This window comes from Microcebus murinus, chromosome 18 (assembly GCF_040939455.1).
Source record: "Microcebus murinus isolate Inina chromosome 18, M.murinus_Inina_mat1.0, whole genome shotgun sequence".
Taxonomy (NCBI): domain Eukaryota; kingdom Metazoa; phylum Chordata; class Mammalia; order Primates; family Cheirogaleidae; genus Microcebus; species Microcebus murinus.
Window position 1 is genome coordinate 42,626,312 of NC_134121.1, and position 70,639 is coordinate 42,696,950.

The 70,639-nt window shown below is 39.2% G+C and overlaps 5 protein-coding genes across 5 annotated transcripts in view; all 5 read right to left on the reverse strand.

Annotated features, from left to right (window-relative positions):
- Nucleotides 1–16,275: 16,275 nt before the first annotated feature.
- On the reverse strand, nt 16,276–20,410 carry LOC105872073 (keratin, type I cytoskeletal 24-like). The gene is made up of 8 exons (XM_012765823.2): nt 19,778–20,410; nt 18,629–18,711; nt 18,089–18,245; nt 17,659–17,820; nt 17,441–17,566; nt 16,882–17,099; nt 16,562–16,659; nt 16,276–16,379 (listed from the first exon to the last, which is right to left on the reverse strand). Exons 1-8 carry the CDS (start codon nt 20,408–20,410, stop codon nt 16,276–16,278), a joined length of 1,581 nt encoding a protein of 526 aa, XP_012621277.1.
- An 8,432-nt stretch (nt 20,411–28,842) lies between these two features.
- On the reverse strand, nt 28,843–32,662 carry LOC105872072 (keratin, type I cytoskeletal 24-like). Its single transcript, XM_012765821.3, has 8 exons — nt 32,072–32,662; nt 31,704–31,786; nt 31,172–31,328; nt 30,896–31,057; nt 30,669–30,794; nt 29,593–29,810; nt 29,300–29,382; nt 28,843–29,128 (listed from the first exon to the last, which is right to left on the reverse strand). Exons 1-8 carry the CDS (start codon nt 32,606–32,608, stop codon nt 29,034–29,036), a joined length of 1,461 nt encoding a protein of 486 aa, XP_012621275.2. The 5' UTR covers nt 32,609–32,662; the 3' UTR covers nt 28,843–29,033.
- A 14,744-nt stretch (nt 32,663–47,406) lies between these two features.
- On the reverse strand, nt 47,407–53,957 carry LOC105872070 (keratin, type I cytoskeletal 25). The gene is made up of 8 exons (XM_012765819.2): nt 53,486–53,957; nt 53,110–53,192; nt 52,583–52,739; nt 49,359–49,520; nt 49,146–49,271; nt 48,561–48,778; nt 48,136–48,203; nt 47,407–47,781 (listed from the first exon to the last, which is right to left on the reverse strand). The coding sequence occupies exons 1-8, from the start codon at nt 53,912–53,914 to the stop codon at nt 47,672–47,674; spliced, it is 1,353 nt and encodes a 450-aa protein (XP_012621273.2). The 5' UTR covers nt 53,915–53,957; the 3' UTR covers nt 47,407–47,671.
- Nucleotides 53,958–57,823: 3,866 nt separating this feature from the next.
- Nucleotides 57,824–63,833, reverse strand: LOC105872071 (keratin, type I cytoskeletal 26). The gene is made up of 8 exons (XM_012765820.2): nt 63,259–63,833; nt 62,435–62,517; nt 61,516–61,672; nt 61,223–61,384; nt 61,013–61,138; nt 60,462–60,679; nt 58,820–58,887; nt 57,824–58,232 (listed from the first exon to the last, which is right to left on the reverse strand). Exons 1-8 carry the CDS (start codon nt 63,700–63,702, stop codon nt 58,063–58,065), a joined length of 1,428 nt encoding a protein of 475 aa, XP_012621274.2. The 5' UTR covers nt 63,703–63,833; the 3' UTR covers nt 57,824–58,062.
- Nucleotides 63,834–69,381: 5,548 nt separating this feature from the next.
- Nucleotides 69,382–70,639, reverse strand: part of LOC105872068 (keratin, type I cytoskeletal 27) — a 5,147-nt gene continuing 3,889 nt past the window's right edge. Inside the window, exons 6-8 of the mRNA XM_012765818.2 lie at nt 69,958–70,175; nt 69,692–69,741; nt 69,382–69,582 (exon numbers count right to left, since the gene is read on the reverse strand). Coding sequence (XP_012621272.2) covers nt 69,443–69,582; nt 69,692–69,741; nt 69,958–70,175 — 408 coding nt within the window. The 3' untranslated portion in view covers nt 69,382–69,442. The remainder of the gene's footprint in view (nt 69,583–69,691; nt 69,742–69,957; nt 70,176–70,639) is intronic.

A 70,639-nucleotide genomic window follows, 5' to 3' on the forward strand; every position in this document is an offset into this window, starting at 1 on the left:
ACCAAATGTTGTTTCTCAGATTCTTCTCCTGGGATTATCTCAGTCCAGAAAATTTTCAATTTATCCTTAAATTGCTGCAGTACGCTACCAACTTCATCTCTAGTCTTCACCTCCAGCACTCCAATTCATCTTGCACACAGATGTCTATTAATTTTCTTAGGCAGTCCTTGCATATTCTCTTCTGCAACCCTGGATAGATTACTCTAAAACCTAAGTTTTCAAGAGTTCCCTGTGATTTTTAAGATTAGTCTGTGCTCTTCAGAGAAGCTCTTAGGACTCTCCAATATGGGCACAGTAGCTCACACCTACTCTCCGAGCGCTTTTGGAGCCTGAGGCAGGGGGATCACTTAAGGCCAGGAGTTTGGTACCAGACTGGGAAATATGGTGAGAACTTGTCTCAACAAAAAATTTTTTAAATTAGCCAGGCATGGTGGCACATGCCTGTACCAGCTACTTGGGAGGCTGAGGTAGGAGAATTGCTTAAGCCTGGGAGTTCGAGGCTACGGAGAGCTATGAGGATGCTACTGCATTCTAGCCCTGGCAACAGAGCAAGACCTGGTCTCAAAAAACAAAACAAAACAACCCTCCCCCAAAAGCGTTTCCAAGATTTGCCCCTTTTACACAGATCTGATCTTATTCTTGTCACTTGTGACCTCAAGAGCAACAGCAAACAGATTCACAATCCATTTAATGCAATTAAGTTCAAGTGAAAACTGAAAGGAAAAATAAAGAAAACTCTATGGCAAAGGCCATAACTTTTCCCACGGCAAACTACAAGAAAGACATCATTTCACATCATGACTCCAGTACACAATACACACACACACACTCACACACACACACACACACACACCAGTTGTTCCAAAGCTCTTAATGAAGGGTGGAAGGGAAAATGAGGAATGTGACAAGAGAGAAGGAAAAGAATAGTAGAAAAGAGAAACCTGTACGGAGGGTGAAAATCAGTGTTAAAACTAGGGGAATAAGGCTGGGCGCGGTGGCTCACGCCTGTAATCCTAGCACTCTGGAAGGCCGAGGTGGGCGGATTGCTCAAGGTCAGGAGTTCGAAACCAGCCTGAGCGAGACCCCGTCTCTACCAAAAATAGAAAGAAATTAATTGACCAACTAAAAATATATATACAAGAAATTAGCTGGTCATGGTGGCGCATGCCTGTAGTCCCAGCTACTCAGGAAGCTGAGGCAGGAGGATCGCTTGAGCCCAGGAGATTGAGGTTGCTGTGAGCTAGGCTGACGCCACAGCACTCACTCTAGCCTGGGCAACAAAGCGAGACTCTGTCTCAATAAATAAATAAATAAATAAATAAAAAATTAAAAAAACTAGGGGAATAAAACCCAAAGTCCTCAAATAAGAAAAGACTAACTAAAAGGGGATAGTCAATTATGTGGGACAAATTAACCCACAATAGAGCAGTGAAGTGAAAAGAAAATGTGCTGAAGAAATATTCTCAGTGATTGCTTTCATAACTATCCCTTGGGGTCTAGGGAAATTTCTGTTGCTTGGATGGAAATCCTCAACCCACATATCATACCTAACACTCCACATGGATGCTCACATTGATGAAACAAGTGCCTGCTGTGAGCCAGGCATGATGTTAGGACCCTGGGGATGTGGGAATGGAACAGGAGCTTGAGGACCTGTCAGCTGGTGGGACAAACAGATGAGTGATGGTGAATGACAATGCCCAGGGATGAGTGCTCAGCCTAGACATGGCCTGGCTCTAGCACTACCCTCCCCTCGCCTGCCTAGGTGGCCTGGCTTGACCTTTACTTCCTCACTTCTCCTCCCAGCCCAGGATAAGTTAGATGTCCCTTCTCCACAATGTCCTGGCACACTGTGCTTATAACATCTGTCCTTGCACTTACTGTTGTGTTTTGTAATGAGTTAAGTGTCTTGTCTCCTCTGTCAGACTTCAGGGATTTGGGGGGCAGAGATGATGTCTCCCTCATCTTTGATCCCTCACTATTGGGCATGATGCTGGCACTCCACAACTGTATGATGAATAACAAATAAATAGCAATAAATAAGTAACATGCGCAAAGCAGGGAGCAACACATCTCTATGGGGCAGCTCAGGAAGTTTTCACAGATGAGGTAACTTTTGAGTTGGGTCTTGAAGAATGAGTATGAGTTTGCCAGGTGAAGAAGACGGGGAAAACATTAAGGGAAAGAAAACATTACCATCGCATTCAGAGCATGGGCTCTGGAGCTAGAATGTCTGTGGAAACTTGGAAAGCAGCTGCCTTGGACAAGTTATTTAATTTTTCTGTGTCTCATTTTCCTCATCTGTAAAATGGGGATAAAAATAGTCTACCTCACAGGGTCGTAGTGAGGATTGAATTAGCTGATACATGTGAAATGCTGAGAGCAGCGCTCAGCACATAGTTGACGGAGAGGAGAAAGGACTTGCAAGTTTAGGGAGCAGTGGCAGTTCAGTATGGCTGGAGATTAGGGTACAGTGCTGGGCAGGGCCTGGGATAGTTGGTAGGAAAGGAATAGAGTTGAGAGGGTGGAGCCAGATGGCAAGGGGGGGTGGGTTGTAGGCCACGGTAAAGTTCGTCTAGGCAGTGGGGAGCACTGAGCATGTGTTTATAAACCAGTGGAATGATGTGATCTGAATTCAGAAAGTGGTTCTGGCATCAGTGTGGAGGATAGACTGATGAAGGTAGAGACAGTTTGCGAGAAAAACACAGTAGCTTTGCAACTCTTTTCCCTGCAACTCACAAAAACCAATACACTTTACATCATGACCTCCTCACACAACACGTGCACTTTTATAAGAAAAACAAAACTTTTGTAAAATAATGTTCATAATTTATTAAATATATTTAAAATGATGCCATATATTACTGAAAGTAATATTTACCGTCCCTAGGTAACACGTACTTTGATATTTTCCATTCCATTTCATTTTAAAATGCTGATTGCACAATCTAGCATATAAGAAAGCTGCACATGCACCGATAAATTTGTTCAAGTTAAAAAAATAAAAATGCTGATTGTGATCCAATATTTTAAACTAATGAGTCACAAGCTGCAACTTGAAAAATATTGCCTTAAACTAGCTTACAAGCTTACACCTTCTTCTTTAGTCAACTTTTTGTCTTTAATTAACCATATTTCTTCCTTTCTTTAGTTTATCTCCTTTCCTTCTTCATTTTCTTTGACTTTTCAAAGTAAACATAGATGAAAATGTCTCCCCAACATTTTGAGTTGAACAATGTTGAAATGAAACCATTTAAATAGGATGTAGCAATAGCTTCTAAGACATTTATTATTTATATGGGTGTAAATTTGAAAGAAAAAAATTACAATGCTATTTTGACAAAAACCATAGTAAAACTATTCTACAACCAGTCTTGATTTTGTGTGACTTTAACTGCTTAATGCAAATGATGAATTCATATACAAACCACACCTTTAGATCTTGGAATATACTGTTTCTCTGAAGGAAATGAAATAGAGTAATAGAAAATTTTACTTTTGATTTTATTTCCTATTTTTGATTCAGTTTCAAACTTACGACTGGAAAGAAAAATAGGATAGTTATACTCTTTTGATTGTTTTGGGCATTCATAAAAACTGTAATATCTGGGATGGTTTTTAAAACTCTACAGGGAAATAATTGAATTTTAGCTTTTTATATATACTTTTATTCATTCTGTTTTAGAATTACACCACCCCAAATAACTACTAAGCATGTAAAAGTTTGGAAAGAATGTGCTTGTTTTCATAGAAGGGAAGGTAGAACAACAGGGCTGCCTGGAATTTCAGTTCAGTTGGGCAAACATTTGTAGAGTGGTAAAACATGAGACTAGGGTTGGATTCATCAAACAAGGCTTTGGTCTCTACCTTCATTGAATGGGGTATTGAAAATTGTAGTTACTGGCGGGGTCCTGTGGAAGTTTGTGGAGCCCTTGCAGTATGACATTGTTGCATTTAGTTAACGATGTTAATAAGAGCCATGGATACCTGTACTTACACCTAGTCTCACCCGCTGCCCTTCTTCCCCAACTGGCATACCAGCCCTGCTCTTCAGGCATGCAGTGGCAGGGCTCAAGGTCATCCTCCTGGCGGGTCTTGTGGTCCAGGAGCTGCGTGTAGCTGTGCTTGCTCTTGCTCTCCCTCTTGCTGCCTGCTTGAAGGAGTTGGGGCTCCAGGGTGCTGATTTTTTTTTTTTTTTTTTTTTGAGACAGAGTCTCACTCTGTTGCCCAGGCTAGAGTGCCGTGATATAAGCCTAGCTCACAGCAACCTCAAACTCCTGGGCTCAAGTGATCCTTCTGACTCAGCCTCCTGAGTAGCTGGGACTACAGGCATGCGCCACCATGCCTGGGTAATTTTTTATATATATTTTAGTTGTTCAGCTAATTTCTTTCTATTTTTAGTAGAGATGGGGGTCTCGCTTTTGCTGGTCTCCAACTTCTGACCTCCAGTGGTCCTGCCACCTCGGCCTCCCAGAGTGCTAGGATTACAGGTGTGAGCCACTGCGCACAGCCCCCAGGGCGCTGATTTAAACATGCGGCGGTGAAAATTGAGTCTGGCGGTTGGCTTTTGATTCTGTCAGGGTGGTCTCATGGGATGTTTCCCAAGGGTAAGTTTGCCCAAAGGAAGAGTTGAAACAAAGCCTTATTTAGGTAGATTAGTGTCAGAAAATGTTCCTGTTGTACAAGACATTTTCTCTCTTCTATTCTAACCCTATGTCTTTCAAGTATAATAAAACCAGAGACAACCTTCCACACCAATGCTATATCTTAAGGGGGCGAGGTTCCATGAGTTCACAGGCAGGAGAGTACCTCAAGCTCCATGCATCTTTTGTACCTCGCTGCATCCTAGGTGAGCATTTGCTTTCGTGGTGTAGGAAAATTCTGCTTTTTAAAGGTAGAACAGTGATTCCCAACAGGAGATTTTGTGTCCTCCTCCCCACACTTGGCAATATTTGCATACATGTTTAGTTGTCGTGTTTAGTTGTCAAACATATATTTGCATATATGTTTAGTTGTCACAAGAAAGATGTGTGTGTGTGTGTGTGTGTGTGTAGGTACTACTGGCATCTACTAGGCAGAGGCCATAGATGCTGCTGCTAAAATCCCTACAATCCACAGGACAGCCACGCCCTACCCAAAGAAGTATCCAGCACAAAGTGTCTATAGATCCAGGTTGAGACATTCCGCTTTAAACCCTGACACGTGGATGTTATATATTATGAAAGTTTCAGGAAACTACTTGAATTAAACTGAATCTGATTTCATTTTAATTCCCTATAGAATTAATTCTACCACCTTAAAAATTTTTTTAAAGTTGATTTAAAAAATTTAGTTGCATAGAGTCATGGATTTTAGAGCTAGAAGGTGGGTACCTTAGTAATCACCAGTTCCCTTGTTTTACAGATTAAGAAAAAAAATGAGGTCTAGAGATGGATACTTTTAGAAGAGTGACCTCTCTAAGGTTGCATAGTTTAGAGACAACCTGAGACTGACACTGAGGTCTACCATGTCAATGCAGCATCTAGCAACTTGCTAATGGCATGATTAGTTTAATACAAATTTCTCTATGGCTAAAGTGTGCTTCCCAGACGATAAAGATGCTGCCAATATCCTGGTTCCTATTCACTGCTCCTGAAACACTGGGCACTTAATAAATGCTTATTATGAATGATCTTATTTCTGTGTATAAGTGAAAATTGATTTTAAAAGTGAAACATTATTATTTAAGTTTAAATGGATTAAATCTTCTTAATTAAAAAGGAGCATATATGCTCCTTGATATTAATGAAATCACAGCTGACCTATATGCAGGTATTTTTTGTGGATTAATCCTCTTAAGCTTTCAGATAGGAGCCTTACCACCTATCTGGAGATAGAAACAGTGATCTCATTCTAAGCACGAGCCAAGCCAACATTTCCCTAACAGATCTCACTCCGATCTTTGCAAGTATCTTGGCTAATTCAGTGGCTGTAGTATTTGCAAAATAGGGCCTGTTATGTGCAGTTAATAATTTTGCTTCCAGATGTTTTTTCATACATTAAGTGAAAAATTGCCTGTCCAAGTTACTAATTGAAAAAGTCTTGGATTTTTCTTAAGAGCCTTAAACACATAAACTTTATTAGGGAAGGTAATATTTTAGAAACATATTGCTGAGAATTCATGTGAAATCATACAATTTCCTGTGTTTATGGCATTTTCATCCAAGGAGAGATTTTGACGTACCACGGCTACTGCAGACTGTAAGTTCTATCTCCAGGGCCTAAGAAATCGCCTTCGGTTCATTCATCTCAATCGTAGTGGAAGCAGATGCATCAGCAGCAACAGCAGCAATCTGCTGTTGTAGCACTCTGCTCTGAAATTCTATAATAAAAACAGCATCATTTATCAGTGGAGCAAAGTCATCCTACCTTGGCTTTGTTTTCAGCTTACTTTGTTTTCGAACCTAATTTCAGCATCTCGGTGATTCCGCTTGGTGGTGGCTTCATAGTGAGTTCTCCTGTCCTTGAGGAGCTGGGTTAGATCAGCTCCAGGTGTGGTGTCAAGTTCCACATGCATGTTCGAGCCTGCAACAGCTGGCTAGAATTGGAAACAACCCTCAAGGAATTCAACCATAATGGTGGGAGAAGTCACTTCATTTATTAGTCTTCTTAAACCTCATCATTAGATTCAAATTGAAGACAGGATTTATGTAAGAAAGAGAAAAGTTATGCTTTCGTGTATGGGCACGTACATCATCTTCATGGCTCTTCTTGAGATAAGCTAACTCCTCTGCTGGAGTTTCAGTCTGCATTTCCAGATCAGCCTTGGACAAAGTCAGGTCATGCAGGACTTGGCACAGACTGCCAATGTCACCCTTGACACTCTGGTATGGGGGGGTCAGTTCAGTCTCAAACCTGGAAAAATTTTTGAATGCTTTCCGTGGTCATTAGGTTTGTATTATTATGCTCTATTCTAAACATTTTATTAAAGAAATATTCCAGAAATGCTAACTTTCTGTTCAAATTTGTTGCCAATATAATTTGTTACTAACTTTTCGAATTTTGGGGGTGTTGATGGCACTGCATGTAAAATGCTGAAAGCTTTGAGGAAGACCCTTCTCAGCAACTTTATATCTTAGTACTCAGTGGCCCTACTTTGTTGGCCTCTTGTGTGTTGAGGGCCTTCCACACACTCACAAAGTAGATAGTAGAATTAAAGAATCCTCAGAAACACATGATGGCTCTTTTCGGGAACCTCCGAAGTACACTTAATTAAAAATTCTTACTTATGAAACATAAATTAGATGGTGATTCTTTGTTTGGACATAGAATCACTGTAACATTCTTGTAAATGAGCTTCCATGAAGTTTTCAGCTAAAATATTTTTCTGTTTTTAGGATTGCATATATTTCCAAAAAGAAAAATACTCTTTTTATAACTGTGATTCCAGTATAATAATAAGCATGGTTTCACATAATGATAATCTCCATAATTTATGTTTTCTGTTGTGCCCCTAAGGCATAGCATATCTAAGGGGAACCACATCACGCTTTTGTCTGAAGTCTACAGCTGCCAGTTTTACGTTGTTAGTCTGTGGAATGAAGTTGGTATTGGCTAATGGTTGCATTTGAAATCTTAAAAAGCAGGACACAAAAAGTTGTGTTTGTTATATTCTCATTCTGATCCTCTGCAAACTGGTGTTTAGCCATGTCAATTTCAGGTCTTTCAAAGAAGTTTTATATGTATATGGTTCTTTAATGGCAAATACATTACAGAGCATTTATCTCTGTTTTTGAGAATAAATTAACTGTAAGCAATTTACTTATTAGTTTTACTTAAGTAGTTTGGAAATATTTCTAGAATTCTTTCCATAAAATGGACTATATAAAAGTAAGCAAATTAGAAACAAAAGCATAGCTAAGAGGTACATTTTGTTGCTTGTTTAATTCTTTCCAATCTGGTTAAATTGAGAAAAGGACAGGTATAAGTGTAAAATGTTGCCAATCTTTTAATATTTTGGTTATTTTTATAGTGTGGTTCTTTTGTCTAGTAGCAGCAACATTTCTTACCTTGTTTTTTTTTTTTTTTTTTTTTGAGACAGAGTCTCACTTTGTTGCCCAGGCTAGAGTGAGTGCCGTGGCATCAGCCTAGCTCACAGCAACCTCAATCTCCGGGGCTCAGCGATCCTACTGCCTCAGCCTCCCGAGTAGCTGGGACTACAGGCATGCACCACCATGCCCGGCTAATTTTTTTTGTATATATATTTTTAGCTGGTCAATTAATTTATTTCTATTTTTGGTAGAGACAGGGTCTCGCTCAGGCTGGTTTTGAACTCCTGACCTTGAGCAATCCGCCCGCCTCGGCCTCCCAGAGTGCTAGGATTACAGGCTTGAGCCACCGCGCCCGGCCTCTTACCTTGTTTTTAAGTTCCTGAGTTATCTGGTAATATTTCTTGTAGTCCTGTTTTTCTCTTTGGCCATTGGCCCCAGGCTCAAATGTCTTATACTGTTTTTTGATTTTATAATCAAGTGTACTGTTCACCTGCTCCAGAACTCGAACGTTGTCCACGTAAATTGTGAGGTGGTCATTTAGATTTTGCATCGAATCTTTTTCATTACCAGAGAACAACCCACTCTCACCTCCTCCCAAGTTGGTGCCACCAAAGTGGTAGAAAAACTTCCATCTGAGGATCCACTTAAGTCATGATTTCCCCCTATAATTCTTCCTTTCCAATGACCTGTGTCTAATTGTGATAGACTTGATTTTTGGGCAGAGTGAGACCTGATGAAAGAAAAGCCCGATGCCTTTAGGAAAACATTAAGGAAGTTATCCATTAGTAACTCCTTTAATAATTGATATAGTGGATGTTTCATCTCTGATATAATCACTCTAAGGATTTTTAATAACATTTGTAATACTAAATTATTGTTTTGATAATTATTTGTTAAACTCCATAGAGTGCTTTATTTATTTAAAGGCACTGAAAATGTCTTCATTTATTATTTCATGTTGGAGGAATGAAGAAGATACTATTTACATGCTATCAGCCCAATTAAACTCGTATTTTTATCTTATTGAATTTCTGCCCTCAGACATTTTCAACCATTTTCATGGCTGTGCCTATAACAATTTATTTTCACTTGGAATTACATGATAAACGTTGCCTATTTTCAGATGAGATGAAACCAATTTTAGGGATTTCTGGTGAAGTCATAGAAAGCAGCAGATCCTTAGCTTCTGTATCCTGTACATTAAATACTGGAAGTATTTAAGAATGAAATTTAGGAAGAGAAAATGATCAGATTCATTTTAGTATTCTTTCTTGAAATCTTGTTGATTGTCAAAAATGAAATTTTTAGAATTTTCTCAAAGCCTACTTTGATATTTTAAAATGATTTATGATATCTAACTTTTTCCCTCTTATTTTATGTAAGTGCAGAACCCCCAAGAAAGTTAAAGAGGAATGGAGGAACTGATGTAATATACTGTTGTAGGTTGATTTTGTGTTAAATAGCAAACTTGTAAGTTTCTCCAAATCTTTGTAAACTTCTGTAGTGGCTGCATCTCCTTTTGAAACAGGGGAATAAACCCACATGATTTCCATTTTTCTTAATAATATTTATTGTCAGAGGCAGTGAGATAAACCCACAGGTTGATGGAAGATCTACCTATCTTTAATGAAAGCTGTCATACACAGATGATATTTTTTGGTAAATAAACTTAGCGTCAGTTGATATTCTCTCTGCATGGACTTTGCTTAATTTTACTTTAAGGGGAAGTCTAAGTTTGTTCCTATGTCTTCAAACATTTCTTAAAACTTTTGTTAAAATGGAAATGACACTTATTTTTAAAATAAAATATTCAAATGACATATTTAGGAAACATATATGTCAAGCTGATATTTGTTGTCATTGGCAAGTGTGGGGCTACTGGTGTGATACTACTTGTATTTTAGTTTTTATTGCTATTGGTTTTTTTAAATGACAATATATTTAATGTGTTGATTGAGATAATTGAAATTGTATTAAAAGATCTTTCAGGCTGAAATGATGACCCCAACTAAGTAAGATTTTGTAAAATAAGTAGAATAAAAAAATGAAGTTCTATGAATTACCAAAACATAACAAAGCCAAACGTCAGATGAAGGATAAAGGTTCTTGGTGAAAGTTCCAGCTCAACAGAGTTATGAGTGTGGTGTGGCCGCTACTGTTAGATTATATTCAAAAATTTACAAAGCCCAGGGGCCATCTTCCCCCAGCTCTTGATTCTTGTGTTTAACTTTGGGTGTCATATTTTAGAGGGAATATGTCCAGTATCCAAAACATGTGGCCCAGATAATGAAGAGTAATGGAAACAATATCAGATGAGGCATGGCTAAAGAAATTAGGATTTTTATCTAGAAAAGAGAAGACACAATGGCCATTTAAAAATAGCTCCGAAGGCCTGAACCAGGATCAAAGAGCTGGAAGTTACAGCTCTTTGAGACAGATTTGGCTCAATATAGGAAAACACATCAAACAATACATCTGTTCTTAAATGGGCTGCCTTACAAAATCATGAACTTTCCAAGCTTTGGGCACCTTTAGCCAGAGACTAAAGACCTAGAATAATCTTTTAGGAAGAATTTCTGCTCTGGTTGGGAGGTTGGAATAAAAGTCACCACCCAACTCTTTAAAATTCTGTGAATCTTATGTAGCTATGATTGTGATAGAAATCACAAAGTGTTGATATTGGATCTTCATGGAAACTTTGTGTGTGGAACACACAGTGGGGAAGGCAAAATTACCTCACTTTGAAACGGTGCAACAAAGCCCTCATTTGCATAAAAACTGTCATGGAGATTAAACAAATCTGGCTTATTGGTCTTAGACAAACTCATAAAAAGTTAGTTGAAGTAATTGATTTACAGATAGCTGCAAACAATGAGTAAAGCTAAAAGCAATATGTGTTTCTAAAGAGGAAGGTGTTAGAATTAATTGGTAGAGGTTGTGGTAGTTATGAAAAAGCTCTTTCCCTTCTAATTCTTTCCCTTACTTGCTGTAGGACTGAGTAAATTATGTGACCTCTTCAAGCTTCCTTTTAAAATGTATAAAATACAAACAGTAATACCTACATCATAGGGCTTGTGGATTAAAGACTAATTCTTTCATTTACTTGCTGTAAGATTCTGAGTAAATTATTTGATCTCTCCAAGCTTCCTTTTCTTCATCTATAAAATATGAAAAGTAATACCTACATCACAGGGTTTGTGGGTTAAGTGAAATAACACATATAGATACAAAGTATATATATACTATGTGCTTATGAAATGTAAATTCCGTTTCTCCTCCTCTTCTTCCTCCTTAGGTTTGCCCCCAAAATTATTATGCTTGACATCACTTGTTATAAAAACATCTATTTGGACTAATTATAGACTTACTAATGCATTATAATGCTTTTACATCAAGAGTGGCACCATACACAGCCACACTTTTTCTAATTTGTTTTTAAACACAAGGGCAATGCCTACTCCCTAGACAAGTCAAGCAACTAATAGATATACTAAGAAAATTGAGCAATCTTCCTCCTCTGCTCACCAGTTCCTCACCACGCGAGCCAGGTAGCCACTGCTAGCCTTTTGGTGTGGGCACATTTTTCTATGCTCATATAAACACATACAGATACATATGGGTTTCCCTCTCTCCTTTCTATGCACTGACTCTGCATTTTGCTTCTTTTCACTCAACAAAATAGCATAGATGTATCACCAGGTTAATACACAAAGATTTAATGCATTGTTTTTTATGACTGTGTTATATCCCATTGTTTGGATACACATAGTTTATTCAATCATTTCTTTACTGATGGACATTTAGGCTGTTTCCATGTTTTTGCCCTTTTAGAAAATACTACAATAATATCCTTGCACATATATCAAATGTCTGGGTCTAAGGGCATTAAGGAATCTAGCAGATCTTAGTTGTCAAATTATGAGAAATGGTCAGTTGCTGAGATAATTTATCTCCCTACAGTTGTGATTAATATTTATTAGCTTTCCAAATGGAGTAGACTTGTTCTCTGAATTTCTTAGAATATTCCATATTCTACCTCTATATTATAACTTCTTATCTTTGACTGTTATAGTTTCTTTTTCTTTTTTTTTTTTCTGTTATAGTTTCTTAAGAACAGTATCCAGAACTTTGGACCAGTTTTGTGGTGGGTAGGTTGAGAGACAGTATCTGTCTTGGAAATGTCAGGTTGTTCCTCCCAGCTGACAGCCAATCTGTGTTTCTGGACTGAGCTTGAGGTCTTCCCTGCACTGCAGCTTCTGGGTGGTTCCTGCATCCCTTTAGAGAAGCATGATGACATTCTCCTAAAAGTTGTGAGTGATTTCCTGACAAATTTATGTGAAAGTCAATGTAAATTTTTTCTGTTGTGTTTTATAGTTGTCCATTTAGGGGACATTATAAAACAATACTTTTGTCATCTTTTCTTTTTCTTTTTAATAAAAGATAGCTATGGCAATATGACTTTTATACCTGTAGTTTGTTTTGCCATTGTAGATCTCTGGACACTGCCCAACTCCACTGTGTCATTAAGAAGCAAGCCTGAACCATACAGCGCACATCCTATTGCAGTTTTGTTATGAGCTTTCATATTCCTTGTGCTTCAGTCAGCAGGAAAACACTTCATCGCTCCCTCTTCCAGGGAGTCCAAGCGTCTTCTTATACGCTACACTCTGGGTCTGTCCTTTATGTGCTATTTAAGTGCTAACGTTAAAAAGAGGGGTTGAAGTATTATCTCAATGTTTGTGTCTCTCCACTTTATTATTTCATGTTGATATTGATACTACACATGAGTAAACTGTTTTCAAAGAGCTCGATCAATATTTTCTGTTATCCAAGTGTCATGTTTGAGAACCTGATAAGTTTTTAAAGTGATTTATTATTTGCAGTATTTTGTTACTTGAGGAGGTTGTTTGGATAATATTACTTGTGCTACATTTGGGGTGATTTATATTCATTACTTTGTCTCCTCTTGTTGAACACTGTCTAATTCCATGAAGTCATTAAGCAAGTTTAGACCACTTTCCTTACTGCCCCTAATCCTTTAGCTGTTTCCTCTGTGCTCCCTGCTGTAGATCTTGTTTCTAATCTCTGGGAGGACGAATGCCACTTCTAGCATTCTCACCACTCCTGTCCATAGTCCCTGGGGGTCAGAAGGACAAAAACAAACCTATGAATCTCTGGATCAAGAGTCAACAGGTGAAAATCTATGTGCACGCAGGCACTGGCTCTTCCTTCTCATGGGTAAGTCCACTCTCAGAAGAAAGAAACCCATTCTTCTCATTTAAAAGTTGATTAGAGTGCTGAACTGTAGGGTTTCTTTTTTTATTTCAAAATGTTAATGGGGTACAGATATTTTTATTACATGGATAGCTTTTTTTTTTTTTTTTTTTTTTTGAGACAGAGTCTTGGTTTGTTGTCCAGGCTAGAGTGAGTGCCGTGGCGTCAGCCTAGCTCACAGCAACCTCAAACTCCTGGGCTCGAGCGATCCTTCTGCCTCAGCCTCCCGAGTAGCTGGGACTACAGGCATGCGCCACCATGCCCGGCTAATTTTTTTATATATATATCAGTTGGCCAATTAATTTCTTTCTATTTATAGTAGAGACGGGGTCTCGCTCTTGCTCAGGCTGGTTTTGAACTCCTGACCTTGAGCAATCCGCCCGCCTCGGCCTCCCAAGAGCTAGGATTACAGGCGTGAGCCACCGCGCCCGGCCTACATGGATAGCTTTTATAATGCTTAAATAGGGCTATGAGTGTACCCATCATCTGAATAGTGTTCATTGTACCTGATAGGTAGGTTTTTTACCCCTCCTTTCTTCCCACCTTCCCCCTTGTTGATTTCCAATGACCTTTACATCTCTCTGTGCCCATTGACTAGTTCCTAATTATTAAAGAGTACATGTGGTGTTTACTTTTCCAGTCTTACGATACTTCACTTAGGATAATGGTCTTCAGTTCTATCCAAGTTGCTGCAAAAGACATTATTACATTCCTTTTCATGGCTGAGTAGTACTCCACTATATATATATATGTACATATATATATATAGTATATATATATATATGTACATATATATATAGTGGATATATATATATATATCAATCACATTTTGTTACTCTACTTATGAATTTAGAGTTTCAAAATAAACATATTCCTGTTGTGTAGTTTGAAAATAATTTTTAAGGCAGGTAATAATGTATGACCACCCTGTCCTTAATATTTTATTAATCACTGTTCATACATTTCATGATCCAAAATGGTTCAATAGTTAGTTTTAAAAATTGTATGTACCCTTAACAAGACATTCTATTGTGTCTTAGTATCTTGATGCCTATGATCTAGCCTTTTCTATATATCTGTTGGCAATCATTTAGTGCAAATACAGTGTCTTAACACATTCTAAGGAAACACAGAATGAGAGTTTTCCCTGCAAGATGATTTTCAGAGTAGCCTCATATATTGCCTTGACAAAGGGATAATACTGGCCATAAACATAGGTCCAGGGGGGTCAGGACCCTAAGCTGGGAGACTAGTCCTGAGACGACCACGGAGAGAGGCTTCCCTGATGTGGTCACGAAAGCCCTAGGGACTGGGGGCTGCACAGGGCAGGTTTACATTTCTGTCATTTGACTGTTAATCCAGGCTGGATCTGCTGGTTCATATTCTTAGTTTTTTAGCAGAGAAGAAACATTCTGGGTTTTATTTGATTTTATGGGAAACATATGCTTGACTTAAGATGCCTTAACATTGCTATTTTTCTTTGAGGAGAGGTTTTATGTTTGTTCTGTGGTTAGCTATTAACTTTATTTTGTGGTTAGCTATTTAAGCAGAAGTCACAGTGTACCCAGAGGTTCATTTGAGGTTTTATTCAATGGGCCCAGAAGATGAAAAACTATATATTTTGGTTGTTTTGATGATTAAAGTTTGATAGTCTTACATAGCTCTTATTGGTTTTGTATTGGAAGATACAGCTTATATGAATTATGTTCAGCTTTATTCTTTCATAAATTTAAATTTGGCTATCATGCTATGTCCCATGTTGTTTTCTTGAGGCCTGGCTTGTAGAGTTGATTCTCTAATTTGTGACCTGATCATACTAAGTCCCTTGATTGAGAAAAAGTGTTACCCAGCCTGGGTTAGTCCTATGTCTGCTTCCTGGGCCCCGGACCACCTCCTACCCAACCTTAACAGGCTTCCTCACCCCCAACAGGACAAAGTGGAGCCACATGGCTTTAGGGACACTGTAGAAGTGAAAGAATGAGGCTGTGAGCACCGATGGGGCTAAGATCTCAGCACTAGAGAGTGGACAAAGGGAAACAGTAGCTTGGCTAAGTGAGGTTTGGGCTGGAGGAGTGGCTAGATTTGGCAAAGGGAACTATTATCCAAGCCTCTCTTCTCATTGGGGTTTTCAAGATTTTAAGAAATCTGGCTCGGTATCACATATCCAATCTTTTCTCCCAGCACCCTTTAGTTGGCCCATCTCCCAAATGTCCTGCAAACATGCCTTGTCTGTTCCTGTGGTACTTCTGGTGAATATTGCGACATCAAGCCCTTTACCATTCACACCTTTTTACGTTTACTGTCTTGTTTTTGTTTTAGCTTTCCTTCTCCCCTGAAATGTAAGCTTTTTCAGGTAGGAGATATATCTTAAGCTTCCTTTTTTATCTTATGAATTACCCAGTTCAATGATGGACAAAAAGAAACTAGGCATTAATTAATTACAAGTTGATTATTCAGATAATCTCATCCTTCTCTGTGGACTAATCTATTGGCTGTAGTTTTAGGGATGCCGCAGTCTAATTCCAGCTATCATGTCACAGAATTCTCATGTGATGTCATTAAAAATGCCCACATAAAAATGGGTATAATCTTGGTTGTCTGAAGAAGGTATGATATAAATAAGGAATTAATATTAGTAATATAAGAATGCAGCAAGATCATACTTGATAGCTTCATTCCTAGGTAAAAGAATTGACTTTTCTTTAAAAAATTCAGGAATAATGTAGTCAACTTGCAAAGGTAAGTTTATTGAAGCACAGAAACAATTAGAGCAAAGTTGTCATTTCAGCTTTTTAAAGAGCATTCTAACAAGAAAATAAGAGGATGCAGAAAAATTTGCTATCATCTATTTCTGGACTGAAGCTTTTCCCTGAAGTTATCCAGAAAGATGACTAGATTAATGCCATTTCTTCACTTGTGTCCTTCTTGATTTTTTTTCTTTGAAAGACACCCTTGTTGATCTGGTAATTGCTTACTTAACTTTCACCTCGGAAATATTGCTGACCTGTGATGAGACAACTTTGCCATCCACCACCTCCTCTATGATGGTCTTGGTCACTCTAGTCTTGCTGGGATCTGAAAATCATGGGATCACAATGTCAGTCTGGGAACTATCACAGAAACACACAGCAGGAGAAATTCAACTGCATTCATTAAGCATGTTCTCTCTGGGTAAGACTGTATAAACAATAGCATACACTTTTAATATGACAAGCAAAGCATAATTATAGGATCATCATTATTTAAAATCTATCTACCTCTTCCTTGACCAGAACAGTTTCCAGATCTTGAGTCATCAGATCCCGTGTTTTTGGATCCTGAGGTTTTATAGTCAAATCCTCCAAAACCAGAACCACTGGGGAAAAAAAGAATTATGATTTTCATTGTAGTTTGTAGAGGTAGGAGAAACCCTCCGTGCTGGGGATTCTCCATGATGAGGTTTGGATTTCTTTTGATTGGACTGTGTGTCTGTTACTTTATTACTGTTAAAGACAAGTCAACCCCTGAGTCCCCTTTTGTTTTTATGAAATAAATTCAGCAAGGTATGCACTCGAGCATGCCTGTGCTTCCCATTTACCCTCGCTCTCCATCGAGCAGGCGGCGGTAGGTCTCGATCTCCATCTCCAGGCGTGTCTTGATGTCCAGCAGTTGTTCGTATTCCATGTTCTGGCACTCGGTCTCGCCCCGGACCTGGCAGATCTGCTCCTCCAGGCTGCTGATCCGCATCTGGATCTCTGACAGCTGGGCCACGTAGCCAGCTTCCGTGTCAGCCAGGGTCCCTTCCAGGGAGCTTTTCTAAGAGAAAAAGCAAATGACAAATTCATGATGGAAATAAGTGGTTGGATGATTTTTAGACAATGCAGTTTTCTACTATACTAGAAATGCAACTTCACCAAGTTACAACCTATATTGCTTTATTATGACTTCTTTAATTTTTGTTGGCATTCCTTTTAACACTAAATCTTTTAGGGAAACAGAGTACATTATCTTTAACTGGTTTATGCTGCCTATAACCACAGGACACAGTTTTCCTTAACACTGCTTTTATTATGTGCCTAGTGAACATCTTGGCAAAGAAAGGAGACGGCGTTTGCTTAACCTCTGGCTGGAGATGTCGAAAAGCTGTTTGCACATACCATGGCCAGTTGGGACTGTAGCTCAATTTCCAGGGCTTGCAGAGTCCGTTTCAGTTCTGTTATCTCACTCTTGGCAGAACTGGCTGCCCCGGCATCCGTAGAGATCTGTGCTTGCAGTGATGCGCTCTAAATAAGAATAAAATGCAGTTGTTGTAGGCTGATGAGAGGAGCAGAAGTGGCTTGTGTGTGGCTGCAGGTGCCCAACAGAGATAACCCACCTGCTTGTTGAACTGCTCCTCAGCCTCTCGGCGGTTTTGCTCCGCCAGCTCCTCGTACTGTGCTCTCATACCATTCAGTAATTTGGTCAGGTCGGTTCCTGGGGCGGCATTCATTTCCACGGTCACGTCCCCTCCAGAGCTTCCTTGCAGACTCCTCATTTCCTAGCACGAAGGCAAAAAGACCATAGCGATGCAAATAGAAAAACAATGATGTCCTAAAATGTGCATAGACGACAAAATTTGAAACTAGAACACTAGAGGGGAACAAAAGATCAAATTCAGATATAACTTGCTTATTATTACTTTTTTTTCCTCATCATAATATGTGGGAAATTCATTTAGATAAAATTGAGTTTATTTTATTTTTATAGAGTGGATGGGGGGAAATATGTACGCCAGAGCTGTGCATTTATGTGGAACGTGTTCCTACCTCCTCGTGATTCTTCTTCATGTAGGCCAGCTCCTCAGTGAGACTCTCAATCTGCATCTCCAGGTCAGAGCGGGTCATGGTCAGGTCGTCCAGAACTTTCCGTAGGCCGTTGATGTCGGCCTCCACGCTTTGCCGGAGGTATAGCTCGTTCTCATACCTGGAAGGGGTAGCAGTTAGGCAGTATGGTGAGCTGGCCTGGCCACGTTCAAAAGTACCTCCCATTCTTGCATGTTGTCAAAGTTTTCACCTCTGGGCATTTGGGTAAATGAAGGCTACTGAGTTTTCTCTTGGAAATTTTTCCCTCATAAAGAAAAATATGAGTTTAATGTTAATTTTAATCATGCCTAATATTTTTTATAATAAAGTTCTCATAGCTAATTTGCCTCTTTCTTTTACTTCTTGATGGAATAATGGTTTCTAAAGTTTACCCTGGGGATGTTTGAAATTTAGGTCATGATGCTCTAAATTTTTTTTTTTTAGGAGGTTGATTGAATGTTATTTTTCCTATAACATCTGTTTTCAAGTCTTGACATTTCTTACTTCAGTCTGAAGTCATCAGCAGCCAGTCTGGCATTGTCAATTTGCAAAACGATCCCAGCATTTTCAATAGTGGCAGTAATGATCTAGAAAAGATGTTAATAGTGAATGAACCATGAGTGATTTTAACTTGTGTCTGTGTGTCTACCTGTGAGGGTAGATGTCCCTTGTGTTATTAGCTCTTAAAGGTGAATCACTTTGCAAACTTATTAATGACATCTGTGTATTTAGGACTGGTATATTTAGGACTACATCTTTCTGCAAAATGGTAAAAGTTTGCACATTTATTGGACTAGGTATAGAACATTGTTTTACAGAACACAACATATAAACTCTATATATTTCTGCTGCTTTTGAAAATCAGTTATTCCATGAGCTCTTTTAGGAAATAGTGTGAAAATGGAATTTCACATAAAAAAATCTTAAAATATATTTCTTATACCATAGTGGCTAAGCACTTTTAGATTCCACTACATTACTTTTTTTTTTTTTTTTGTTAGAGACAGGGTCTCACTTTGTCACCCAGGCTGGAGTGCAGTGTCATGATCATTGCTTGCTATAACATCGAATGCCTGGGCTCAGGTAATCCTCCCACCTCAGGCTCTTGAGTAGCTGGGACTACAGATGCCTGCCACTATGCCTGGCTAATTTTTAAAAATATTTTGTAGAGACATGGTCTCATTTCGTTGCCTGATCCTCGAACTTCTGGCCTGAAGGTGATCCTCCCACCTCAGCCTCCCACCAAAGTGCTGGGATCATAGTAGTGAGCCACTGCGCCCGGCTTCCACTACATTCTTATACAATTTTTGCGCCAGATTTTCTAGGAAGAAAAATAATCCTGAGGACTATTTAAATCTAGCAGATACTAAAATATGTCACCCTGTCAGAATTAATCATGGAATAATTAGATTAAACTAATGTTGATTCATTGCCATCATTCTTATATATAAATGTTAATTAGCTGCCTGGCATTGTATAAGTTTTACTGTCATAATTAAGTATTATCATAATTAAGGCACACCAGCTTTCATTTTACAGCAAACAAATATGTTTTCACATACTTTTTGGCTTAAAAATTTCATTATAGAACATGATCTGAATAAAAGTGAAAGACATAAGCATAATAGAACTCAGCCACGAATCGGGTCTCACCTTATTCCTGAGATCTTCAATTATTGCATAGTATTTGCTGTAATCTCTTCCAGATGCAGAATCTCTCGACCCGGGCCCAAATTTGTCATACCACTCCTTGATCTTGTTCTCCAGGTCAGTGTTGGCCTCCTCCAGGGCCTTGACTTTGTCCAGGTAATTGGCCAGGCGGTCATTGAGGTTCTGCATGGTTTGCTTCTCACCTCCAGAGAAAAGCCCCCCATCGCCAGCCCCACCTCCCATACCGCCGCCGTAGCTGCAGAAGCCTCCACCAGAACTGCCACCGAATCCAGACCCTCCACCAAACCCAGAGCCCCTGCCAAAGCCTGAACTCCCACTGAATCCACAGCCGAATCCAGAGCCCCCCCCAAAGCTAGCACCCCCGCCAAAGCCTGAGCTTCCTCCAAAACCTCCCCCTACTGAGCAGCTACCAAAACCCCCACCAACGCTGCCCCCAAAGCCACTGCTAGATCCCCCACTCAGGCCACAGCTGCTGGTTCCTCCTCGGAAGCCCCGGGTAGAACTGCCCCCCAGGCCACATTTGCTTCCACTGCTGAAGCTGCTTCTACCAACAGACACCCTGACCGAGCCGCTGCCTCCAGCCTTGGAGGAGGAGACGCGAGATGAGCAAGACATGATGCTCCTGCGGACGCTGAGCTCGTCCAGGTGAATAGGAGAGGTGACGATGAAGACTGTATTCAAGCTGCCTTTTGGCCCTTATATACACACTTTTAGGGTGTTCCTTTTCTCTGTCACTTCTTAATCCCTGTTACAGTTTTGCTAATCCATAATTGGATAATTTCTTTTTCGTGAACCCACTCTACTGGCTCTTTTTCTGAAGCTTGGGTCAGAGCCCTGGGGCGTTTACTATATCAAGGAAGAAAAAAAATAAGGTGGAGCAAGGCAAAAAAACTTTTCAGAATTACAGTTTTAATCTTTCAGAGGTTTCCATGACTGGTAATTCCTTTCTGAAAGAGTAGTTCTATTAAATTCGCTTCATGATTTCCCAATTGCAGGGAACATCTCCAGATTATCGAATGTAATTAAAATACTTAATATGATGAGAATAAAAATTTCCCATCAAACGCATAATTTTTGTTCTTACTGTTTTCAAAAGTCTAAATTAGCATTCACATCAGCATTAATTTCAGATTTAATTAAGCGTCCTTCTCTTCGATTGTTTCAATCAGCATATTTTTAAGGGTGTTGAAGTTTATGATTCTAGGTTATTGCTTTCTTTGTATTTTGAGTCAAATATATTTTTACTGTTAATAAGAAAAAATAAATAAAAGTCTTCTACACCAGTAGTATTAGATTTCAGCAACACATTTATTTAAGGAGATAATGTCTAAGAAAGATTGGAAAAGTTTTTAGGCAGATGGCTTTAGTATGTTTTTCTTTTTGATTCAATTCTAGTCTGATATAATGAGAACAACTTCCTTCTTTAGAATCGAGTCTTAAAGAAAGGGATGGTGCTGATTTCTTCTGTCTTTGTTTTAAAGATATCTGGAGAAAAGGATCTGAATCCACTTTTTTGTTCATTTGTTTTATTTTTTATTACTTATTTTTAAAAATTTTTATTATTTTATGAATCCACTTCTGATAACCTACATTGTTCCTGGAATCATTTTACAGATTCTGAAATCTGGAGTTTCCCCTGTCTACTCATTGCTCATGTGTTTTCTATTTTTGTTGAAAAGATGTTTAGAAAAGAGGCTCTGTATCTACTTTTGACAACTAATGTTATAATTGGGGTAATTTTATAGGTTCTGAGATCTGGAACCCTCCCCAGTTCACTTTCTGCTTCATGTTTTTCTGTTCCTTTGTACTTTAGATTATTTCTGTTCATTTCTTCTAGTAGTTGCTCTGGTTAAAAGTGTCTTTTAAAAGACAAGCATTATAGCCAGTGTGGTAGTACACACCTGTGGTTCCAGCTACTGGGGAGGCTGAGACAGGAGGGTTGCTTGAAGCCAGGAGTTCCAGGCTGCAGTGAGCTGTGATCACATCATTGCACTATGGGCTGGGCAACATAGCAGGACACTGCCTCTAAATAATTTTAAAAGATAAGACAAAAACTGTATAATTCCACATATATGAATTTCCTAGAGTAGTCAAATTCATAGAGACAGAAAGTAGAATGAAAGTAGAAAGAATACTTTCATAAGAATGAAAGTAGAAAGTAGAATAGTTGTAGGGGCTGGGGAGAGGAGATGGGGAATTGCTTACTGGGTATCGAGTTTTAGTTTTGGAAAATGAAGAGTTTTGGACATTGGTTGTAAAACCGTGAGTATATATAAGACTACTGAACTGTACACTTAAAAATGATTAAGATATAAATTTTATGTTATGTGTTTTTACTACAATTTTTTTTAAAAAGTCTTTTTTGAAAAGTATAGATGCTTCCAAAAATATTTTTTTAGCCTCCTTATCTTTATATTTGAGTAGATGACTTTTGTTTATTTAAAACCTTCTTTCTTATCTAGGCAGTCTCTGTTAAACTATGTACATGCCTTAGTCTTTATATTTAATCATTCGTTATCCTGTGTTCTGCCTTTTCTTAATTTTCTACCATTGTCTGGGACACGTTATTAAATATTAAGTAGGTGGTGAGTCTCTGTACTATGTAGTTGTTTAGTTTATTGGCATTTGTGCTCTCCCTGTACTGTTGTCACAGTAATGCGATGTCACTGTTCTTCATATTTATCCTGGCATCTCTCCACAAGGGGTACAAGGTGCTGTGCAAACTTTTAACTTGTTAAGCTGGAGGAATTTTCAAAACGCCCTTCTAAAGTAGGTAAAAAATGCACCAAACGTAATGTGTTGGTCATCTTGCCTCACCTGTCCCCAAAGCTATGAAACCAAAGAAATCTGAGCACTAATGATTAAGTGGTATGCAAATGCCAGAGATGGGAGGAACAGTCATTGGGTTTTTCTTCCTTTTAAAGTTATGAAATGTAATCTTTCCACTTTCATAAAGGCTGGCATTCATCTAAAAGAGGGCTTAAAGAAAGGAACAATAGCAAAGTGAAAGAAATCTGATGAAATGTAGAAATTTAAGAGCCTTTATGTGGAAAAAATGAGAAAAGATAAGATTTAACAGTATCTTTTGCCTCTGAACTTTACCTGGGGTTAGTGGAGTTGTTTTCTTCAGTTGTCATCTGAGTTGTAGCCTTTTTTTATTTTTATTTTTTATTTTTATCTTGGTAGCTGTATTTTCCTTTGAGATATTTAGCTTTGGGATATCTGGACATTTGGGTTTCAATTGAGGAATGCTGTGATGATTCAGGTATTACTGTTTCATTTCTTATTTTTTGTTTTCCTCTTGACATAATTTATAATGCTGGCATCCATCTCTTCCTTGTTTTTAAAACTCAGCTTCAAAATTAAGTTCTTATGAGATGCTTCTCTGATGCTATTCAGAGATAACCCATGAGAAGGGCCTTTAATGAATGAAATAGCCATTACTGCCTCAATTCTTTGCTTCATGAGTCAGTATATAAATAAATGTATAGATAAGCCCACAGCATTCCCTCCTCTGTTTGTTAGTATTAAATGCATTTTCATGCTTTCTTTCTGTTGGATCTATGTGACTTTTGTTTTAAATGGTGAAACTATCAAACAGACTAATCTTGATTCTATGATTTGCAAATTGTCTAGAATGTTGATATTTAGTGGATTAAAGGATTTTAATCACATATAGAAATACAATTCTATTCTTACCCAAAGTGTTACAATCCTTTAGTAAACATTAGTCCCCATTTTTTGAGACATCCTCAATTTTAATACTCACTCTTCATTTGAAATAATAACTTGCTGAAGACCACAAATTTGTTCTTGGTGTTTCTTTGATCTGTAAAGTGAAAGCTTCAAGAGTCTGGTGAGATTCCAGTGAAATAGGAGGTTTAGGAAATGCCAGTGCAGTGTCTGGCATCCAGGAGTTTTTTGATATATGATAGTTGAGAAGAGATGGACTGAATTCTAGATGTCTGGACTCCCAGATTAATGCTCTGCCCCGACTTAAATGTTGTTTTGAATAGCTTGTGATTAGCAGTTTATTTTTACCTGTAAAGAGCCATTACACTTCATTATAGAATAGGATTTCTGTGATAAGTGCAGAATGGTTTGCAAATAGTAACCATTAATGTTTTTGTGAGATAAATCATTAGTATTTTTAGAATTTTTCAATTAACATATTGAATGTTTTTAGATTAGTAGGAAAACTACATACTGAAAAGTATGACATATTGCCCCTGAGGACTCTTTAAAGAATTGGGAATAAAACTTGGGGCTTCTATCTTCTGTTCATTCCAGAGAATTTTCTGTTGTGTGTTTTTCTAATAAAGGCAGAAGATCAAAATAGGGAAAAGAAGTCACAGGGTGTAGAGTATTGGTTGAATATTGGCAGAACTTCTCAAGGCAGACAGTACAGAAGAGGAAAAAGTGTAGGCAGATGTGTGAACAGTCTCTTTGCAATACCTGACAGATTGTTGATAGACAATAAATATTCCTTATATTAATAAGAAGCAAGTTGTCTTGATTTGCTTTGCGAGCTACCTGGGTCACTGATTGCTTTTGGCCTTTATACTAAGTGTTCTGTTTTCTAAATCTTTACTTTCCACCCCTGGGTGTGTGGTTCTCAGTGTGTGTGGTGGTGGGGAGGAGGCCTGGCAGTAAGAGGGGGTGTTGTCTGGGAAGGGGGCAGGGAAGGTCATGCAAGAATCCCCTGGGGACTTCCCAGCAGAGAATCATTGTTTAGGTCAACTTCCTGCTGCTGGCTCCTGGGAACTCTCTCACCTCCTAGGCTCAACTATTTGGAAGAAAAAGAAGGGTTTGCTATAATAGGTGTCCTGAGAGGCCACTCCAGTGGGTCCAACCCCACCCATCGATTTCAGCCCTGTGTCAGACACGAGAGACCTATCCGTTCTGTGGCTGTTTCTCTTCCTGCACTCCTTCCTCTCCTCCCCTGTATTCTTTCCCCACCACCCTTGTCCATTCTTTCTCTGAGTAGCTTCAGTTAAGTGAATCTGTTTGAGGGCTTCCTCTTCACCACCTTAAGTAAGCATCTGTTTGGTCATTGGTTGTGCCATTTTGCCAAATTCTGTCCTAGGCGAAAATGACTTGGCTTTGTACTTGTGTGTGAATGCTTTAAGAATCTCTTTAAATAGCTCAATTTTCCAATTTTCCTGAAGATCACTCAGCTGGTTAATGGAAAGTTTAGAGAATGGGTGAGTGACTTTGTAGGGGTTGAACTGCATCCGTCGTCCTCCAGGGTCCAAAGTCAAGATGGATTGAAATGAGCACAGATTTTATGGATTGGCTTTGCTCAAAAGGTCCTTTTGGACCTTTCTTCATACCAGACAGACAATAGCTTCCTCTTCAGAGAACTCACAGATGTGTATAACTCAGACTGTAACCCGAGCACGGGGGGCCCAGCCCCTGTGCCTCTCACCATTGCTAAGTCACTGCTCTGGGCACCCTTGCTCTGTCTCTTGGAGCTGGAACTCAGCCTCCATTGGCCGGTCTCAGAGACACTGCAGATATTTGGTCAAGGAATCCCACTGCCTAAACATCAGTTTCCTAGCAAAAGAATGGGATAGTATTTTATTTGGTAAGATTGCATCTCCTAGGCTCTGTCTAGAGCCTATTTTCCTCAGCCTCATGTCTCTTGTCCTCTGTCCACCAGGACTATAACACATCATAAAAGTTTTCCAAAATTCAGATACATTTCATGTCTTTAGACCATGCCACAGTGTCCTGATCTGCAAAATTGTTATATTGAACTATATGATTTTTCAAGTTCTCTTTTAGCTCTAGAATTTAGCAATTTGGTTATTAAGTGCACTACTTCCATTCAGATTTAAGAAGTGTTTGATATTACAACTAGGAGGGGTTTTCTTTACTAGTGCACTGTAAAAACATTTAAACAGTTTTTCTTTAAAGATTTTTAAATTTTACAAGTAGTGCATGTTTATTTCAGAAAAATTATAAAGATCATGTAAAAATGCAGTGGAAAATAAAGATCATCCATGTTTTTACTACCCCAAAACAGCCACTGTTAACATTTAATATATGTATTTTTAGATTTTTAATAAGCATGTACAGTATGTAATATGTATACAATTATTTTCTTAAAAAATCATACTGTCTATATTATCTTGAAACTCTACTTTTCATTTCTCAACAGACGCTTGACATCTTTTCAGGTCAATACATGAACTTGAACATTCTTAATGGCTGCATTGCAGTCCTTTGATGTACTTTGATGGGCGTGTCATAATTTAGCCTATTGATCCTTCATTGTTGGCTATTTTATTATGGCTAATGTTTCACTATGATAAACAGCTGAGAGGAATACACATATATTAATAATTGATTATGTAGAGATAAATTCCTAGAAATGGAACTGCTGGCTCTAAGGATATGCTCTTCTCGTAAAGGCTTTTGGTACCCGTTGCTGAATTGTGCTCTTGAAGGTTTTGTTAATTTACACTCCATCCGGCAAGGTATTAATGCCTTTTCCCTACACCCTTGCTAAAATGGATATTGATTATTAAACAAACCGAACCTGTTTTAATGTTGAAATGGCACCTCATGATTTTAATTTACTTACTAGAGATGCTGGGCATCAGGTACTTTTCAGTGTTTATTGGCCATTCATATTTTATTAATAATTATATGTGTATCACGTATCCATTTCTTACTGATGTGGTTCTCTCTTATAGATCTGTTCATGACTTTATATATTGGGGACATCAGCCCTTGCATGGCCTTATATGACGAGTGCAGTGAAAACTCCTGGTGTCATGTAGCATGGCTGAGAATTTAGACATAGAGTGATTGGCTGTTGGCTTCCACTCTGCATCTGGCCCCCAAGAGGGTGGAGGGTGGACTAAAGTCCTTTCTTTCTGGAGTGGCGAGGGGAGATATGGCAGGTGGACAGGTGGGTGGGGTTCTTGGGGGAGAGGATGTGGAATGAGGAGGCTGAGATGAGTCAGGCCAACTAAACAGGCGGCTCATTCCTGGCCCAGAATCCTCTTCTGAGTTTAGACCGATAAGACGGCTGACAGCAGGTGGCGCCAGACTGCAGACGGGACAAGACTTACGTTGTGCAGTTGAAGTTTGGCCCCTGCGGTCTGGCTGGCTGCACAGATTCCCCTGGGTGCTGGGATGGATTTTTACCATATTTCATTAAAGTTTTTTTTTATCAGTTAATTTTGCTTTTGCTTCTTGTTGCTCATTATTTTCTTCATACAAATAAATCTATCCATTTTTTCCTTCATGCTTTTTTTTTAAATTAAAAAAGCTTTCCTTCACCATTCCACAAATACGAAAATATTCTTTTTTTTTTTAAATTGAAGTCTTTAAAAGTTTACTTTTTCTTATTTCTGTAATCTTTGTGAAATTTATTTTGGTGTGTGTGATAGGAGATAAACTATTTAATACCCTCCTGACCCCCACCCCCTGCTCCTACCCCTTCGTTAACTATTTATTCCAGTAGCCTTTATTGAATTAACTGCTTTGCCACAGCTGATTTGAAATGCTGGGTCACTTTCCTGGGGGGTTGATTCCTGTGTTGGTGGCCCATTGTTCGAATTGTTGTAGCTTAATACTATTTTCTGACGTTTTGTTTCCTGGAAAAACACTCTTGAGATGGAGAGATGTTGGCAGAGGTTTATCAGGGAGTTCTCTTGGGAGATTTACCTGGGAGGAGGTGGGGACGGCACGAATGGGAATAGGGAGAGGCCAACTGCAGTGCTCTTAGAATGGAGGCTTCAGCCGATTTTGGGGGGAGCTCTGGAGTTGTCCCAATTTGAGGCAAGGGGGCTGGGCCTTTGTACCCCTCATCAGCCAGTTACTGGCCTATCCTGGGGGAGGCAAAATCTTGGACAAGGCAGTCCCTGGCTGCTGAGGGCAATGCCCGCTGAGGGCACAGCTGTGAGCCGTGTGCAGCCCACACAACCAGCAACTGGGGCCAGATGCATCAGCCCTGGGGAGGATCCACTTCACCAATGTCTTCATATCTGGGAACCCAAGTCATTCCTCATAATTCTCCTTTTAAAAAACACTTGGTGTCTTTATTTTCATTTGCATTAGTGTCTTTACAGGTAGAATGTAGGTTTCTAAAGGTTTCTTAACTAACATGTATGTATTTTTGACACCGTAAGAAAGCTGGAAAACCACAGCCCTATCACATATTTCAGAATATTTTTTTGGAAATGGTTTTGGACTATATAACATAATAGATTTCAAAAGTCAATGTGAAACGACAATGAGATACCACTTAATATCCCCTAAGATTGCTGTAATAAGAAAATCAGTAACGAGTGTTGGTGAGGATGTGAAGACATTGGAACCCACAGACACTGCTGTGGAAATGTAAAGTGGTGCAGCTGCTATGGAAAATAGTCTAGTGGTTCCTCAAAGGTTAAACATAGGGTTAACATATGACCCGACAATTGTACTCCAGGTATACACCCAATAGAAATGAAAACATGTCTGTGCAAAAGCTTCTACATGAATGTTCATAGCAGCATTATTTGTAATAGCAAAAACATGTAAATAACCCAAATGTTCATCATCCAATGAATGGATAAATAAAAGGTGGCATATTCATACGCTAGAATATTATTCAGCAATAAAAAGTAAATACATGCTGCAGCATGGGCGAATGTTGAAAACATCATGCCAAGTGAAAGAAGCCAGATACAAAAGACCACATGTCATATGATTCCATTTATGTGAAAAGTTTAGAATAGGCAAATATATAGGACACTGGTTGCCTAGGACTGGGGCTGGGGGTTTGTTTGAGGGTAGGAAATGGGGAATGACTGCTAGTGGATACAGGATTTCTTTTTGAGGTGATGAAAATGCTCTAAAATTGATTGTGGTGATGACTGTACAACTCAGTGACTATACTACAAACCGCTGAATTGTATACTTTAGATGGATGAATTGTATGGTGTGGGCATTCTGTTTCAACAAAGCTGTTATAAAGTAAATCAGGGTGAAACAAAATTACAAAGATTGATGTAGTTGATTTGCAACAGATGAAAAGTTTATTGATACAGAAGGATTAAGGAGGAAAAGACATTTGGCATTTTAAAGACCAAACCAAACCAATAAAGACGAAAGAATATCAGAAAGGATTATAGGAGTAGTTGAAGCTCTGTCTCCGCAAGCCTATTGGATTATTCCATATATTTGTTAGGATCTGTCATTTACTTCTTGGGAGTAGAACACAGGTGCCTGCATCTTAGTCCTATTTGAATTTTACGTCAGAAACGTTGTTGACTTGAGATGAAATCTGTTGGCCGTTATCTGTCACTGTCCTAGTTCCTCTGCTTCTGTTTGAATCTAAAAAAGAAATAGAATATTAGAACTGGAAATATAAAGGTTGGTTCACAAGTCATGCTTTAAAGTGAATTATGGTAGCCCAGATTTCTTGGGCTAAAAAAAGTACACTTTATTAATGATGAAATCTCATTTAGTAAGCAGAAAAATATTATTTTTAAAAAGCAACTCTACCCCTGGATTGAGTTGTGCTGGTTCCTCCTCGGGAGTCCACAGAGAATGATCCTTTACCTCCAGTCCCTCGGCCACCAGAACTACTGAGAAACAAAAAGTGAAAGAAATGATTATCCTCACTTCTCTTTGGCTAAAGAATTATAGAGAAGCAGATTTATTTTCTCTCTGAATGGAGCATGTTTCCTTTCAAGGGAACTTTATTTGAAACTTGCTGAAACTTTACATTTCAGTTGCTGAATCAACAATTCTTCGTTTTCTAGAAAGTGTTCAAAATCAAGGTACTGGTGGCTCACCCTCCCTCCCCGTCGAGCAGGCGGCGGTAGGTCTCGATCTCCATCTCCAGGCGTGTCTTGATGTCCAGCAGTTGCGCATATTCCGCGTTCTGGCACTCGGTCTCGCCCCGGACCTGGCAGATCTGCCCCTCCAGGCTGCTGATCTTCACCTGGATCTCTGACAGCTGGGCCACGTAGCCAGCTTCCGTGTCGGCCAGGCTCCCCTCCAGGGAGCTTTGCTGCAAGTGCACATGCAAATTGACACGCACTGTCAGAATAAAACTGCTCCGTATTCAGCATGTGAATCCTGAAATATACATTTCTTTGAAGAGGGTGTCTTCAAATGAACCACTTCATAGAGATTTACCTTTGATAATGAATGAGCAATAACAGTAATGATAACCAATATTAATGAATCAGAGTGCGCTACTGTAACTAATATAACACTCCCTATGCACCACTAGGCACTGTTCGAAGTGTTTTATACAGGCCATCAATTCATGAGTGGATTAACAAAATGTGGTACATGTACACCATGGAGTACTACTCAGCTATAAAAAAGGATGAATTATGCCTTTTGCAGCAATTTGGAAGGAATTGGAGACTATTTCCCTAAACGAAATATCTCAAGAATGGAAAAACAAACACCACATATACTCTCTAATAAATTGGAACTAACTTATTGCACACAAGTGTACAGAGGGAAGTAAAAGTCATTGGAAATCAAGCAGGGGGGAGGAGGGAGAAGGGGAGGAACAAAAACCTACCTAACAGGTACAATAAACACTGCTTGGGTCATGAGCACATTTATAGCCCTGACTCAAGCCATGTAACAAAAAACATTTGTACCCCTTTAATATTTCAACAAAAACAACAACAAAAAGAAATTAGATAATGATGCATCTTTTGGGGGAAAAAAAGCCCAAAGTGTTTTATACGTATTGACTCCTTTAATTCCCATAGCGACCTCATGAGATAGGTACTATTATTCCCATTTTACAGATGCCAACATTTTGCCAACATGCTTCAAAACAGTGTCTGCAAAACAATTTTTTAAAGCTTTGGAAGTAAATCGAGTGTACCCCTTTCCCACCTACCATGGCCAGGGCAGACTGCAGCTCAACCTGGAGGGACTGGAGGACCCTTTTCAGTTCCATGATCTCGCTCTTGGCTGAGCTAGTGGCTCCAGCGTCCGTGGAGATCTGTGTCTGCAGGGATGCGCTCTGCAAGAAGGAAATCAACAGAGTACAGTGAAATCAAACAAGCTCTGATCCCCGGGCCTGGCTGCTTGGGTTCTTGCATTTTGCCCGCCGCGGTGAGCCACCTGCTTCTTGAACTGCTCCTCGGCCTCCCTGCGGTTTTGCTCGGCCAGCGCCTCGTACTGCTCCCGCATGCTGTTCAGCAGCTTGGTCAGATCTGCCCCTGGGGCCGCGTTCATCTCCACGGTCACGTCCCCACTGGACTGTCTCTGCAAAGTGCTCATTTCCTGGCAGAGAGGAAACAGAAGTCACTGTAGCAGAAATCCCTAGAGGTCGGGGACCTTTGTGGCGAATGATGAACCTTGTTGAACAAACCCCGTTGGTGGATTTATTGTCCCTACCTCCTCATGGTTCTTCTTGAGATAAGCCAACTCTTCAGTTAGGCTTTCTGACTGTATTTTAAGGTCGGATATGGTCACGTTCAGCTCATCGTGCACTTTTTGCAGGCCGTTTATATCAGCTTCAACGGACTGGCGTAGGTAGAGCTCGTTTTCGTACCTTAAGAGGTGTTTGGAATATGATGTATGGCTTAGATTAGTTACTGTGAAGAAGCTTTATTTTAAAAAGGATTTGCCCACTGCCATCTAGAACATGTTGAAATTCTTCTTTTGAAATACTTAAACAAAGACTATCAAATCATTAAAAAGAACTATAATTTTGCAATCTCTTATAGGAAAACATATCAAAACCATTTGGCCCTTTTTCCTGGTGTAGACATTTTATATTAAAACATTACATTGGTCTGAGACTGCATCTAATTGCCTGGATTAATTCTTTTATATACATTTATGTGTGTGTGTGTGTGTGTATATATATATATATATAGTCTTGTTTTACACCATGGTAGTGAATGATATTTTGAAGCAAACTCACTTCATTTTGAAGTCATCTGCTGCCAGTCTAGCATTGTCGATTGGGGAAGTCATGCTGGCATTATTAATAGTGGCAGCAATGATCTAGGAGATATAAAGATGCAAAAAAATGAATTAAGATATTAATGAACAAGATATAATTACTCATTTACACTTGTCAAGATACAGCTGCAGAAAAATTTCTTAGAAATGAATGTCTAGTGTGAATTATATTCTAAATACATCTAGTGACACCATGGAAATTAATAAATTTTTTTTTTATCAAAAATTTTGCATGGAACAACTGAGCAAATAATAATAAAACAATTTCCTATTGCCCTACAATTTAATAAAGAGATACAAAAGAGGTATCATCACTGAGTTTCTCACCTGGTTCCTGAGATCTTCAATTATTTCATAGTATTTGCTGTAATCTCTTCCAGATTCATAAGCTCTCGACCCGGGCCCAAATTTGTCATACCACTCCTTGATCTTGTTCTCCAGGTCAGTGTTGGCCTCCTCCAGGGCCTTGACTTTGTCCAGGTAATTGGCCAGGCGGTCGTTGAGGTTCTGCATGGTTTGCTTCTCACCTCCAGAGAAAAGCCCCCCATCGCCAACACCACCTCCCATACCGCTGCCGTAGCTGCAGAAGCCTCCACCAGAACTGCCACCGAATCCAGAGCCCCCGCCAAAGCTAGAACTGCCGCCTACTGAGCAGCTACCAAAGCCTCCTCCAAAGCTGCCTCCAAAGCCACCGATAGATGCCCCACTCAGGCCACAGCTGCTGGTTCCTCCTTGGAAGCCCCGGGTAGAACCGCCCCCCAGACCACATCTGCTTCCGCTGCTGAAGCTGCTTCCACAAGCAGACACCCTGACCGAGCCGCTGCCGCCAGCCCTGCAGGAGGAGACGCGAGATGAGCAAGACATGATGCTCCTACAGACGTCGAGCTCGTCCAAGTGTGGGAGGTGGAAGTAAGAAGTGCACCAATGTGGATGTCCTTTGGTCTTTATATATACAGTTTTTAGGGAGTTCCCCTCATTTGGCTTTGTTATGGTTTCACATCTCTAATCCACACTGGGTCAATTTATTTTGAATCGGGCCATTTAATATTGGAAAAATTGGATAAGGGTGGAGTAAAATTAGAGTTGCTATTATTTCATTAGAATTCATTAGTGCTCCACAATCTATTATTTCCCGCCAATCATTCTTTCACCTTCAAAGCAACCTGTAGTTGGCAAATCATACATTTCTCTACCTTCATTAAACTTATATGTTTTTCCTATGTCATTTTGGAAGGATTATTAATCCAGATTTCAGTGTTAGTCACAACATGAATGTGAGTTTTACTCAGGAGTGATATGTCAGGAAACATTTCTCTCTCTTTTTAATCCAGTAATAATGATGAGTAGCTTCATATTCCCTTAAAATTTTTGGGAACAAATTGAGCATTGCAGCTATTCTTGCAGAGAGAAAGCCTTACTTTGCTGATTTATGTGGGATAGCTTTGGAAGCAAGGATCGTTGCTAATGGTGGAATTGTTAGGAAAGTCACCTTGAATTAGTCTATGTAAGATTTTTTTTTTTTTTTTTGAGACAGAGTCTCGCTTTGTTGCCCAGGCTAGAGTGAGTGCCGTGGCGTCAGCCTAGCTCACAGCAACCTCAAACTCCTGGGCTCGAGTGATCCTTCTGCCTCAGCCTCCCGGGTAGCTGGGACTACAGGCATGCACCACCATGCCCGGCTAATTTTTTATATATATATATCAGTTGGCCAATTAATTTCTTTCTATTTATAGTAGAGACGGGGTCTCGCTCTTGCTCAGGCTGGTTTTGAACTCCTGACCTTGAGCAATCCGCCCGCCTCGGCCTCCCAAGAGCTAGGATTACAGGCGTGAGCCACAGCGCCCGGCCTATGTAAGATTTTTGAGCAATAATAATATTTCTTCTCTGCCTCCTGATTCAATAGCCAAAGGAGTTTTTCCTCTTCCTTAAATCCATTAGTTTTGGCCTATCCCTAAATATTTAAAAAAGTTATCCAGGTCTTCTTCTTGTAACCATAGCTTCCATTAAAACCAATTCAAAGATAATAGCCCATTTTTCTCATTAATTATGGATTTCCACAATACTTTATTTTACTTGGAACAAGTAAATCTATAGGTTTCTTGTTCTTTTATTTTACAGATTTACTTGGGAAATATATTCTGTGAGTTTGCACTTTTCCCATAGCTCTTAATACACATCCTACCAAGGTGAAGATGTAATGATGTCAGTGATCTTACAAAGGAGGTGCCTCAAGATCCTTGTGATGATGATAATAAATTTGCGGAACTTTTCAAAATTCCTAGAGGTTTGTATAAATAACTTTTAAATACAGTTTTCTTATATCCTTCCATTTGGCATTTATTTTCACCTTCCCTATGTGTTCGTAGCATGCATCTCTTCCTCTAAGATGGGGCTTTCAGTCTGTTGGAAACATCAGACCAATCATAGTGTATTGATGAAATGCTAAAATAGAGATTAGCTTAAAATGCCACAGGGCCACAGAAGGTGGAGGGGCTCTTTGTGGGACGGGTGTCAAGGAATATTTCTTAGGTTTTGTAAGGTGGAAATGAAGGATGAGGAGTTTGCTAGCAGGCAGTGGTGGGCAAAGAGATTTCTAGACAGGGGTCAGTGGGAACAAAGCAGGATGTCCTGGGAATGGCCTGGTGCTGCTTAGGCAGGAGACCAGGCTTCGAGAGTCCAACAGGACCCAGGTCACCAGGGGCCTTTACACAGCGCAGAGAATTTGTACTTTATTTTAGAGGCCATGGGGAACCAGCAGGGGGCGTTGTGGAGGGGGAGAGATGACCAGATTCCCCACAGTAGAGAACTACTTTGTGAAGCTGTGGTCTCCAGCCCCCAGGGCGGCTGACCAATACCCAAGGACAGTGGCATTGGAGAGAAAGGGAGAGAATGAGAGAAGTTGAGGAGATTGGAAGACCATTACGTTTCAAACTTGAATAATAGCATAGATAATGGTCTTATTTACCAAAACTGAATATGAGGGGGTGGGAGGAGAGAGAGGGTGAGGTGTTTTTAAAAGTGATATTATAATCTTCTTACAAAAGTCATATAGTTCATCCCAGAAAATTTGGAAAATGCAGAAAAGCCAAAAGAAGAAAATAATCACTTATATATTATCATCCAGAGAAAAACTCATCTATATTTTGTTATGAAGTAACTTTGTGCTTTATATACACATGCATATATGTTTTTAATATTTTGCAACATGAGATTATATTGTACAACATTTTAAATTTGCCTTCAGTCATTAAAATATCCCAAGCGTCTTCCCAAGTCAGTAATTATTCTTCTATAGTAATAGTAGTAGGCAAAGTAAGGATGGTGGACCAAATTGGCCTGCCATCTGTTTTTATAAATAAAGTTTTATTCGAACATATCTATGCCCCTTTGTTTACACATTGTCTGTAGCAGTTTTTGCACTATAATGGCAGAATAGAGTAGTTGTAACAGAGACTATATGGTCTGCAAAAATGAAAATAATTATTATCTGGTCTTTTACAGATAAAGATTGCAGACTCTTGCTGTATTGCATTATTTAATGATTATTTACTCTTACCTTAACTGGATATACTATTATGTATTTAACCAGTTCACTAACATTGAGACATTAGTTTGTTTCAAATGAGTTGTTATTAAAATCTATGCTGAGGGGCCTTGCAGTTCAGCCTTTGCAGGCATCCACAACGTTTTTTTCAAAAGGGCTCCGAAGAGTGGACTTACTGGCAGTAGTGAATGCTGAGTGCACTGCTTCGGTTCCCCCTGTGGGACTGAGGCATTCATTCCCATACCTGCTGAGGGACTCCCTCTCCCCCGTGGTCACACTCCCTTCCTGGAACAGCCACATCTAATGACTGGTCAATGAGGGCTTATTATAAAGGCCCCTTGCCTTAAGGTGGGGCAGCTTTAAAAAGCCACCCTTTTCTAGAGCTTCCCATGGGACTGTTGGCTCTCGACCTTGCCCACCCAGCTCTTCTCAACACGGCAGAGAGAGCTCACATAAAAGCTATACAGCTCTGCTTAAAACTGCAAGATGGGTATGTTTCAGGTTCATGTATGACATGCATTCAAAAGATGTTGTCTATTTTGGGAGCAAGCTTTGCTCCAGAATTCCCACTGGGCTGATGGAGACTTTGGTCTGCATTGCAGTCTGCCAACTATGCTACAAAAGACTAAAGTCTGCGCAGTCCTGCTTCCTCTTCTTTCCTTTCATAGGTGTTACTCCCCACGACAACTTTTGCTCCCCAGATTCTGTCTCAGCATATACTTCCGGAGAACCAACCTATAACAAAACTCCAAGAAATGAGGTGACTTCCTCAAGGCCACGTATCTGGGAAGTGTCAGAACTGGGATTCCAACTCAGCTCTATCATTCCATGCTCATACTTTTTGCAGCAACCAGCCTGAATTTGGGTCAGAGGGCCTGCTAAAGAGTTCTGACTCTCCTAGTTACCAGAACCCTTCATTTAAGCTGAAACCTGGATTTTTTTGAGCCACAGTTTTCTCACCTATTAAATGAGGCATAATAATTTCTACCCTACCTTCTGCACAGGATTATAATGTCACATGTAAAAACGTACAAGTGCTCTGTAAATTGTAACTGTATATTCAAATGTACAGTAACTGTATATTCAAATATACAGTATAAATACTGTATATTCAAATATTCAAAGGCTTGATCATTTTTATTATTGGTTTTTGCATTTGTACTGTATCGTTTATTCCATAAGACCACTTGGGGCTAAGCTGGGAGACCAGCCTAACTTTATCTGATTGAAGTGCTTCGTAGTCCTCACTATTTCCTATGTACGTCTGATAGCCTCGGTACCTTTTCTAAGGGGTTTTGTCTTTGAAATTTTTCTATATAATTATTTATAAAAAAATTATGTGGACCCTATCTGTGGATTCTTTAGATTTCAGTCTGAGGCTGTAATTAGCTACTCTCGCATACCTTAGCCATTAGGAATTGTAGTTCTGTGTCATGGGTGTGAAGAATGCGTTTCAGTTTCATGATCTCGTGACGGGCTGCTTCAGTGGACAACTGAGCTGGCTGTGACTCACGCTGTGCTGTCACGTCACAGTGAGACACAGCTCCAAAGTATACTCCCGTTTCATTTACTAATATAGATGTTAGTACATGTTACTACCTGTGTTAGTAAATCAAAGTATTTGGCTAGCTATTGTATTAACTCAGCTGTTCTTTAACTTCTTTATAGTTTTGCTTGACAAAAATTTCATGTTATGTTATGTTTATCAGTATTCAAATACAAGACAAGTCTGCCTGCAGCTGGGGCAACAATCCTTACAGTAATTATGCTACTGCTAGAATATTCCTTCATCTCATTGTCTAGTTAAAAGGAACAGAAAAGATCAAATTAAAACAAAACAGAAAAATCTATACATCTGTCTTTTCTGGTTCTTTTTGTTAAAATGATCCCTGAAGAAAATGATTATTTGGGAGGAGAGTTAGAAAAGCATTGAGGCATGATTCCTTTTTGTGATGTTGCTTTATTCAATTTGGTTTCTGGTTTTTTTGTTTGTTTGTTTGTTTGTTTTTGTTTCTTTTTTGACAGTTGCTCTGTCACCCAGGCTAGAGTGCAGTGGTGTCATCATAGCTCACAGCAACCTCAAAGTCCTGAGGTCAAGCAGTCCTCCTGCCTCAGCTTCCAGAGTGTCTGGTACTATAGACATACCCCACCAGGTTTGGCTAATTTTTCTACTTTTTGGAGAGATGGGGTCTTGATCTTACTAAGGCTGGTCTCGACCTCTTGGTCTCAAGCGATCCTCCTGCCTGGGCCTTCCAAAGTGCTAGGATTACAGGCACAAGCCACCACACCCAGCCTTTAGTTTGGTTTTCATATTCATTTGTAAGTCAGCAGTTGTCAAAGTTTTCAAGACATTGCTTGAGCAATTGATGTCCATTTTGTACTTTCGATAAACTCCATTTTGATACCAGAACTTTTAGAAAATGGTTAAAAATTGATTCAAAAAAGAACATTTCCAAAATATTTTCTTTTAAATTATATGTATTTCTTTCTGTTATCCAGTCCAAGGACTTCAGGCAAATTTAGTGAAATTCTGTACTGAATTTCACAGAAAGGGATGAAGTATTTAAAAGAATTTAGATCAATTCTTTCCTTTTAAAATTCAAAAATTAAGATTCATTGTAGTGATTTCTTTAAGGCCTAAAACTAGTTTAGTGGTATTGCTTGAACAGAGATCCAAGACACCAATATTTTTTTTTCTTTATTTTGTTTTTAATTTTTAATTCTTTTTTTTCTTTTCATATGGCTGATTTGATCTTATACACCAATATTTTTATTTGTTTGTTTATTAACAGCATAAAGAATATTCTGCCTTATGTTGCTTTGTAGACTTTGGTGTTATATCCAAAGAGGAAGTTGAATTAAAATATCTGATTGAATAAACTGGAAAAATACTTCCTATTATACCATACAGATTTTAAAAATTAAAGATGGGAATCTTGATAGCTTCAGAGTAATTTATCTGGGGCAAAAATAAAATTAATGCCTGCTTTCTTTATTGCATACATTTTATGTTATATAACAAGCTAATATGATTATTTCAAATTCATTGTGCTGTTTATGATGAATATGGTAGTTAATAGTTGGTACTATTGCTTCATTCATTTACTCTATTGTCAGTCCACTCATTTATGATTTGGTGATTTATCATTCCATTTATTATTCTGGTCATTTATCAATAATCCTATTTCTTTATTTTCTATAATTTATTATTCTATTTATTTTAGTATTTGGTTGTTTAATTTATATTTTACATATTAGTAATGTCAATTTATATCAATTATTAATTGAGCATTCTGCTAAAACATTCTGCTAGACTTTAGGATTAATGTTGACAAGTCATAGTTCCTGCTCTTAAAGTTTAACTTCATGTATAATTTTTGTTGTGTTTTATATAATCACAGCAATTCTTCTCTTAGGTATTTTTCACAGTGTTGAGAAAATGTCAGGAAAATAACTTACATTTTTTTCTCCTACTGAGAAACAATGGGGAGAGCTTATTTACTGTCCAAGTGTTGACCTAGATGTCGACTGTGGGTTGCAGATGGCTGATTTATCATCTTCCCTGATGACAAACAGCTGCCCTAGTTAGAGACCCAGTTTCCATGTAGTCCGGTCCAAGAAACTCACCTTGCCATCCCACTGCCTACCTCCACTCCACCTCCTGCCACAGACTCGCAACCACATCCTGCTACTTAAACCAACTCGGATTCTTTCCCTAGTGTTGCTGTTGAGGTTTTGTGCTGCCGCTTTGCTGCTAAAACCAAGACCCTGCTGTCACCTACTGCCAAAGAGTTGTGCCATCTCCATAAGACCCAATTGTCCAAATTCCTTTCCACTGTTGAGACCAAGGTAGAGGATGCTGAGAGGAGAACAGCTAAATTTCTGCCATTGGGTGCTTCAAATTGTTCTAGAATGCTGCCGTTGCAAGTAGGGCAACTGCTCTATCAATATATTAAATCCAACAAACGTCACTTTTTTGAGCACCTCCTCCATGACAGGTACTGAGCTGCCAGCCAGGGGTAGCACTTTAACAGATCTATAGAATTTCAGATCAGCTACATGTGGTTTAAATAGGCTGTTGGGGAATTTTATAACTATTTCTATCATTGTTTCTATATGAAAATATATCAGGTTCCAAAAGGTCAGCATGGCGTGGTGCCTAGGAAATCCTGGAGCCACATTTTCCACTTAGGATCTGGCTATTTACTAACTGTGTGACCTTGAGAAAATGACTTAACATCTCTGTGCCTCTGTTTCTTCATCTGTAAAGTGAAGACTCCAGTTCCTACTTCATAGAATTATCACAAGGATTAAAAATAAGTGATGTTTGTAAAGGCCCAGGAGCAAAGCCTGGCATATAGTAAGTATGAAGTGTGTCATTGAAGTAAAAACACTCATAAACAACTCTTGGAATACAACCCCCTTTTGAACTGAGAACTGCTTTTGTTTTTAATGACAAATTGATGTAATCGATAACCATTTTGTTTTTGGGATTTTAATTACAAGCAGGAGTTACCTCAAAAATAGAAAGCAAGATAAAGTCAGTGGCAAGTTGAAAAAAATTAGAAAGCAAGATTATGCATGTGTTTTAATGCATTATGTTTTATTTTGAAAATCTCACAAACTATTATGATGAAGAAATGGGGGAGTGTAAGTTTCTTGCTTGACTTATCAGTTCTTCAATTAGTGGATCCTATTTGCTGTAATCTTTGGTTGGACCAAATATCTATTTATTTTCAGTGTTGAATCAGCAGCTTGTCTCTACTGTATCCTGGTAACCAAGGTTCCAGACCATGTGTTTTTCCACTAGGAAAGTCTACCATTGCAGGACCTAGCCTTTCCATCATGACACTGTCTAACGGTAGGAGTGCTCGTCACCATGGAAATCTACACCTACACCTACGCCTACACAGCTATCCCCAATCTGCCTCAAGTGTCACTTTTCAAAGATTTGTTCTACTGATTTATCAGATTCAAGACTTTTTGCTCTGTTAAATAAGACAGTGTTTTTTGTCTAATCTCTTCTGCCATTAATACTTTTGCATTTCTACATCACTTTTGCAGTTTTCAACCACATTTGTATGTGTCATTGTAATTGAATAGTTATTAGAGCTGTGACAGGCAGTCAGGGCATTTTACAGGGAAGGAAACTGAAGCTCAACGGTTGTTTTGTTCTATATAATGCAATTCATTAGTGCAAGAACCAAGATTAGAATCTGGATCTCTGGGTTCCACCCAGCACACATTTCTCTACGTTGTATTAAGTCCAGTGCTGTTACTCACCTCATGGTTGCCACCTGGTCTACGGTGGCACTGATGGGTCTGTGAGTGCGTCCCCGACCCCCATTTACCTTGAAGAGCTGCTGGGCTGGAAGGTATCACACCTGAAGAGGTGAAGTTTATGGGGAAAGAACATGGATCTTCTAGTTTTTAGCATCGCCTGCACATGACATTCAGTGTTCCCCTCTTAAATTCTGTCCCTTTGTAGTGGTTTAAAAATTATCATTAGACATTTAATATTTTATAAAGAAAAACTTTATGAATAATAGGGGAAAAGAATTTCTTTGTGTGTGTATGTTTGTGTTTTAACTGTGACACAGATAGCTATAGTGAAGCAGATTTTTAAAATTAAAATTTTAATCCTTTTTAATGAGTAATATTTTCTTACCTTTTACTCTAATTCCACCAACTTTGCTTTCAGATGCTCCTTGTGGAACAAGTTTGGTGAAAGTTATAATTAAGCAAAACTTCCCATGAAATATGCCAGTTTTCCTATGACTCTCTGACAGTCAGACTTGCTTCAATAACTTGGAAGCATTCATTCTTCATTGTGGCGAATTCTTCTTAAAGAAGCGAATATATTAATATTTTGCTTTCTGTTCATTTGGCATTCATCAGTGGCATCAAATTAAACATATTTAATGTTGAAGAAAAGTAGTCACACCTGTCGGGTTCTTTGTCTGCCCATGTATTTTAAAAACGTTTTATATAAAATTGCTTTTCATGGAATAAGTTTCAAGGGGCTGAGTTTTTTGAAATCCTTGCCAAATCCATGGGGTAGCATGTTGTGTGGGAAGAACACTGGACTAGTAGTTTGAACCTGGGTTCAAGTTCTGTATTGTCACTGAATAGCTCTGTGACCCAGGGCAAGACAGGTGACATCTCTAATCTGGACCTTGATCCATAAATGGTCATCATAATTCTTGTCTTATAGGGTTTTGTCAAGATCAACTTTTACTATTTGCATGTATATTAAAATCCTAAAGTAATATGCCAATATAAAGTATAATCGCTATTAAGTCAATTGTCAAACTGTCTGTTTTCTTGAGCTCTATCTCTAGATTTTCAGAAACATTTTGAAGGCGAGGAGGAAGGAGGAGTGGGTTTGATATCTCAGAAGATGAATTTTTATGCTGGATCTATACCCATTTGTACTCATTTGTATTTTCTTTCTTCTTGCGTTTCTAGACCTAGAAACTCAATTGTGGTAACAGATTGAACATAATATCTCCTGATATGTTTGAAACACACCTATTTGTAGTCGTTGAATTTCCTTTTGCTTTAATTACCTGAAAAATGGTTTCATTGACTGTAAAGCTTTCTTAAGTTCGCTTCGATTCAGTTATTCCTCACACACAAAAAATCGATCCCTCTTCTATAGTCAAAGCTTCTGAACACTTAAACCTCTCTGATCCTGAGTGGAGATTCAGGTACGCCCGGGGTAATCATTTTTATCTTCTGTGGAGGTGGCTTCTGTGAAAAGGTCTCGAGCCTTCCCTGTGATTGGGCTTTGCATACGTGCATGCGCAGAGGATTGGCAGGGCCCTGACAGATGCTCAGTGTTAAAGAAAGTCTTCAAGAGATAACTCATTTTAAGGAAAGGTGGACTACTATGAGCTACACTTGACTACAGAGCCTGGATATTCAAGGCGTGTGGTGGTCCTGCACATGGGGTGCTCATTCATCCTGGATGTTAGGGGCAGGAGTTATAGGGGAAAATGTGCTGAAGCTGAACCCTGTACTATCTTGGGGTCCTGCTGTGAGACCCGCTTATGCAGGAAAAGGTTAACTTAGTAAGCTTGGGATGTTCAGATTTGAGCTCTACCCAGCTCTTGGGGGTAACCTCTAAGTTTGTAATATTCTGCCTGATAAGAGTATTTGTGTATTCCTGGGGCCTTGGGCCACACGGGAGAGTTTACACTAACAGGGTGGTTTGTGGCGGGGTCCCTGGGCTACACCGTATCAGTCTGATGGTTGGAGGGGCTGGAAACTGAGTAATGGAGGTGAGTCATGTGTTGCTCCATGCATAGGTGACTGACTCCCAGTGAAAACTCTGGGCACCAAGGTTTGGGTGAGCTGCTTTGGTTGGCAACGCTACATATGCGTTGTCACACATTTCTGCTGGGAGAATACAGTGTGGTTTCGTGTGACTCCATGTGAAAGGAAAGTTGGATGCTTGTGTCTGGTCTCTCCTGGACTTGGCCCCCTGTGCCTTTTGCCTTTGCTGATTCTAATCTGTGTCCTTTCCTGTAATAAACATAACCATTAGCATAACAGCTTTTCTGAGTTCTGTGGGTCCCTCTAGTGACTCATTGAAACAGGATGGTCTTGGGAACCCCCAACATACCTCTACTGAACAGAGCTCAGAGAATAGGTGGCAGGGTGTTTCCTTTGTCCCTTTTCAGATGACAACTGTTAAGTAACTGTAGCATATCGTGAGACTTGAGAGTATCAATGGCCTAGCACAGAGCATTCAATTATAGTGGGAAAGGCCAGTAGCCAGAGGTTCTGTATATAGTTTTATAGGTGGGGACTGAAGAACTAGAAAAATTAAATGAGTGCATACATGTTGTGAAGACTTCACTGATACCTATAAGTTTGTGGGGACTGAGGATTTTTGGTTGTATTTGTTACCAGATCCTCCAGATAATTTAAAAATTATAGCCATGTTCTCTTAGTATGGTATATAAATATACCCCTTTCCATATTAAGGAGGTAGAAGGCCCTCATAAACCAGGATAGTTATGTTCCTAGTCCTTTTCTGGAAAGCTTCCAGCTACCTTCTGCCTTCGACACCAGTTCAGGCACGTCACCTTCCTTGCCAGGTTGCACCTCCCGTCTGAGAGGAGCACCTTGGCCGTGATGGGCACCCAGCTCCTGTGGGCATAAGTGTCGCAAATGCTAGGATTAGGGGCAGCACTCTCTGTTCTCTTTGTAGGCTTGCCATTTTGGCAACATGTTTGTTGGACTTAGGTCATTTTCTCCTGAATACTTTTGTTTCAATTCATTGAATTGAATGAGCCTAGGTAAACTAGGGAGAATTATTGTTCACCTTTAAGAGGATTAGTAAGATGAAATCTGTCATTCTGATTGCCAGGAATGACTGAACCAATCACTTTACCTCATGGGGCCTCATTTTCCTCATGGGGAAACTTGGCACGGACTAGATAGTCTCTAGCTTTCTTGTATCTTTAAGGTTCTGTGATAACATGGAATTGATTTTTAAATTTTTATTTCTTGGTTATCATAGGAGCTACATTTGTTGAGGGTTTAATAGGAACCACTTTCCCAAAGTGCATGGATTGGCTACTTTAATCATCACAACAACCCTCTGACGTAGGTGTTATCAATATTATCCCCATTTTACAGGTGGGGAAATTGAGGGACAGAGCAGAGAGATAAACTTGCCCAAGAAAACACAGCTAGAAAGGGGTAAAAATTGTTTTGAATCCAGACAGTGTGGGGACTGGTCCCATAACCAATCTTCAATGCTGCCTTCTCTATCAAGTAAGTTAGAGACCACATTTTTCTTTAGTTTGATATGTTCATTTGGTTCATCGATAAGGTGAACTAGAGGCAAAGGTCTAAGCCTTGTGCCCTGACCTGCCAGCTGATGCTGGGACCCCTCAGCTCTAGTCTGAACCGTCCAAGGGCCATGCCCCTCGCCACTTTCTCATGGCCTGGGGATGGGTCACCTGAAATTTTGGAAATAGTTCTATGTCCAATCTCCAGACCATCCTGGACCTATAAATGATTCCTGAAAGATTTTCTAAGATGCAGACATGAAAAAAAAAAAAAAAAAGGAAATGGATAAAAACCAGATGTGATATTAAAAATATTTAACAATTGTATGGTGTGGGCACAGATGGGTCACACTGAACATCAGCAGCTAAGTCTGGAGTGGGATCCCAGGGGCCCCTGCTTGCCTGGTGTGTTTGGTTCCTGGACAGTGGGAAGGGGGTCCCGGGCAAGGCCTGGGGCCATAGTTGAGGGTGTTCAGGGGGCCTCTGGGCAATGGCTACTTACCAGCCTTATGAGATATTTTGGTATTTCAATGACTTGTACCAGCACCTCTGTAGCCCTTCCTGTAACTTTGTACAAACTAGGAAAAGGCTCCTCCTTTCCTGGGTACTGAGCTTGGGGAGTGGAGTGTGGGCTGGACGCCCTCGTATTTGGGCATAACCTTCCAGAGCCTCACAGCCAAGCTTTGTAATCACAGTTCTCAGTTGGGCGTGGGGAGGGACAGGCATAGCAGAGTTTCTGGAGGGGCTGGCATGAGGTTTCCACGCTTATCCCGGAGGGGACTTAAGCCGAACAGAACTGAGGATCATTGCTTTATGACATTGCCAAGGCAATTGTTATTCTTTGCAGTTTTGCCACATTACAATAGAATGATTTCTTGTTACAAAACAGATTGGGGCCAAAATTTTTGCCTTAAATATCTCAGGAAGTACGTAATCTGCACCGACGCCTGGCCTTCCAGACATTGATTATCTGATTCTCTTGTGCTTGTTTTAATAGATGCTTTTTGGACATTTATTCTGCTAAGTATGGTACAGGGTGGAGAGGCGTGAGTTTATTTTGGCACTGAAGAGTTTCAGTGACTAATTGTTTAAATTCCTTTTAGGCCTTAGGCGCAGCTTGAAATTGTTTTTGGTATAAGCTCAAGTCACATCATTCATTCATTCATTCATTCATTCATTCATTCATTCAGCACTGAGTCTGGTTCTGTGCTTGGTGCTAAAGATTCAGAGATGATAGAAATGGCCCCTGCTCTCCGGACTAGTTAGGGAGAAGGAGGCACCTAACTCATCGTGGCCATGACCTTTGATAATTTTAATTACCAACTTTAGTCTGATATATGTTTCCAATCTAAGACATTACCTTGGTTTTAGATGTGTATATTCGTTCAACCATTTATTCAACGAATATTTAATGTGTCCTTACCCTATGCCAGGCTCTATTCTAGTTGCTGGAGAGAAGATGTTGAACAAAATGGGCAATGTCCCTGCCCGATAGAGCTTACATTCTGGTGCAGGAGAAGAAACAACAAACAAGAAACAAAATGAATAAACCAGATAATTTCAGGTGATGATGAATGTCCTGAAGGGAATAAGACGGCATGATGTACTAGTGACTTCTGCTAGAGTGGTCGGTGACAGCTCTTTTGATGGGAACAATCAAAAGGGAAGATCTGGGGAAAGAGCATCTCAGGCTGAGGCAACGGCTGGTGCAAAGGCTCTGAGGGAGGAATGAGCTTGTTGGATCCGAGGAATAAGATGAGGGCAAAGTGGTTAGAGCTGAGGGTAAAGGTCAGGGTACATGATATGAATAAGAGAGACAAGCAGGGCCAGGTCATGTAGGGCCCTGTAGGCCACAGGAGGATATTGGAATTTAATTCTAGGTGCAGTAGGAATCCACTGGAGGACTTTAAGAAGGGTAGTGATATATCCACATCTCTCTCTCTCTCTCTCTCTCTCTTTATATAAACAGATTAGCCAGTGTGTATGTGTGTGTTTAAAGTCATCTTTCTTGAAGTATGATCAGTGATGTCCTGGTAATGTTTAACAACTAGCTTTCAGGGGAGAAAGAAGTTATGATTTGTAGTGTTTGCCAATTTCTGTTGTGTAAATACCTTCTCTATGGCTGATGTCAAGCTACCAAATGACATCACCAAATGAGGAGTTGGGAAGAGAAGTGCAAAATAGGTTGTCATGAGGTGGTAAAAGCAGTTCCAGCCCATCACTAGGTATAGTTTACATGCTTATATTAAAATTCACCCTTTTTAGGTGTACAGGTCTATGAATTGTGACAGATGTATACAGTTGTGTAAGGATTTAGGTTTGGAAGCATCCCTCCTTGATGAGGGAGAATCTGATGACAGGTGTGGAAGGGTTGTGCAGATTGCTCCAGCATTTTGACAATCGCAAGATATTTTTTCTAAGTGAAATTTTCTGTTAGTTTTTAATGTCTTTGTTTCACATAATCTGATGGGGGACATCATTAGGCATTTTGGTCCTAGTGGTCTGTGGCTTAAATTATATCTGAAGATTATAAAAATAATTCAGAAATACATTGCCTGTAAAGGACTCGATCATCTTTTCTGTTTAATATTTCCACTTGGAGCCTGAAACAGATTTTAGTGACTAGATTACAAGATGGGTAATCCAGCCATAGAGGACTGAGGATCAACTTAGTATCTAGAGTAATATCTGATCTGAAGCAGCTATGTTTTTTGTTAATCTAATTTATTTCTCTTGACTAATCTATTAGTCAAGGGAGTTACAAACATCAGTTGTCACTTTGTAATACAAGTAGATGACTCCATTACTATAACTTGGATTCTAAACCAGAACGTTTGCTACAATAACTCTTATATTTGGAATATTATTTAAATATATATCTGAAAAGGAAGTGAGATTTGAAAATTAATCACTATAAATACTGAGGATTAAAAAATAAGAGTTAACTTTTATTGAGTACTTACCCCATGAGTGCACTTTAATTCATTTGTTTAATCTTTACAAGAACCATTTGAAGGAAGTACTTTTGTTATCCCCATTTACAGATGAAGAACCTGAAATGTATACATTTTGGCTATTATAAAAGGGAACAAATAGGCTTCTTATTATGTCAAAGTATGGCAGATTGGGGATTTAAGAAGCATTTTTATTTCTTCTGAATGTGTCTCATTTTGAATTGTTGAGAAAGCCTCATGAAAATCTAAGAGGAAATCTGTTGATTTAAAAAAAACGTTTTTGTAGAATTAAAAGCTATAGGGTGTTTACATATCTGGATCACAGACATGAACATTTTAAAAATAAGACACCACCACCAGTAATAAGTTGCTAAAGGAAGAAGGTTTATTGAATATAGAGAATTGACAACAGATTTCTGTAGAGTTATTAAAGGAGTCATCATATTTGTATGTGGTGTTCTTCTAGGTGAATGGGGAGATACTGCTATTGACTGCTCAGAAAGAGAAAATAACAGAAAGACAACAGGATAGACATTTTTTTTAGATGTGCTCATTTTTCCAGACAGATATATATGTTGCTTTTTTCCCTCTGAGTGTATTTAGCATATGTTCTCTGTAGTGTCTCAAATTAATTGCTTTGAGATTTCTCTTCCAGGGAGTGGAGTCTGGTGGTAAGTATTTTGCTGCGTTGGTCTACCTCTTCCAGAACTTTCTTAACCACTATGGCTTTGGCTGCATCTGAAAATGAAAATTTAAAAGGAGAGTTTAAAGAGTTAAAAAAAAGATAAATAAGAAACTACATTAGTTAAAGGAATACTAGGATTTTATAAAGAATGGGCTATGCAGTAAGCACAGATACTTAGACTCATTTTTTGGTGAATTTTGCTTACTCGGTTAGGTAAAAACATGGTGATATGTTACTTTGTTTAAAATTAGCACACCATTAAAATCAGAAATGTAGCAATACTGATATCTGCTACAAATCTTTATTATTACTATATCTATTCTTACTAAGCTATGGTAATATAAAAACAATCAACCTGTACATTGAAAATGAAATAGTAGAGCACAGCAGAATTTCATTTTAATCACCTTTGACTTGATTGCCCAGGTTTCCGGATCCATAATCTTTAGACTTGTAACCTCCAGACTTACAAGCCCTGTGAAAATATCACAAAAGAGTGATTTAGAGACAGCCCCTCCAATTCTAGATTCCCCATTAGATTTTCTTTACTTCCTTGATAACATATTCAGTGGGTTACACAGTTGAAACTACTCTGTTTCAGCATTAAGAAGTGATATTTTTAATTTTCATAAAGACAGGGCCTGTTGCATTTGGGTTTGGTAAGATATTGCACATTTGGATCTTGGCAGTAGAGTGCGCGTTATGTTTAATATTCAGCATTCACGATAATAAATGCAGCCGTATTATTAATAGTTTATGTTCACTTTCCGGGGATCTAAGTTGTGAGCAGATTTCAGTGCAGTACACCTTTCCTATGCATTATTTTACCTACCCATCTTCTCCTCCTATGAGGAGACAGTAGGTCTCGATCTCTTTTTCCAGGTGGACCTTGATGTCGAGCAGCTGCTCGTACTCGAGCTTCTGGCCCTCGGTCTCGGTCCGGACCTGGTGCAGCTGCTCCTCCAGGGCCCCGATCTGCGCCTGGATCTGCGCGAGCTGCGCGCAGTAGTTGCTCTCGGTCTCCGTCAGGGAGCACTCCAGGGACTGTTTCTGTCAGGAGGCAAGAGAGAGAAGCTGAGGCACACATACAGACATGCAGAAATTTCCTTGTTATATGGTTTCCCCCTGTCGTTAACTTTATCTACAGTTGTCTTAGGTTTCACGCCGACACGTGGTTAAGACGACCCCATGACACCGCTTAAAAATGAGCAAAACCCTCTTTTTGGTAGGATAGATCTAGAGACGTGGGCGTTGCTGTTTTAGCTGTTGTCTGCACGGTCCTCTTCTTTCCTTACATTTTAAGATAATTATGAAAACACAGGTGGACCTATTTTCAACACTGTTAAGGACTTAAAACCAGCTGGCGCATATCGAAAACGGTGACCCAGGAGACGGTGGGGCGCTGTCCTTTTCGTACCGTGGCCAAGAGAGACTGCAGCTCGATTTCCAGGGTTTGAAGAGTGCGCTTCATCTCTGTCAGCTCGTTCCGGGCCGAGGTGGTGGCTCCCACGTCCTCCGAGATCTGCTGCTGCAGAGAAGCGCTCTGAAACGACAGAAGCCAGGGGGCAAATCTTAGCTTTGTGGACATCCCCAAAATGCAGACAGGGATAGTTCTCTGGACGAGACTCACCTTTTCGTTGAACCAGGCCTCGGCGTCCCTGCGGTTCTGCTCCGCCAGGGCCTCGTACTCGGCGCGCATGTTGTTCAGCAGGACGGTGAGGTCCACCCCGGGCGCCGCGTTCATCTCCACGTTCACGTTGCCGCCCGCCGCGCACTGCAGCACTTGCATCTCCTGCGGGCAGGAAGGGTTCCGCTCAGCGGCCGGGGACCTCACCGAGAGAGAACCCAGGTCCCCCGAGCTCAGCTTTGGAAGGGTGCTTAGAGTCCCTCCCTCCCCCGCCAAGCCGTGCAGTGACCCCTCCCCCCACACCTTGTATTTCCTGTCCAGTTCACTTAACTCTCGAAGACGGTGAACTCACTACCTTGTGAAGCAGCCTGTTTCATTCTGGGAGAGTTTGAATTGTTCCAGAGCTCTTCCTTATGGTGAGCCTGACTCCTGCTCCTAAAACTTCAATCTGCCTGTTGCAGTGCTGCTACCATGAACAAGTCTTAATTTCTTTTCAAATTAATTTCAAATGAAAGTTTTTTTTTTGTTTGTTTGTTTTTTTTTTTTTTTTTTCTGAGACAAGAGTCTCACTCCGTTGCCCAGGCTAGAGTGCCGTGGCATCAGCCTAGCTCACAGCAACCTCAAACTCCTGGGCTCAAGCAATCCTACTGCCTCAGCCTCTGGAGTAGCTGGGACTACAGGCATGTACCACCATGCCCGGCTAATTTTTTCTCTATATATTTTTAGTTGGCCAATTAATTTCTTTCTTTCTTTCTTTTTTTTTTTTTTTGAGACAGAGTCTCACTTTGTTGCCCAGGCTAGAGTGAGTGCTGTGGCGTCAGCCTAGCTTACAGCAACCTCAAACTCCTGGGCTCAAGTGAACCTCCTGCCTCAGCCTCCCGAGTAGCTGATACTACAGGCATGCACCACCATGCCCAGCTAATTTTTTCTATATATATTAGTTGGCCAATTAATTTCTTTCTATTTGTAGTAGAGACGGGGTCTTGCTCTTGCTCAGGCTGGTTTTGAACTCCTGACCTTGAGCGATCCACCTGCCCCAGCCTCCCAGAGTGCTAGGATTACAGGAGTTAGGCACCACGCACGGCCGAAAGTTTTTGTTTTTTTTTTGAGACAGAGTCTCGCTTTGTTGTCCAGGCTAGAGTGAGTGCCGTGGCGTCAGCCTAGCTCACAGCAACCTCAAACTCCTGGGCTCGAGTGATCCTTCTGCCTCAGCCTCCCAAGTAGCTGGGACTATAGGCATGCGCCACCATGCCCGGCTAATTTTATATATATATATATATATCAGTTGGCCAATTGATTTCTTTCTATTTATAGTAGAGACGGGGTCTTGCTCTTGCTCAGGCTGGTTTTGAACTCCTGACCTTGAGCAATCCGCCCGCCTCGGCCTCCCAAGAGCTAGGATTACAGGCGTGAGCCACAGCGCCCGGCCACGGCCGAAAGTTTTTAAAAATACTTAAAATGAATTAACCCCCATCTCTTATTCTATTCCTTCATAGTGTAAATGTCTCCACCTTCGTGGACTGGTCTATATTCTGCTAGAGGCCAGCTTTGATGTGTTCTCAAATCAGCTATATCCTGAACACAGCATGAACATGGCTGAAGGGCTGAGTTTGGATAATTCTGAACAATTGAAATGATTACAAATAAGTAAATGTATATGTGTGTGTGTGTGATACCCCCCAGGGAAGAACACCACCCCCTGAAGAATTCTAGCTTTGTTTCAAGCTAACACAGGGACCATATAGCGTCACGTTAGACTTTAGTATCAGACAAATCTCTGTGGGAATTTTACTCTTGCCTTGCAGTGGCTGGGTGAGTTTGGAAAGTTGCTTAACCTCTCTAAGTTTCAATGTACTTATCTGAAAATTGAGGATCATTAAAAACCCTTCTCTGGGTTGTTAAAAGAAGTGAAAGAACTAATAATAAAAATACTTAGAAACACTGCCTGGCATGTAAATGCTAAACAAATGCTGGTTATTCTGAGTATTATCATCCTGGAAGCTGGAATCTATTTTGCAGTCAAAGTCTATACATTGTTTTGTGTGAGCTGCATGCTGTTAGAATGCAGTGAGTCAGTTCCAAGACTGTGGGTGGCAAGCATCACTGCTGAGACCGTGTAAATTGGAATATCATAGATGAACTTATGTCTCTGCTGTGGGAACCCTCCTCCTTCCTGTAGCAAAAAGCTTCCTTTCCTTCCTGTAGCAAATCCCCATGCTATTCTAGCATTCTTTCCTTGTTGGGGGACCCTATACCTTTTCTATCTCCAGATGTGGTTTTTCACTTTGGACGATTTAGTGAAAACTTCCCTAGCTCAAGCAGAAAAAGATAAAAAAAAATATATGGGTTTGCCTGTGAAACATTAGAAAAGTAAATTGTAGTCATCACAAATTTATTGAACTACCATCGAACTACTACTATACTTGACTTCATATAGCCAAAGAAATGTTGTTACTCAAGTAGTTATAAGGTAGCCTCATGACTAATCAAGTAACATTCTTAGTGTATTTTCTGCTTTAAGCATTTGCCTTGACTTTTGAAGTTTTTTGGCCATTTAAAAGTATCAAATTCCTTTTCAAAAGGGCAAAGATTTTTTCCCTTTTAGAGAACAGTGGCTCTGACAGCAATCCCAAAGATCTAATGACTGCATGATCCAATTTTGAACCTAGCTTCCAACAATGACCACTTTGGAAGTATACTATTTGCTGAGAAGTATAAATTCTGGTATAACAGTTTAATTTCAGTCTCGTTATTTTTATAGCCAAACCTATTAAGAATACGTACTATTGTTAAGTGTGTATATTTAACATGTGTATAAAGTAAATGGTTTAGTGTTTTAAATCTGCCACTGTTTTGATAGAAATTTAGACCTTGTTTTCTTAGAATGTCCTTAAAGTATATTTATTTTATCTAATCAGATATAATCTTCTAAGTGGACCATTTAAACATAGTTGTAATTACATAGCCAAACACTGCTCTTATAACCCTGCTTGGTCTAGAAAACATGATGTCTATTTTTTTCCCATGGGAAACTTGATGAGAGAGCAAGGGTGGATCTGTACAAACGATTCAACTCTTATAAAGACAAGTAAGCTCTCATGTTTGCCTGTCAATGAATCTTCAGCACCAACTTCTTGTTTAAGAGGTTAAGTACATTATCTCTCTTTAGGTGGACACTAGCTGCAGAGTGATAGCAAAATGTAGATGTGTAGATGGTCAGCTCTTACCTCCTTATGGTTCTTTTTGAGGTAAGTCATCTCTTCACTCAGGGTTTCGTACTGAATCTCCAGGTCTGTTCTGCACAGGGTTATTTCATCCAAAACTCTGCGTAATCCATTGACATCAGCCTCTACACTTTGGTGAAGAGCCAGCTCGTTTTCATACCTTAGAGAGTGTGAATGATTTTCTAATTTGTCACATGAGTGGAGACATCATCACCAATGATAAATGCTAGAATTCTGGAATTTTGAAGATTTGGCTACAGGAGACATTTTCAAAGTTTGTTGTATAATAATTATTATTTTGAGATATTTGAAACACAAAAAGAACTGGGGCATTGGGCACTTGTTTTATAGCAGTTCACATGTTAATAGCCAAAGTATAAAAAAGTAATAACATTCTATTTATGTTAAACCTAAGTGCTTTGAAGTTTAGGAATGAATTGGTTATATTTAATGGAGGCATTGAAAATAAATTTGATGTAATGCTTTGCCTTGATTGCCATGAATTCTTTCCACTCTGGAAGTCTACTTACTTGAGTCTGAAATCATCTGCTGTGAGCCTGGCGTTATCGATTTGCAGGACAGCATTGGCATTGCTGGTGGTGGCAGCGATGATCTGGAAATGACGAGTTCGACTTTTTAAAGGCAATAGGTCACAACCAGTAAAAAACAAAAGGTGGTTTTCTTTTTAGATCAGGAAGTGAAAATAGTCAAAATTAATGTAGTTCATAAGTGGCATTTTTATCATGACATTAACCAGCTGAATTTACTTAATGCTTATTTCCAAGGCTAAATTGAAATTCCCTTTAAGAAATCACAAGAGTGATAAATGTTTTTAGACTTTAGCAGATAAAAAGAAAATTTATAAGTAAAACTACATAAAAGTGATTGTGAAGTATAATTTCTTACCTGAGCTTTAAGATCGTCGATTATGGGGAAATATCTGCTGTAGTCATGATCAAGACCACGGCAAGAGCCGGGCCCAAATTGCTCATACCAGCCCTTGATCTTCTGCTCTAGGTCTGAGTTGGCCTCCTCCAGGGCTCGCACATTCTCCAGGTAGGACGCCAGGCGGTCGTTGAGGTTCTGCATGGTCACCTTCTCATTGCCAGAGAGGAGGCCCCCCTCATTCACGGTGAAGCCAGCACAGGGATTGCCTCCCCCTGCATTTCCTCCTGACGTGCTGCTTCCGAACGCACAAGAGAAGCCACTTCCAATGCCAGGAATGCCACAAGCATTTCCAGCCCCAAAGCTGGCTCCCCCACCAGAGAGCCTGAGTGATCCAGTGGTGGGACGGGGACAGGACCTCCTGGATCCACTGGAAAGTCGCAGAGACATGGTGTCAGGGCGAGCACGTTGCAGAACTGTATTCTTGAAAGCCAGAATGGAGTGCCTTCCCGTCTCAACTGTTTTGTTTGCCTTTTTATAGTCAATTCCCAAATGTGTTCTGGATGAAATTCTGCCTACACAGTAAAGCTCGGCTTGCCAGCCTCAGCAAGTTAGCGTAATTGGGTGATTTTTCCTAATTAGTAACTAACTTTGCTAGGCTCATTTTTGTAGGAGGGCAGTTGCCCTCAGGTTGGTGGTTATCTGAGAAATGGGTCTAGGTGGAGCACAGTCAGGTTCATTACTACATTTTAAAATTGCAGGTGAGTCATTCTTCATTTCCATCCTTAGAAGATAACCTCATCAGTCCATTATAAGATAAAAATTTGGCATCATGGTTTGGAGATATTATGGTAAAGCAGGTTTTTTGATGTTTCTAAGACTTTTTCCTGCTTTTATTTTCACATTTCTTTCCACATAAATAGAGAATAGAATTGTAATCATTATTTTCCCAACTTGGTTCTTCAATCACCAGGTTTCTTTTTTTTTTTGTAATGTTTTTAAATTCCTCTAGCCATTGTTTCTGATGAGAGGTTAACTTCCGTTTTAGCTGACATGCACATGATATTTTGTTGACATTTACTTATGTCTGGGGATAGTTGTCTTCTCTTATTCATTTTGGTAATTAGAAGCACACTCCTAATTGCTGTTATGTTTTTGTGGGAGATTGGAAGGACATTAACATACTTCCTGACCCTGCAAAATTTGAAGCAAACCTGGAAGGAACTATTTCATCTTCCTCTACGTCATTGTGGTTTAGCTCAGGTGAAAGTCATCAGGAAGGTATTTATTTACTGGGTGTGTATTCACATATATTTATTGACAACCTTAAATATTATGGACATTTTAAAAACTGGAAAATAAAAAAAATTATGTATATTTATGGTGTACAACATGATGTTTTGATATATGTATACATTGCAGAATGCCTAAATCAAGCTAATGAGCATATCCATTACCTCCCATTTATTTTGTGATGAGAACATTTCAAATCTACTCCCTTAGCAGTTTTCATGTGTACAATGCATTGTTGTTAACCATAGTCACCATATGCTACAATAGATTTCCTGTCTAACTGAAATTTTGTATCCTTTGACCAACATCTCCGCAGTGCATTTGCCCCATGATTGGTAATGCTGAACATTTTTTCATTTACACGCTGGCCATGTGTATGTGTCTTCTTTTGAAAGATGTCTTTTAAATCACATTGTTTTCTTGTTATTGAATTGTTTGAGTTTCTTATATAGTTGGATATTAACCCTTTGTCAGATGGATGGTTTACAATATTTCATCCAAAAGGTTCCTCTATATTTCATTGAACAGGTTCATTCATATTGTCGCAAATGACAGAATTTCCTTCTTATTTAAAGGCCGAATAATATTACATTGTGTATGTACACCACATTTTCTTTATCCATTCATTTGTTGATGGACTCTTAGGTTGACTCCCCATTTTGGCTATTGTGAATAATGCTGCAGTGAGCATGGGAAATCAGATATCTCTTTGACACACTGATTTCATCTCCTTTGGCTGTATATACGCAGTAGTGGGATTGGTGGGTCATACAGTAGTTCTATTTTTAATTTTTTGAGGAACCTCTATGCTGTTTACCATAATGGCTGCACTAATTTACATCCCTATTAATAGTGTACAATGGTTCTCTTTCTCCACATCCTCACTAACACTTGTTATCTCTTATCTCTTTCATAATAGCCATACTAACTGAGGTGATATCTCATTGTGGCTTTAATTTGCATTTCACTGATGATTAGTGATGTTGAACATTTTTTTTTTTTTTTTTTTTGAGACAGACTCTCGCTTTGTTGCTCAGGCTAGAGTGAGTACCGTGGCGTCAGCCTAGCTCACAGCAACCTCAAACTCCTGGGCTTGAGTGATCCTTCTGCCTCAGCCTCCCGAGTAGCTGGGACTACAGGCATGCGCCACCATGCCCGGCTAATTTTTTATATATATATCAGTTGGCCAATTAATTTCTTTCTATTTATAGTAGAGACGGGGTCTTGCTCTTGCTCAGGCTGGTTTTGAACTCCTGACCTTGAGCAATCCGCCCGCCTCGGCCTCCCAAGAGCTAGGATTACAGGCGTGAGCCACAGCGCCCGGCCAGCTTTATGTATTTTTAAAGAATGGTGCTCTTTGACACTTAACTCAAACTAAGAAGTAACAGACTTTGAATGTGATGTACTGTGAACAAATTTTTTTTCTTCTTCAGATGTATTATTAAAATGTAAGATATATATTCATGTTTTAAAAATTGTTTTTCTGAAAAATATCAAGTTTAATACATTTTGAGTTGATTTTTGAATATGGCATGAGATAAAAGTTCCAATTTCATTCTTCTGAATGTGGATATCTAGTTTTCTCAATGTTGTTTATTATTATTGTCCTTTCCTCATTGTGTGTTTTTGGCACCTTTATTTGAAAATCAATTGACTGTAAATTGATGTAATTTACAGTAATGTAAATTGTAATGTAATGTAAATTGACTGTATGGATTCATTTCTAGGCTGTCTGTTCTGTTCAATTGGTCTATATGTCGATTTTTGTGCCATTACTATGGCACAAAATGCCATTACTATGCCATTACTATGGCATTAATATGTGTTGGTAACTATGTATTTGTAGAAGATTTTGAATCAGATAATGTGATGCCTCCAACTTTGTTCCTTTTGCCCAACATTACTTTGGCAACCTTTCAGGGCCTTTGTGTTTCCATATGAATTTTAGAATTTTTTTTTTCTATGCATGTTAAAAATGTCATTGGAATTTTGATAGAGATTGCATTTAATCTGTAAATCACTTAGGGTAGTATGGATATTTTAATAATATTAATTCTTCCAACCCACCAACATGGGATATTTTTCCATTTATTTGTGCCTTCTGCAATTTCTTCATCAGTGTTTTATAGTTTCACTTGTTTGTGCTGTAATCTTTGTTATTTCCTCTCTTTACTAATTTTGGGCTTAGTTTATTCTTTTTTTTCTAGTTCCTTGATGTGTAATAGTGGTTTATTTGAGATTTTTCTTCTTTTTTAATGTAGGCATTTATTGCTATAAACTTCTCTCTTAGAACTTTTGCTGCATCTCATAAGTTTTGTTATGTTGTTGTTTCCATTTTCATTTGTCTCAAGATATTTTTGATTTCTCTTTTGATTTCTTCTTTGACCCATTGGTTGTTTAGGAGCATGTTACTTAATTTTCACATATTTGTGAACTTTCTAAAATTCTTCCTGTCATTGATTTATAATATTTTACTATTGTGTTTGGAAAGGATTATTACAGAACTCCCTGCCTTGTTTCACCCCAAATGAAAAAACCTCTTTAGCTTAGAACTTTGCTGCTGTCTAATCCCAGCTAACCCTTTCCAAAATAATTTGGTAAGGATGTCAGGCAGAATCTTGTGTGCAGGAGGATATGAGTAAGATTTAGAACCTCCCCCAGGCTCGAATAGTGTAGTTCTAAATTTGCTTAGTCACCAGCATGGTAGGGACAGAGAGATGCATGTGCTGCAGAATGGAAAAATAGCTATCCATATTCAGATCCAACAAATTATCACTTGCTGATCATCCATGCATGCTAGGCATTGCAAGGGTGAACAAATCCTAATGATCGATGAATATAATCTTCTTTTATATCCATGGAAACTCAAACTCAAAGAGATCAAGTTATTTACATAGTTAATCAAGGACACATTTGGGACCAGAGATTAGGGCTCTTTCCAAGTTATTCTGTTATTGATTGACATAAATGTGATTGTGAAGTACATTATTTTATTAGCATGTCCTTAGTATTGTCACATTGGGATCAACTGTGGAAATAAACAGAACCAGATTTATAAAAAATAACTTGCAACAAAAGAATTTTTAATAAAGTGGCAAAAAGGACCTTCAAAATAAAAACAAAAATTAGCGACAGCAAGATTTTTCCTTCTCTTGAAAAGGATTACATGCAAAGAACATGAGAAAAGGAAGAGAGGGAAAATGAATTCTAGCAGTTTCATTTTTAGTAACAGAAATGAATAACTTCCTTGAGTTATTTGACCAATGGGATTTTAGAAAGGCAGGCTTTGTTTTGTCTTGTTTTTTTCAAAGAAGTTTTTTTTCATTATGGTCTTTCGAAGGTACTCGTTGCTCCACTGTAATGTTGCTTATTTTAGAGGATTTTTCTTCAACTGAGTGGACTCTCAGTGAAAGGACATTGCCAACTTGATCTAGTTCCTCAACCACTGTTTTGACAACAGTTTCTTCTGTTGAGTCTAAAATAAAATAAATAAATTTTTAGTGGTCATTCTCTTAGCAGGTTGAAAGGTGTTTAGTCATGATAGGTTTGCTTTTTAAAAATGGTTTTTGCAAACTTGCAGTAAATTGACATGTATGTGTTTGAAGTCAATGCTTAGCAAGACCCTAGACTATCTTTCTTATATTTACCACTGTTTTTAGAGCAATAGGTATTTGAAAATGTAAGAGAAACATGGATTAAAACAACCTAAGTATCAGGCAAGTGTAGGCGAGTTGCAAGTAACGTCGTATTCTTTTAAATACCAACTCCTATTTTTGTGGTTTATCTTTTATAAAACCATTGAAATTTTGAAAAATAATACATTCTAGGTAAGAAAGATGTTGGGCGATTGATTCTTCATTTCAGTAATTTTATAATTTGACCACATCTTTTCTACAGGAGTATAAAATACAAGCATTAGGAATTGTCATAATGATACCTCATCCCTTTGATCCACTAGAGCTAAGCTTAAAAACAAATTTTCTTTGCTTAACAATTAACTGACTCATTTAGTACAAATGCTGGAGCTTAAAAGAGTTACACCAAGTAGAAAATTTGCTATACCTTTGACTTGATTTCCAGAATTTTCAGGCTTGCAGCCTTTTGATTCATAACATGTGGATTTGCATTTTCTGTGAAGAGAAATATAAATTATTGCATTTTTTCTTTCATCAGAGTTATTATTTCATCATAAACAACTCTGCATTGGGAATAAAACTTTTGGGGTTTTAGTTTCAATAAGATTCAAATTCCTCTTATGTTTAAGGGCTGTTAGTAAGCTTTTCACAGTAAAAAAAGAGATTAAATGGATGTGTATGATCAGAAATCTCCTCATGATCAGATATTATCCTTTTCATTTAGCAACATGGGGACTCCAGGTTCTCATTCTGACTTTGTATTCAACTGCCAATGAGCATGTTTGGACTGCCTACTGTGGAGAAGGGGCTGGGTTAGGTGCTGTAGAAATTATAGAGCTAAGTAAGACACAGCAGTTTATATTGTATGAAAATAAAGTATGCCCATGTGAAACGTTATCTACGACATGGCATGAAAGGTGCCATAAATTAAGCATAAAATGAATGGCATAATAAGTAATTTGTTTGCAGGCAGGAGCCATCAGTGCTGGGTTCTTGTTGGAATAGGCTGCAGAGGGCTGGCCTTGGCCTTGGAGTATGCAGATGTTACCTCTTCATGGAGCAGCCGTGGGCAAGATGTAGTACCAGCCTCTGATTTCCGAGTAACTTTTGTGTGTAAGCCCCTGTTACAAGCATTTTACCTACACAGTGGAGCACTATGGTTAAGAGTAGTTAAGGGTATGGTTTTGGTGTTAGCACAATTTTACCAATGAGGAAACTAGATTTAAAAAGGTTTAACGATGTGCTCATATTCACCCAGTGTGTGATTCACACCCAGGGGTGCAGTTCCGGGGCTGTTGCTATTTGGCTAACTATGATGCCTCTCCAGTTAAATCTCCCTATACCTTCATTGCTCATCTTTAATACAGGGTGCACGTGGGGTAACTAGTCTTAATAAAAGAGAGTGAGTTATAAGAAATATTCCTAAACACTTAATCATGGAAGACAATTTTTCCCTTGGATTGGAATACTGGAATTGTTAAACATTCCATACTTAAATGTTCTTCATATTACCATACATATGAATACTTTACATACTTAGAAATTTGATTTTCAAGTTTCTGTTTTCATTCACTTGGATAGTGGACATTCCTGAGGACATATATAACCATGATCTTTTTTTTTTTTTTTTTTGAGACAGATCTTTTTTTTGTTGTTGTTGTTGTTGCCCAGGCTAGAGTGAGTGCTGTGGCTTCAACCTAGCTCACAGCAACCTCAAACTCCTGGGCTCAAGCAATCCTACTGCCTCAGCCTCCCGAGTAGCTGGGACTACAGGCATGAGCCACCAGGCTCGGCTAATTTTTTCTATATATATTAGTTGGCCAATTAATTTCTTTCTGTTTATAGTAGAGACGGGGTCTTGCTCTTGCTCAGGCTGGTTTCGAACTCCTGACCTTGAGCAATCCGCCTGCCTCGGCCTCCCAGAGAGCTAGGATTACAGGCGTGAGCCACAGCGCCCGGACAACCATGATCTTTAGAGCAGGAAATTCTAGAGCATAATATGGGTATGCCTACATAGTAAGAAAACCTGGTTGATGTTATGCTAATTTTTTTCACAAGTTAATATTTACCTTTCTTCTCCATCTATTAAGTTGCAATAAATTTCAATTTCTTTTTCTAAAAAGATTTTAATGTCAAGAAGCTGTTCATACTCCAGCTTCTGGCCTTCTGTTTCCGTTCGAATCTGTTGCAATTGTTCCTCCATTGCTCCGATCTGATCCTGAATTTGCTGGAGTTGATCACAGTAATTTCCTTCCATCTCAGCCAAGGAGCATTCATAGGAATGTTTCTGATAGAGGAATGAATGTGTAAAAGAGAAATGTCATGTTCATATTTTAAATGTTCTTGAGGTAGAGAGAAATATTTGTACAAGGTCTAAATATTTTCATTTGAAAATATACATTAGCAAGATTTTTAAAAAATTTCTTCATTAAAGAAAGTCATTTTTTGTTACATTTTGGCATTGGTGAGTGAGAGGTAATGATTAGGGACAGAATTCTTGATATTTAATATATTTTATATTTTTAGTTATATATTAGACTTAGTGTTATATATATTTTACATATGTATTTACTTATACAGACGCACATACACATTCAATTCAATGGTGATTCCTACATACCATAGCCATGAGGGACTGAAGTTCTATTTCCAGGGTTTGCAGATTGCGTTTAAGTTCCGTCAGCTCATTTCTGGCCGCTGTGGCTGCTCCTGCGTCATCAAAAATCTGTTGTTGCAGCGTTGCACTCTGAAGTGTAATTGTCAGAGGGGTTAGTGATTGTTTGATCATCTGTTGAACGAGCCCTTTGTGTGCAATTTGCCATAGACATACCTTCTCGTTGAACCAGGCTTCCGCGTCTTTGCGGTTCTGTTCAGCCAAGTCCTCATACTCGGCCCTCATGCTGTTCAGCAGAACGGTCAGGTCCACCCCCGGGGCTGCATTCATCTCCACGTTCACATTGCCCCCAGCTGCACATTGCAGGACCTGCATTTCCTAGAAAAGGGATCGGATGTTAATACTCAAAGGAGGATTTTGCTTGATATTCACACCCTGCTATGACATAGACAGAGGACTCGAAGAAGGAAATCAGACCCCGTACAAAGCCACTCTGCAGGCTTCTTTACCTCCTGGTGATTGTTTTTGAGGTATGTCAGCTCGTCACTGAGGGTCTCGCACTGTATCTCCAAGTCGGTTATGCAAAGGGTCAGCTCATCCAACGCTCTGCGAAGATTGCTGGTGTCGGCCTGAACACTCTGGTGCAGGGCAAGCTCGTTTTCGTACCTTCAAGGTTATTAAGGTGCTTAAGACTTGTCATCATAGGCAGGGGCAAAGCACAGCTTTGTAAGACATTTCATACGCTAAAAGATAGGACGTTCTGTACACACTTCGGAAGCTTCTCGCAATGGCAAACTGTTAAAAGTTGGAGATAGCTACCTATTTGTAAATTCCATTTTGGAAATGTTATTTCTACAGAGTTGATTTTTTTTTCATCAAAGGTGCTTAACAGTTAAATAAAATGTTGCTAGATTTAAAAAAAATATGATAGCTCTTTTTATAAGGGCATATTTAATTCAATTTCTTCATGGATCTAATCTGACTTTATAAAAACATTTTGGTTTTCAAAGCAAAAGATACGTTCTTTAATCCACTGGTAGTATTTTTACCTTTATTGTTATAATTAATTACTTTTTTTTTTTTTTTGAGACAGAGTCTTGCTTTGTTGCCCAGGCTAGAGTGAGTGCCGTGGCATCAACCTAGCTCACAGCAACCTCAAACTCCTGGGCTCAAGCAATCCTCCTGCCTCAGCCTCCCGAGTAGCTGGGACTACAGGCATGCGCCACCATACCTGGCTAATTTTTTCTATATATATTAGTTGGCCAATTAATTTCTTTCTGTTTATAGTAGAGACGGGGTCTTGCTCTTGCTCAGGCTGGTTTCGAACTCCTGACCTTGAGCAATCCGCCCGCCTCGGCCTCCCAGAGAGCTAGGATTACAGGTGTGAGCCACTGCGCCCGGCCAATTAATTACTTTTTTTCCACTTACTTCAGCTTGAAGTCATCAGCAGCCAGTCTGGCATTGTCATTTTGTAGAACAATACTGGCATTACAGCTGGTCACAGAAACAATCTAAATAGGGTAGATTGTGCAAAATGTTAAGTACTGAAAGTTAAAGTAGCCTCTAGATTTCATTGTGATGCTATATCTTCTTAGCCCATCAAGCATCTATTTTAGAATCTTTGTTCTATATTAACGGAATATGGATTTTCTTCAGATAATAAATGTCTAGAAGTTAAGAGCCACACAGATACTTTCATTACTCTTGATAAAAAGGTATGAGCTACATATAAGGAATAAAAGTAGTTATCTCTATTTTTGAAATTCTTTCTTGTTTTCTTTTTTTTTGAAACAGAGTCTTACTCTGTTGCCCGGGCTAGAGTGCCATAGCATCAGCCTAGCTCACAGCAACCTCAAACTCCTGAGCTCAAGCGATCCTCATACCTCAGCTTCCCCAAGTAGCTAGGACTACAGGCATGTGCCACCACACCCAGCTACTTTTACCTATCTTTAGTAGGTCTCACTCTTGCTCAAACTGGTCTCAAACTCCTGAGCTCAAGTAATCCTCCCACGTTGGCCTCCCGGAGTGCTAGGATTACAGGTGTGAGCCACCACACCTGGCCTTGAAATTATTTCTTTTTTGTATTTAATTCTGCAAATTTTTTATTGCCAGGCACCTCTCTTCGGACTGGGAATACAGAGAGAACAAATTCTACATTGTATAAATATGTTAAGCTTACTTTGTATTTTCTCTTCTTTAAGCTATGCCCACCCAAAGTCTGTAGTAAAAGCATGCCAGTGCATATTTCTTACCTGCCTTTTAAGATCTTCAATGACGGAGGAGTATCTACTATTGTCGTGATCGTGTCTCCGGAAGGAACCAGGCCCACATTTCTCATACCAACCCTTGATCTTCTGCTCTAGGTCTGCGTTGGCTTCCTCCAGAGCTCGCACATGGTCCAGGTAGGACGCCAGGCGGTCATTGAGGTTCTGCATGGTCACCTTTTCATTCCCAGAAAGGAGGCCGTGCTCATTGCCAAGAAAACCAGCACCCACACCACTCCCTGACCCTCCACCACCATTGCAGAAGCTTCCTCCGGAAGAAATGCCCCCAAGGGTACAAGAAAAGCTGCTCCCTGCTCCTGACCCGACACACACATTCCCAGCCACGAAGCCTGTTGTTCCTCCACCAGACAGCCTAACAGACGCAGCTCGTGAGCAGATCTGCCTGGATCCACTGGAAAGTCGAAAAGACATGGCGACAGCCCAGCCCAGCGACCCTTTTCCAGAGAGGAGCTAAGCCAAGTACACCTTCCGCAGAGGTTAGCTCCATTGTCCTTTTATAGGATTCACTAGGTTGTTTCAGTCTTAACTATGCCCATCTGTAATAAAATTTACTTGCATTCTAATTGTTGTTTTTCATAATTGGGAGATTTTTTAAATAGTGTCCAGTCTGTAGGTGGAAAGATGCCCCAAAGGATATTTTTATATACATAAAAAAGGTGTCAGGTAGAGTTATACCAAATCACAGCCTCCAAGGTCAATATTAAATATGAGTAAATGCATATCTTTTTCACCTCTGGAATAGACCCTAGTCCTCCCCGTATAACAAAGCGAATTAATAATTCAAGTGAGAAATGTCTTGTACTCTTGTTGGGCAAATGCTCATAGAGTATCTCTATTATTTCCACTTTACTGAATATTTTCTTTTTTATTTCAATTACAGACTCTTTACATCTAGTGATCTTTTGGTCATGGGAGCTTTTAAATTGCTTTTCTAAGACTTGGAGACTAAAATAATAAAACTGTTGCTGTAACTTGCTTATCAATTTCACTAAAATTCATGAACATATGGTGTTTGATGGAGAATTATTTGGATTAAGATTTCTTGGTTTGGTCCAGTAGAACTTCAATTCAACTAACTTCTGAGTCTCCACATTGTTCACTTCTTTACCTCAAAAATATCGTTTACTGTCTTTTTGTTTAAATTTATGTATTTAAGGCATTATGAGTTACTTTGAGAAGTGAGCATTTCATTGATCATTGGGGAGTAAGATATATGAAGTAGAGGGCTGAAGTAGAGGGCTTCTCATCACTACCTAGAAAACCAATAATTATGGTACTGTAGATGGAGCATGAGTTGTCATAGGGAAGTAGACTCTTTATTCTCCTGCCTTGATGCCCTTGGGAAGGTATCCAGTCTTGTCATGCCTCATTTCCCTACTAGGCAAATGAAAATAATAACATTGAACAATCTCAAATGAATGTTGGGCAGCTCCAATAATGAATGACTATAAGACAGTCTGAAGGGCACAAACATTTTGTAAATATTAATTATTTAAATTATTATAATAAAGTGGACATGTCACACAGGGCCAGGTCTCTATCACTTATAATGGTACAAATTGATTGGTTAACTAATTACAGGTTTAGTTTTGAAAGAGTGATTTTTTTTCTGAATGTGATTTTTCAATGTTATGGATATTGATCACTTTGAAAAACATATATAGCATGATTGTCACTGAAAGATATGGAATATGTGGTGGGCTGCTTGGATTTTTTTTGACCAAAAATATTTAAGTTTAATGAATATAAAACTGTAATTTGGACCATCAGCTCATGCTTAGTACGTGGCAAGTTAAAAGACATAGCTCATATTAAGAGACTTATTACTGATTTTGTTGTGATCTGGTCAAGTTTTTAATCTTTTGCCCATGCTTTCCATGAACAAAATAAGAAAAAGGGTATATGTCAGTGGCATAGTCTACAAGGCTTTTGTTTCTTAGATAAGGGTTATAATGAGATTGCAAAGTTATTATTAACATAATCTGCGTCTAGATATTTTACAAATACTAATTAACTTTTGTGAAATAAGTTAGGGACATATTATTAAGCCATTTTGGAGATGAGTTGGCTCGGAAGCTCAGGGGCAACACAGATCACAAAACATTTCTATATCAAAGCAAGACTAGAACACGATGCTTAACTCCTTGGAAGACTGTCTCGCCTGTTTACTCATACGGGCAAGTCTCTTGAATTTCTGTAATCATAAATTTCCTCTAAACTAATACCTACTCTAAAAGTTTAGGTATACTTCAGTCCTTTCTTAAAGTGGAGGATAGATTTAAGAAAATCTCTGGGCCACTTCTATCTATATATTTCTTTCCTAAGAGTGATTTTTTTATTCATGGTAAGAAACTGGTATTCAGCAGTATATCATGGGTCTTTTCTTGAGAGTTTCCTAAGTATCAGAGCATTATATGATGTGTGTATGATAGGTATTCAAAATAATTGAATTTAATTAAACTTTATATAGTGTTAATGTCTCCTTACTACAGGATAAAGTTTTCATTATATTATTGTTAGTGGCCGGGTCCAGGTCCATTCTGACCTTGCACAGTAAATCATGAATTTTGCAAAAGAAAAAAGATTTATTTGCAAGGCCTAGGAGCCAGGAGGTGGAAGAACAGCTCTTAAATCCTCCTCCCCAAAGAAAAGGCTTAGCATATTTATGGGTTAGGGAAGTGGGGTGGTCTAAGGCTTGGGGAAAGGCGATTGGCAGTGGGGAAAAATGAAGTAACAGGTTTCTTCTGCACAAGTGTAGTTGGGGTTCATGGCATTTCATAGGACATATGTACAGAAAATGGTAGCACTAGCATGATCTGAGGGTGGAGTTTTTGGCCCTTTGATTGAAAAGGCCAACTCTTGGTCACTTGCATAGGCCCAGTTGAAGGGTTGGTGCTCTCAATGGGTTTGCACTGGACAGGAGCTGGTCCACGTTCCTGAAAAGCAGCTGAAGTGACCATTACCATGGTGACTTATGAATGGTATCTATAAAGTAACCTGTGAAGGTTAATTTTCACTGTTCAGCTGCAGCTGTGTGGCCTTCAGCTTCATGGAAATAGGGGGGGAAAAACAACAAAAAGCAAGCAACCAAAAAACAAGCAGGGCAGGCAAACCTGATCAAAGGAACCCCTTGATTTCATTATCTTATTCTAATGGTCATATGCTCATTTTCCTTGTGATGAACTTATTGTTTAATTTCAAGTATGCGTTTTGTACATTTCTATTAGCAAATTTGGATAACCATTTTTCTTGAACATGAATGAGGTTTGCTTTGTCACTGGATTCCTAGGGTTTTTTTGTTGTTGTTTTTTTTCCCTGAGACTCCGATTCTAGTGTGCTAATTCCTCCCGTGAAATGACTGCCCAAATTTGTTTGGGAAGGAGACTCTGAATGAAGGCTCTGCTAAAAGTTAGTGTGCACTTAGCTTTTTCATCCATTCTCTTGGGAGAAGGAAGGTGGAGTGGTAAGGTTCTCAGAGTGTGGTATGATGTTGTGGTTAAGCACAGACCCTGAGCCAGACTGCCTGGGTTGGCTTTCCAGCACCGCCAGTTATTAGCTGCGTGACCCTGGGCTAATTACGCAGCTGCTCTCTGCTTCAGTTTCCTAAAACGAGGATAATAACAGTACCTACCTCATAGGGTTGTCCTGAGGATCCAGTGATGCTCAGAATAGAGTCTAGCACATACGAAGTGCTGGTTACCAATTATTGTGAACTCTTTCCTGGAATTTATGTCAGAAAGTCCCGAATATAGCCTGGTTTTAGTAAAAAGAGTTTATTTGACCTGGTTCTAGTGGAAAGAGTTTATTTCCTGAGTTATAAGTTGGTGGTCCGACATCTGAAATACTGAATAAATCAGAGCTAAGTATTAAAACAGTTTTTTTTTAAATTTAAAGACTGTTTTTTTTTTACATTAAGGTTCACTCTTGGTGTTGTATATTCAGTGGGTTTGATAAAGGAAAGTGGACCCCAAAACTGGGGTCCAGCCTGGCCGCCAAGTGAATTCTTGGCTTCATGCAAGAAAAAATTCAAGAGCAAGCCCAAAGAGTAAGGCAAAAGCAAGTGTACTGAGGAAGAAAGACAAAAAATCATAAAAAGAAAAGTGGCTCCCCGTAGACACAGCAGCGTTTGTGTTGTTGGCTGCCTGTTTTTGTGGGTATTTCTTGGCTGGGGATTAAACAAAGGGAGGATTGTCTGTGTGTTTCTTGGGAGGGGAGAGGGGGTTGAGGGAGGGTCATTCTCATTTCAACCATGTAGGACAATTCCTAGGAGTTGCCTTGGCATTTGTAAACTGTCGTGGTGCTGGCAGGAGTTTCTTTTAGCATGGTAAGGAATTATAACTGGTGTATAAAGAGCAGTGAGGGTAATCTGAGGTTGTTTTCTTATGTCATCTGGGCTCCAACTGGTTTTGGCTGGTTTCTCTGCTGTCTCCTGTTTTATCCACAACCTTCTTCCCAGGCTTATGCCTCTACTGAGTAAGGCCTGCCGTTCCCTATCTCAGGTTTGGATGCGTGTACAGTGCCATCTATCCATCCTTACGGTATCATAGAAAGTGTTTTCCCTGCCCTTAAAATCCCCTGTGCTCTGTCTATTCATTGCTCTTCCAACAACCTCCGGCAACCACTGATCCTTCTACTGTCTCTATGATTTTCCCTTTTCCGGAATATCATATAGTTGGAATCATACAGTATGTAGCCTTTTCAGATTGGCTTCTTTCCCTCAGGAATACACATTTAAAGATTCCTCCATGTCTTTCATGGCTTGATAGCTCATTTCTTTTTAGCGTCGAATAACATTCCATTGTCTGGATGTACCAGTTTATTTATCCATTCTCTTGCTCAAGGACATCTTGGTTGCTTCCAAGTTTTGGCAATTATGAATACGTCTCCTGTAAACATCTGTGTGCAGATTTTTGTGTGGACAGAAGTTTTCAACTCCTTTGAGTAAAGAATCCAGCGATTGCTGGATCATATGGTTAAGAGTATGTTTAGTTTTTGTAAGAAACTACCAAATTGTCTTCCAAAGAGTCTGTAAGCTGAGTACATTTGATGAAGAAACCATGTGGCAGGATGCTTTCTTCTCTTAATTTGATGTAAGGGTATGAGATGAGAGGACTGGTTAATTAAAGAATTAAGCAGGAAAGTAAGTATTTGCTTTAAGTTCACCTGGGTATTATTAAATGCATCTGGGAAAGAGAGGCGGGAAGACAGCTTGAAAGTGATTGCAATTCAACTGCACTGAACCCATTCTGCAGAGATCAGTAATATGGTACTGGTTCCAGAGAAAAGCAGGCTCTTTCCGTTATGAGATTAACATGAGGAGGTGTAAATTGTCACCCTCAAATAAGCTGATGGAGGGTTTTCTGCTGAGCTTATTCCTCTGACCCCCATGTAGCTTCAAACCACAAATTAGAGAAATAGATTCATTGATGGAAAGTTCTAAATATTTCACTAAAAGTTATATTTTACTTGAGAGACACATTGCTATGCAGTCTTGGATGGCAAAAACTGAGTACAGTACTTGTGAATGCCCAACCTCATGGTGGAGTGGTCAAGATTATGAATTACCCACCAGAATACTCCACTTACTATAGCCCCCGCATCTCTCTTCTTCCCTTCTACTTTCAAATATCACCATTTATAGCCATTCTTTTATTTTGGGGTGTTTCTAATTCTTCAATTTCTAATTTCCACTTCTATGAGCATGTGGATCTCAGGGACTGGATTTTATTAACTGTTTTATTCTCAATACCTGGCATTTAGTGTGTGCTCAGTAAGTATTTATTGAAGGATGGAAAGGAGGCAAAATTTTACAGAGGTGTGAAAAAGACTCCAACTAGTTTAAATGTTAAAAGTACTCCTAACTTGTGAAGACTGTTGAATGAAACAGAAGAAATTAAAAGCAAAATTCAGCTCCCATTGGAGGTGAGATTTAAAATGCAAAGATTGATCAGCACCAGGGAAAATGACTTGCAACAGGGAGAACTTTTATTGAAACGCCACCATAGAGAAAGACAAAGAAATCTTACCATTCTAAAAACAGCTTGTCTTAATTCATTGGAAGAAAAGCAGAAAAATAAGAGGGCCATTATTTAGGAACATAGTTTCGATTTGGTATTTAATTTAGGAGCCATTCTTTTAGGGGGGCTGGAGTTCAGGAAGGCACCCTCTGTTCGCTCTTGTTGTTGACTTTGGTGGCTTTCTCTTCCATGGTGTGAACTCTGGACGAGAGAACTTTGCCACGAGGATCTATTTCTTCAACAACTGTTTTAACAATGGCGGCTTTAGATGAATCTAAAAGGACACATGTGAACTGTTATCATTTATCAAATGCATAAATGGGAAATAACTCATCATTTGAAATATACATAAACATCGAATACTTAGCATAGTTTTTGTTCACCTTTTATCTGATTTCCTGGGCCTCTGTAGCCTTTTGATTTAACACAGGAGCTTTAAAAATAGAGAGAACTTGTATTAATTATTTCATTCTGTGTTTTTAGGAAACTGGAAAACAATGATTTAAGGTGGGAGTTCTTTGAATTCTGAAATAACACCAGATGAAGTTTTATCTCCACATGCTCTGGATCATAGATACTTTGTATTTGACTTCAAATAATCTTTAATAACCTTAGAATAAATTATTTTCTCATTAGAAGCAGAACTTACCCATCCTCTCCGTCTATCAGGCGGCAGTAGGTCTCGATCTCTTTTTCCAGGTGGACCTTGATGTCGAGCAGCTGCTCGTACTCGAGCTTCTGGCCCTCGGTCTCGGTCCGGACCTGGTGCAGCTGCTCCTCCAGGGCCCCGATCTGCGCCTGGATCTGCCCGAGCTGCGCGCAGTAGTTGCTCTCGGTCTCCGTCAGGGAGCACTCCAGGGACTGTTTCTGTGTTTCAGTAAGACGGCGTTTAGTGGAAAATGTCACAGTATTGTTTTAGAATAAGCCAGAGCACCGAAGACCTAATTAAGAGTTATCCTTACATAATGCAAATAATCATTTTTATCTAATAGATTCCATTCGTTCAATATTAGTTGTTGTCTTCATTAGATGTCATACTATTTTTCTATTTGAGAATGACGCAGTTGGTGATGGATGTTACTCATATGCCCAGGAGTGTTAGAAAAGATGAAATTGTTTCTTCATAGGCCACAGTCTAAAGATCCCCCCCCCCATACCAATACCGCTCGTGCTTGTAGACTCTGGCGCAACTTGCCACTTTCCCCACTAATAAAATTTTCCCCACACTGTTGCTACCTCATTTCTAGTCATGTGATAGTCTTGTTTCATGAGGATTGTAGCTCTTCTGTTAAAAAAATAATCCTACAGTAAACTGCATAAACTTTCCATGG

Excerpts from the sequence above, each read along its gene's own strand:
- LOC105872071 (XM_012765820.2), bottom strand. The coding sequence starts at position 63,702 with ATGTCTTTTCGACTTTCCAGTGGATCCAGGCAGATCTGCTCACGAGCT. Across the intron at positions 61,385-61,515 it reads TCAAAAACAATCACCAGGAG|GAAATGCAGGTCCTGCAATG; the intron begins GTAAAGAAGCCT and ends TCCCTTTTCTAG. Across the intron at positions 60,680-61,012 it reads TTCAGTCCCTCATGGCTATG|AAACATTCCTATGAATGCTC; the intron begins GTATGTAGGAAT and ends TTCCTCTATCAG.
- LOC105872073 (XM_012765823.2), bottom strand. The coding sequence starts at position 20,410 with ATGTCTTGCTCATCTCGCGTCTCCTCCTCCAAGGCTGGAGGCAGCGGC. Across the intron at positions 18,712-19,777 it reads TTGAAGATCTCAGGAATAAG|ATCATTACTGCCACTATTGA; the intron begins GTGAGACCCGAT and ends CATCTTTTCTAG. Across the intron at positions 17,821-18,088 it reads TGAAGAAGAATCACGAGGAG|GAAATGAGGAGTCTGCAAGG; the intron begins GTAGGAACACGT and ends CCTTCGTGCTAG.
- LOC105872070 (XM_012765819.2), bottom strand. The coding sequence starts at position 53,914 with ATGTCTCTGCGACTTTCCAGTGGATCCAGGAGGTCCTGTCCCCGTCCC. Across the intron at positions 48,204-48,560 it reads CTCATAGGAGGAGAAGATGG|GGCTTGTAAGTCTGGAGGTT; the intron begins GTAGGTAAAATA and ends ATATTTTCACAG. Across the intron at positions 47,782-48,135 it reads CCTGGGCAATCAAGTCAAAG|ATGCAGCCAAAGCCATAGTG; the intron begins GTGATTAAAATG and ends TTTCATTTTCAG.
- LOC105872072 (XM_012765821.3), bottom strand. The coding sequence starts at position 32,608 with ATGTCTTGCTCATCTCGCGTCTCCTCCTGCAGGGCTGGCGGCAGCGGC. Across the intron at positions 31,058-31,171 it reads TCAAGAAGAACCATGAGGAG|GAAATGAGCACTTTGCAGAG; the intron begins GTAGGGACAATA and ends CCTCTCTGCCAG. Across the intron at positions 29,811-30,668 it reads TGCAGTCTGCCCTGGCCATG|CAAAGCTCCCTGGAGGGGAG; the intron begins GTAGGTGGGAAA and ends GTGCACTTGCAG.